Genomic DNA, 67,169 nt, shown 5'->3' on the forward strand with positions numbered 1-67,169 from the left:
TGCATTAATTCACATACATTGATACCCTTTCACATGTCTTGGTACCCATTACCCTCCCCCCCACACCCCACACCCGTCTTGGTCCAGTCATTCTTATGACCACTGGAATTGCCCTCATTCTTATGATCAAGCAGACCTAACTGTGGACATTTTATATTTGGCCTACATCTGGAGCAGAGGCAGGTTATAGTTTACCAAACCCTCTCCTTCCCCCCCACCCACCGCCTGCCCTGGGGGGTGTGGCAGAGAAACCCAACCAGAATTTCCAGCTTGCATAATGTGAGCAAACTTGTGGGCAGAGTGCAACCAGGACCAGGAGTCAGCTCTGCCCCAGCCTTTGACCTCCACGAGACGTGGATTTGAACTGTATCCCCTGGCCTCCTCCGAGCACCCCCTCTGCAGTGAGTCAGCACACCCCACCCTCTTCCGTGAAGACAGTGCTCCCCGAGGTAAGAGCCCATGTACCACCAGGCCCTTCCACCCTACATAAGGCAAATCCAACAACCCCCGGGGCTGTAGGATCTGGGACTATGACAGGGAATACACACACTGCCCCATAAAGAAGATTGCTGGGTAGAGGACAAGGAGCAAAGTCCTGTAATTGGAGGAGAGGAGACTGCATAGAGGCAAAAAGCCAGTACCCAGAGGAATCACCAACCAGAGCTGGTGCCATGGATGCCATGATCCGGCTCCTGCAGCTGCTGGTGCTGCTCCTGACCCTGCCCCTGCATCTCATGGTCCTGCTGGGCTTCTGGCAGCCCCTCTGTAAAACTTATTTCCCCTACTTGATGGCCATGTTGGTTACCAATACCAATCGCAAGATGGAGAGCAAGAAACAGGAGCTCTTCCACCCGCTGAAGCAGCTCATGGAAACCTCTGGCAAAGTGACACTGTTGGAGCTGGGCTGTGGCACGGGTGCCAATTTCCAGTTCTACCCACCTGGCTGCAAGGTCACCTGCCTAGATCCCAACCCCAATTTCAAGAAGTTCCTGACAAAGAGTATGGCAGAGAACAGACACCTCCAGTATGAGCGGTTTGTGGTGGCTTGTGGCGAGGACATGAAACAACTGGCCGATGGCTCCATGGATGTGGTGGTCTGCACGCTGGTCCTGTGCTCCGTGCAGAGCCCAAAGAGAGTCCTGAAAGAAGTCCAGAGAATTCTGAAGCCGGTAAGCAGGGTGGGAAGTGCACAGGCCTTGAGCAGACAAACCTGGCATTGGCTGCCCCTGAGTTCAGGGCTTCCCACCCCGCAATAGGCAAGCTAGCACCTATGATTCCCCCCAGTGCCCACCTGCTTCTCTGTGATTGGCCATCCCTGGACCCTGGGGAAACACGCAGAAACATCACCTAGCGCTAAAGTAGAGAAGCTGGGAAGGCACATAAAGAAATGAAATCAAATCAGGATCTGAGGGTTGGGGGCCTGGCTGGCCACTGGACACTAGATTACAGGCTCAAGCCTGTAATCTAGCTACTCAGGAAGTGGAGATCTGAGGATCACAGCTCAAAATCAGCCTGAGGGAAACAAGTTGAACAGTCTCTTATCTCCAATTAACCATCAAAACGCCAGAAGTATGGGGCCGGGAGTTTGGTTTAGTGGTAGAGTGCTTGCCTAGCATGCACAAGTTCAATTCCTAGGTACCATATACATAGAAAAGGCCAGAAATGGTGCTGTGGCTCAAGTGGTAGAGTGCTAGTCTTGAAAGAAAGCCCAAGGACAGAGCCCTGAGTTCAAGCCCCAGGACTGACCAAAAAAAAAAGCTGATAGTGGAGCTGTAGCTTAAGTGATAGAGTGCAGTGACGACCTTGAGCAAAGAAGCTTAAGGGAGAGTGCCCAAGCCTTGAGTACAAGCCCCACTAATGGTGAAACTAAGAAAAAGGGAGGGAGAAGAGGAAGGAAGGAAGGAAGGAAGGAAGGAAGGAAGGAAGGAAGGAAGGAAGGAAGGAAGGAAGGAAAGAAGTTAGTTTGGGGCATGAGAACTGAGGGCAGAGGAGGTGAGCAGGCCATTTGCAGGGATAAAAGAACCCTGCTCTGTACGTGCTAGGTCTCAGAGCTGGAAGACCACCAGCCGAAGAAGTCATATAAGCCATTAGTCAATTGGTTATTGTTTCCTGTCCTGGACTTTGAAATGCGAGGGCAGGGGCTGACTGGCAGCACGTGCATATGTGCTTGCTTGCTTGACTGATGCACTATCACTCCAGCCACATCCAGACTCAGACACATGCACCCTTAGAAGACCAGACCTGGATATCAAGAAAAGATGTCACTGGAGATACATTTGGACATCACTATGTGCCGTGGTAATTCAGTGAACCACCTAGGGAAAGTCTAGTCGGGGAAGAAGAGCTTGTGGAGTCTTCACTTTGGTCAGGTCAACCTCTGTGTTTTCCTAGAATATACAGAATATCCAGGAATCAGCTGTGGTCTTCACTTGAGTCTCTAGAAAGAAACTGGGCATGCCAGGTGCTGGTGGCTCAGACCTGTAATCCTAACTGCTCAGGAGGCTGAGATCTGAGGATTGCCGTTCAAAGCCAGCCTGGGCTGGCTATTAGACTATACGAAAGTCTATTAGACTCTTACAATAAATTACTTCAATAAACTACTTGGCAAAAGCCTGAAGTGGCACTATGGTTCACATGGTAGAGCATTGTAGCCTTGAGCAAAATATGCTCAATCAAACACAGTGACTAGGCCCTGAGTTCAAGCCCCAAGACCTCCACAAGAGGGGGGGGGGGGAGAGAGAGAGAGAGAGAGAGAGAGAGAGAGAGAGAGAGAGAGAGAGAGAGAGAGAGAGAGAGAGATACTGGGCACATATCTCTGTACACAGAGAGATTTCTGAGTCTGTTTCTCAGACAGATGGACTGTCTAGACAGATCTCTCTCTGGCCATCCTTTAAAGATCTCTCACTAGGGGCTGGGGGCTGGGGGCTGGAGGCTCATACCCCTGTAATCTTAGCTACTTAGGAGGCTGAGATCTGAGGATCAAGGTTTAAAACCTGCCCCAGCACAACAGCAGACAAATCTGAGGCTTTTATATGCAATTAAACAGCCAAAAAAAAAAAGTTTTTAAAAAGCTGTGGCTCAAGTCATAGAGCACCAAGTTGATATGAAAATCCCAAGTGAAGCTAGGTGTAATCCTAGCTCCACAGAAAACAACAACAAAACCCAAGTGACAGTGTAAAGCAGTACTGACTTTGAGTCCCAGTCTGAGACTTAACAAACGAACTAACTAATCATCTATGGGGCTAGAAGCATGGCTCAAGTGATAGAGCATCAGTCAGTGAGAAAAAGTATTAGATACTGAGTTCAAGTCCCAGTCTCAACGAAAATAAATAAAGTGTAAGGCTCTGAATTCAAGCTCCAGTACTGGCTTGAAAAAACAATGAGGCTGGGAGCATGGCCTAGTGGTAGAGTGCTTGCCTAGCATGCATGAAGTCCTGGGTTCCATTCCTCTGTACCACATACACAGAAAAAGCTGGAAGTGGTACTGTGGCTCAAGTGGTAGAGCACGGCCTTAGGAAACCTCAAGAACAGTGCCCAGGCCCTCAGTTCAAGCCCCAGGACTGGCAAAAAAAAAAAAAAAAAAAAAGACCTGATATTTTCCCAGCCATCCCCTCTCTCAGTAGTTGTTAGAAACTTTCTGGTTTGGGTTTTGGTTTTTGTTTGTTTGCTTGCTTGCTTGTTTGTTTTTCAGTCATGGGCCTTGAACTCAGGGCCTGGACCCTGACCCTGAGTTGTTTTCACCCAAGGCTACCATTTTGAGCCACAGCACCACTTCGGGCTTTTCAGTGGCTAATTGGAGATAAAAGTCTCACGGGACTTTCTTGCTCAGACTGTCTTCAAGCCACAATCCTTAGATCTCAGCCTCCTGATTAGCTGGCTTTGCAGATGTGAGCCACTAACACTAGCTAGCCACTAGCACTGGGCTTCTTTCCATGACCTACGAGGAAAAGAAGGAACAGGGGATATGGGAAACATCCAAGACAGGACAGTTTGTTCTAGAAACCCTCAGACAGATGCACTGCTCCCACTTCACAAAGAGGTTGAACAGGCTTGGTGAGAAGGAAGGAGGTTTGGTTGGGAGGAGCCGGTGGAGCAGTCAGTGACTCTGCCTCTCTCCTCCCCAGGGAGGGATGCTGCTGTTCTGGGAGCACGTGGCTGAGCCTCAAGGAAGCTGGGCCCACAAGTGGCAGCACATTTTGGAGCCCACCTGGAAACACATTGGGGATGGCTGTCACCTCACCAGAGAGACCTGGAAGAACCTTGAGAATGCCGGGTTCGCAGAAGTGCAAATGGAATGGCAGCCCCCTCCTTTCAAATGGTTACCTGTTGGCCCTCACATCATGGGAAAGGCCATCAAATAAGCTTTACCTCCAGCCCTCAGGACAGCCATTCATCCCCTCCCTGGCCTCCAGTCACCAGCTAAGTCTACCTTCTACAGAAAGAGATCCAGAATACCATAACCCCTCTAGATATCACCTTAATAATTGCAATGTTTAATGTTTAAAAAACAAAGATATCACAAAAGGAATGGGAGATGCTTCTCTTCAGCATTCCCTATGTTCTCCCTGCCTCCTACTTTCACCACCCCTCCTCTCAATCCCTCCAAAAGGAGGCAATCTTTTTTTTTTGGGGGGGGGGTTGTGGGGTTTGAACTCTGGGCTTGGGCGCTATCCCTGAGCTCTTCAGCTCAAGGCTAGTGCTGTACTACATTAAGCTACAGCACCACTTCCAGATTTCTGGTGATTAATGGGAGGTCAGAGCTGGGCGCGGTGGCTCACTCCTGTAATCCTCGCTACTAAGGTGACTGAGATCTGAGGAATGCGGTTCAAAGCCAGCCTGGGCACTAAAGTCTAACCAACAACAACAAAAAATGTCTCATGGACTTTTGTGCCCAGGTAGGCTTTGAATTATGATCCTCAGATCCCAGATGCCTGAGTAGCTAGGATTACAAGTGTGAGCCAACAGCAGCTGGCAGGGATACAATCTTTATACCAGATCACACTCTTTTCTGTGTATGTATGTCAATCCTAGGGCTTGAACTGAGAGCCTGGGTGTAGATCCTGAACTTTCTTGCTCTAGGCTAGTGTTCTGCCACTTGAGCCACCACAGCTCCATTTCTGACTTTTTGGAAGTTTACTCGAGATGAGAAAGTCATGGACTTCTTGCCTGGGCAGCCTTTGAATCACAATCTTCAGATCTCAGCCTCCTAAAGAGCTAGGATTAGCTCCCCACACCCAGCTTCACCCAGTCACACTTTTAATTGCAAATCCTTGGACTTTGCCTTCCCACCTCCCCATCCCTTACCCACACCCCCATAGTGCCATTTCCCCTGCCCACGTCCTGAGGGTATACCCATGCACCCCTTGGAACTAGGTCCAAAGTCACTGCTCTGGGCCACCTGAACCTACTGCACCCACCACCATCACCTTTGTCCTGAGGTGCCAGGGTGCCAGAGAGAAGCCAAGCCCCTGTACCCAAGAGGAAGAATCCAGAGACAATAAAGAATCCAAAGAGTTATGTTTCTTTCTTCCAATCTTTTTCAATAAATAAACAAAACCTACTAGACTAATGCAGCAAACTAAGGTCAGAGGAGAGGGGAAACTAGGGAGGGAGGAGCCCCTGAGTCCACGACACAATGTCCTCCCTGGCCCTCCAGCTAAGGCACTTTGGGGGAGCCAGGTTACATGGGGTAACTGGGGAAGGGAGAGGTCGGGGTGACTGGGGAGGATTAGGATCCCTTCTTCTGCCTTCCTGCCCTGTCCACAGCCTTCCTCAGCATTCTAAAGGGAAATTGGAGGGTTGGTTCTCCCGGGTGGGAGAGGTCCTCATGCCTTGAGGAAGCAGGCCCTGCCAAGTCCTGTTGCCATCCCAGCAACCCTCTCCACTTCTTCATTCTGGGGTTCCACTCAAGAAGGAATAAAGGGAAGCCCTGGCCAGCAAGGGGCAGAGGAAGCTAGGCAGAGGCTGGCACAGGATGCCCATTTGGGCCCAGTTCAGAGTGTCCATCGGTAGGCAAGATGGGGTGTGTGTCCGGGCCCTCCCTGCGAGGGGTGCCCCAGCTGCTTCTCAGAATGGTGCCCGTCTTCTCCTCCTTGAATTGCTGTCGATCCTCCCGAGGGATTTTCACGGCATGGTACTGGGGCACGGTGGCCTCGGGGTGCTTCGCCCGCTTGAAGAATCCCATCTGTATAGACACCACACCAGGCCATGGAGAGCTTGCAGGGCTGTGGACCCTGGAGCAGACAGCAGGACAGGACAGCACAGCACAGCACCTTGCCCTTGCTTTCACAGCAGGCAGCCCACAGGGCAGTGCCAGGGCTGCCAGGACCTGCATGCTCATTCACAGTGAGAGGAACACCAGGATGGAAGCCCAGGCACAGAACTGAGCCACTGAAAAATAGGTTTGAAGCTAGGGCACCAAGACCTCTGACTCCAAAGGTTTCTACCCACTCAATTTTCTTTAAAAAAAAAAAATTGTGCCAGTCCTGGGGCTTGAACTCTAGGCCTGGGTACTGTCCTTGAGCTTTTTTACTCAAGGGTAGCACTCTACCACTTGAGCCACAGCTCCACTTTTGGCTTTTAGCGGTTAAATGGAGATAAGAATCTCACAAGCTGGATGCCTGTGCTTCATGCCTGTAATCCTAGCTACTACTCAGGAGGCTGAGATCTGAGGATCCCAGTTCAAAACCAGTCCAAGCAGGAAAGTCCATAAGACTCTTACCTCCAATTAACTACCTAAAAACCTGGAAATAAAGTTGTAGCTCAAGTGGTAGAGCTCTAGCCTTGGGCAAAAGAGCTCAGGGACAGTACCAAGGCCCCAAGTTCAAGCCCAATGACCAGGAAAAAAAAGAAAAGAAAAAAAATTGTCACAGACTTTCCTGCCCAGGCTGGCTTCAAACCATGATCCTCAGATTTCAACTTCCTGAGTAGTCAGGAACATAGATGCGAGACACTGGTGCCCAGCTACCACTCTGGTTTCTTCAGGGACCTCAAACCTCATAAATATACACTGTTTGTATGGTGGGCACCATCTTGCTCTGAGCTCCACCCTGAATCATGGCCGTGCTGACACAATACACCAAGATGACAATGCATTCCTTGCACCCTCACAATCAGAACTGTCAAGACTCCTTCATGCCCAGGCTACAGAACATCTCCTTACACACTCGTATCTGCACACTCATGCCTGTAGAGAAGACATGCAGGGAGGCACTCCTCATGCCCACATGCCCACACTCCTCCAGCCTCCCCCTCTTCATGGAGCCCCTCGGCTGTGGGTACTCATCCTGATCATCTCACCCCAGTTGCTACCTCTCTTGGCCCACATGCCAACGCCTCTCTTTACCCTGCGCCCTTCCCTTCCTGATCCCTTGAATGCTGGCAGCTGAACTTACCACGCACGTACATACACACATGCACACACACACACAACGGTTACCCCACAGTCCCTGGACCCCCAGCTTCCATGGCTGAGGGCTGCACGGCCAGATGGGCCTGGTGATAGTTGGTGGGAATGGCTGAGCTCTGACCGCTCCGATGGAAGAAGCCACACTGGGATGTGGAGGGAGAAAGGAGGGAAAGAGGATGGCGAAACTGAGGACGGAGGAGCCCTTTCCTCCGCTGGTAGCAGAAAGGCAAGCACCCAGGAGCCGGCTTCCTGAACACATCCCGCTCCTCTAAGAATGGACACATCTCCAACAGCTTGGGTGCCACTCCAGAGCCGGGTCCCCTGCTGGCCCACACTGGCTGCTGGGTGTGCTCGGTGCCATGACTGGGCTGAAGGAATGCATGGGCAGTGAAGTCTTGCACTTCAGATGAATTGCAGCCCCGCCGGGGACCTATGGGCCAGGGAGGACAGGCCCCTCCACACACACACACACACACACACACACTGACATGTACATGTGTGTGCTTGGATGTTGAGTCCCACATAGCACCGGAAGTCCATGACAGCTCTGGGCAGATGAGATTGGTTCCATGTGGAGCCTGGAGTCTCCTGTAGACACTTCCCTGGAACTACTTCACACACAGCAGTCCTGGCCACAGCTTCCTTGCCAGCCTTCAAGGCCACACTTCCCTGCCACCCTGGCTTCACCTACCATGGTCATTCTGAAAGGCACAGGCCACACCCACCCATCCTGTTCACCTGCACATGCTACCCAGGGCCCCCACTTGAACAGTCAGAGGACCCTTCTTTTTTTTTTTTTTTTTGCCAGTCCTGGGCTTGAGCTCAGGGCTTGAGCGCTGTCCTTGGACTTTCTCAAGGCTAGCACTCTACCACTTGAGCCTCAGCACCACTTCCGGCTTTTTCCTATGTATGTGGTACTGAGGAATCGAACCCGGGTCTTCGTGCATGCCAGGCAAGCACTCTACCACTAGACCAAACTCCCGGCCCAGAGGACCCTTCTTTATAAGGCCTGGCTTGGCAGTCACCTCAACTTTCTTCCTCTGAACTCACACCCACAATCTCAGCACCATACCTTCCACCTTGTCCTTGACTACAAGGCTCACTATCCTACAGACTATAAACTTCCTAAGGACAAGATTTGGACCTGCATGGTCTTTGAAATGTCCAGGTATGATAGAGCTCCCGGTGCATGCTGGGTAAGGTGCTCAGTGTACAGTCATTGAACATGACTGTGTGGGTGAGTGAGGAAACAGCAGTAGGGGAGACTGGCTAGGATTCCAGCCTCCATCAGCCCCCACCCCTCCCTAAGCCTCACCTTCCACAGCAGCAGCACCAACAGTGCCAACACCAGCAACCCAGCCAGGACAGCCAGAAGGATAATCCACCAGGGAACTCCTTCTGCCACCACAGCCATGGGGTCCAAGTATACCATCACTGGGATCTGTGGAGCAAGGGGTTAATGGGGTGAGAGCTAGAGAAGGGAGAGAGGAGGAGGGAGGAGAGGCCCCAGCCCCCTGCTCACCATGGTGGAGGCATCTCTGAGCACCAAGTTCTTGATGGAGGACTTCACTGTGATGTTGGCTCGAACAATCACTTCAAGGGACTTCACAGCTGTGTATTCCTGACAGGACAGAGAGGAAGATCTTCCTCCTAAATGCTCTGGATCCTCCTCCTCCCGCCTCTCCCTCCCCAATCCCAGCATCTGATCATAAATGGAACAGTATCTAACACAGTGCCTCAGGTACACAAGGGAGAAGTAGACGTGAGTCCTGGTCCAGTCCTCACCTCCAGAAACGTGCTATTCCAGAGGCGGCCCCAGACACGCAGCACAGCAGCCCGGTCGAAGCTGTAGAGTGGACAACTGAACACCACACAGTTGGCCGTGCCCCGGGCACAGTCCTGAGGACACAGACAGTCAGGGCTCTGAGCCACTCAACCCCACACCACTTAGCCAACCCATCTCTCCCATTCTCCTGGCCTGACCTCTAACTCTCCCTGCAGCAAATCTTCCTCTGTTTTTTGTTTGTTTGTTGTCAGTCCTAGGGCTTGAACTCAGGGCCTGGAATCTATTCCTGAGCCACAGAGACACCTCCAGCTTTTTTCTGTTTATGTGACACTGAGGAATTGAACCCAGGTCTTCAGGAATGCTAGACAAGCACTCTACCACTAAGCCACCTTCCCAACCTGGAAGTCTTCCTCTGTGCTTCCAAGTAGTTGTGGGCCACATGCCTGTAATCCTAGCAACTCAGGATGCTAAGATCTGAGGATCGAGGTTCAAAGCCAGCCTGAGTAGGAAAGTCTGTGAGACTCTTATCTCCTAATAACCATCTAAGAGCCGGAAGTGGAGCTGTGAACTCAAGTGGTAGAGTGCTAGACTTGAGCAAAAAAAGCTCCGGGACAGCATCCAGGCCCTGAATTCAAGCTCGGGTCTTAACACCAAAAAAAAAAAAGGAAAGGGAAAGAAAGAAAGAAAGAAAGAAAGAAAGAAAGAAAGAAAGAAAGAAAGAAAGAAAGAAAGAAAGAAAAGTAACTTCCTACCCAAATCTAAGCTATTTGTCTCTTACTTCACAACAATGGGCCGAGTAGCTTCCTCAACTGAGGCTTGAGCCACAGCCAAGTCATTTTGCTTTGGCTATTTTTTTTTTCAGCTGAACCCATGTTTTGCCCAAGGCCAGCCTCAAAGAGCAACCCTCTACCTCTGCCTCTCAAGTTGGCTGGATTACAGGTACGTCCCATCGCTCCTAGATGTTTTAAGAGCTGATTTTTTTATTGTAATTAATAGAAGGGTTACATTATATTCGTTATATAGAAGGTGCATTACTTCACAAACATTGATACCCCTTCTCATGTTTTTGTTCCTATTTCCCTCCCCCCCAGCTCCTCCCCTCATCTTTTCCCCCCTTCCCTATCCTATTTCAAATAAACATATATGCAATATACAAGATAACAAGGTAACAATATGAGATAACCAAGGGACAACAAGAGAGATGAGAAATAACATAGTACATTAAGGACAACAATCACACGTTATATAGCTCTTATTTCCATATCCTGGAGGTCCTTTCATATGTATCTAGGTTTTGCCCTATTGTAAACCTCTGCTAGGAGAGTCCAAGGTTTATACTAATTATGACAAATGAGGGAAACCATTGAGCCTATGTTCCTTTGAGTCTGGCTTACTTCACTTAATATGATTTTTTCCAAGTCTTGCCATTTCCTACAAATGGGGCGATGTCATTCTTTCTGACCGCAGCATAGAATTCCATTGTGTATAAATACCACATCTTGTTGATCCACTCATCAATTGAGGGACATCTGGGTTGGTTCCCTATCTTTGCTATAGTAAATAGTGCTGCAATGAACATCGTTGTGCTAGTGGATTTAGTATGTCCTTGTTTCTGGACCATTGGGTAAATGTCAAGTAGTGGAATTGCTGGTTCATAGGGGACTGGCACAACTGGCTAAGCACCTGCTGAAAACTAAAGTTGGGTCCTTCTATGTCACCCTGCACCAGGATTAACTCCAAATGAGTCAAAGGCCTCAAGGTAAAAGCAGATACACTGAAAGGAATAGGAGATGCACTAGGTCTCCTTGGCACAAGTCGAAACTTTCTTAATAAAGACTCAGAAACACAACACATCAAAGACAGTTTGGATAAGTGGGACTGCATTAAACTGCAGAGCTTCTGTGTGGCAAAGGACATGGCTGGCAAGCTACTACTCTGTTGGTGGGAGTGTAAACTCATTCAACCACTACGGAAAGCAGTATGGCGGTTCCTCAAAAGACTAAACAAAGAGCTGATTTTTTTTGAACCCAGGCTGTCCTGGATCCTCAATCCTCCTCCTCCTATAAATGGGATTACAGTCCTGCACTCCCAGGCCTAGCCCTTCATAGCATCCTTCAAACATGGAAATTGCGGCCCAAGGGGACCGTCACCAGTCCACCTGGATCACAAAGCCAGCAAGGCTAGAAAACAGCAAAGAAGATATTTGGACTGTATATCACCTTTGTAATAACAATAAAAAAAACAAATTTTTAAAAACTAATTTATTTAGAGGTAGATTCCTCTATGGAAAAGCTACAAGCCTGCCCTAAGAGAATTCACTGAAATAGGGTGAGACTGCCCCAAAGGAACTGCTAGAGGCAAGGAACTCAGACCTAAAGCCATCTGACCCAATCACCACCAACAATGCACTGGCCAACAGTAAACCGGCCTGGTGGTTCACGCCTGTAATCCTAGCTACTGAGGAAGTTGGGATGTGAGGATCAAGGTTCAAAGCCAACTCTGGCACAAAAAGACCTGAGACTCTTATCTCCAATTAACCTCTAGAAAACAGGAAGTGAGGCTTGGTTCAAGAGTAGGGCATTAGCCTTGAGCTGAAGAACTCAGGAGCAGTGCCTAGGCAAAGTTCAAGCCCTGTGACCCATAAACAAATAGCAAAAAAAAAAAAAAAAAGGTACTATGGTAAACCAATCCTTTGTCACATTCCATGTACAGAGAATAGCTTTGAGGATGTTACCTTTCTGTTTATACCTTGTGAACAACTCAAGAATCCTTGGTAAGGGCTGAGAGTTTGGCCTAATGGTAGAGTGCCTGCCTAGCATGCAGGCAGACCAGGGTTCAATTTCTTGGTACCACAAATGGTTCTGTGGCTCAACTGCTAGAGCTTTAGCCTTGAGAAAGCCCAAGGACAATGCTCAGATCCTGAGTACAAGCCCCAGGACAGGCAAAAAAAGAAAAGAATACTTGGTAGTTCATACCTGTAATACTAGCAATTCAGGAGGCTGAGATCACAACTTGAAGCAAGCCCAGGCAAGAAAGTCAGAGAGACTTTCATTGCTACTTAGCCATGAAAAATAGGCATGAGCCACCACACCTGGCTAATAAGGTCTATTCCAAAGTTCTTCTTAAACAAGGAAATTCTCAGAGGAAATCAGTCCTATAGAGAATGTAACAAAAACTAGAGCAATCCAGGCAACGGGTGCTGTCGCTCACGCCTGTAATCCTAGCTACTCAGGAGGCTGAGATCTGAGGATCAAGGTTCAAAGCCAGTCAGGGCACAAAAGGACCTGAGACTCTTATCTCCAATTAACCTCTAGAAAAGGGAAATGGGGCTTGGCTCAAGGGTAAGGCAGTAGCCTTGAGCTAAGAGCTCAGGCCATTTGAAGCCCTCCCACCAAAAAAAAAAAAACTAGGGCAACCACTCAGGAGGCTGAGATCTGACAATCAAAGTTTAAAGCCAGCCCAGGCACTAAAGTCTGTGAGATTCTTATCTCCAGTTAACCACCAGAAAACCAGAAGTGGCACTGTGGCTCAAGGGATAGGACTGTAACCTTGAGCTGAAAAGCTTAAGGACAGCACCCAGGCCCAGAGTTCAAGCCCCACGATTGGCAAAAAAAAAAAAAAAGAGCAACCATAGACTCTCATGTTCAGAATCCCAAGTTTTATTACTTGTGCATACGTGGGGGGGGTATCTGTGAGTGTGTGTGTGTGTGTGTGTGTGTGTGTGTGTGCCTGGTCCTGATTCTGGGCTTGAACTCAGGGCTTGGGTACTGTCCCCAAACTTTATTTGCTTAAGGCTAGTATCCTACTACTTGAGCCACAGCTCCGCTTCTAGCTTTTTTGGTGGTTAATTAAAGATAAAAGTCTCACAAACTTTGCTTCCCAGGCTGGCTTTGAACCTTGATCCTCATATCTCAACTTCCTGAGTAGCTAGGATTACAGGCGTGAGCCACTGGCCTCCATCTGGCTCCCCTGAGTTCTCTAGTTTGTCTCAGACCATGCTCTCTAGAGAGGCTGAGGCCCTGAAGGATGAAGTATAACTGCCTCTCTGACAGGGGTACATGAGCTAGTCTACCTCCTTACAGCCCCCTACAAAGGTGGTAGGTATACTGCCAAACAACATCCCCACCACATTCTTACTGCCAGTACCATCCTACATATAGAATATACACACATATACACATACATAAATATCATAGATTTTTCATGTTTATATCAAAAAGTATAATATATATATATATTACCATGGCAAAACCTCTTTGTGGAATTAATATACATTATTAAATGGTGAGAAACAAATAAGTAAACCAGGCTTTGTTATGAGATGGAAACTAGCAAGAAGGAGGTAGATCACCAGAGTGAATGAGAGAGAACATGGTCAAATCCTAAATGCATATCTGCATTTAGGCCAGGAGTTTGGCCTAGTGGTAGAGTGCTTGCCTAGCATGCACGAAGACCCGGTTTGATTCCTCTGTACCACATTCATAGAAAAAAGCTAGAACTGGTGCTGAGGCCCAAGTGTAGAGCTCTAGCCTTGAGAAAGCCCAAGGACAGTGCTCAGGCCCTGAGCCCAAAGCCCAGGACTGGGAAAAAGAAAAGAAACTAGGTTCTGGTGGCTCACACCTGTAATGCTAGCTACTCAGGAAGCTGAGATCTGAGGATCACAGTTCAAAGACAGTCCAAGCAGACAAATCCAAGAGATTTTTATCTCCACCAGCAAAAAAGCCAAAAATAGAAGCATAGTTCAAGCAGTAGGAAGTGAAAATGTTGCTGAAAAGGGTAGAGTTCTAGACCTGAGCAAAAAATGCCAAGTGAGAGCTTGATACCCAGAGTTAAAAACCACAATACATAAATGTATACACACAGAGAGAGAGAGGGAGAGAGAGAGAGAGGAAAAGAAAAAACTAGAGCTAGCTACTCAGGAGGCTGTGATCTGAGGATCGTAGTTCAAAGCCAGACCAGGCAGGAAAGTCTCCAATTTATCAGAAAACCATTAAGTGGCACTGTAGCTCAAAGTAGTAGAGTGATAGCCTTGAGCTGAAGGGCTCAGAAACAGCATCCAGGCCCAGAGTTCAAGCCTTACTACCAACAACAACAAAAAAAAAAAAAAAAAAAGCTAGATGTTTTGACCTCATAAAAATGAAGCAAGTGGTCCTTTCACTAACCTCCTGAGAACAATGGATAGATCTCAAGGATTAACTCCATCCCATCTCTTACAAAACGTAGAGCTGTATGTGACTGCAAGGAGAATGTGTTGCTTGGCTGATGAGCTGTCTTGTAGGTCCAGTGCCCTGCTCTGCAGTGAGCACTTGGCGCTGGGGGGAGGTGGGAGGGGGGGCTGCCTCTCAGGTTCCCCCACCCTCAAGTTGTGCAGCAAGTACCTTGTTCAGGCATTTAGCCACCCCATGATTTTACAGGCTACCACCCCACTCCCCGAAGACCTACCACCTTGAAGCCACATGTCCCTGCCGCAGCCCCCTCCATCACACCACACCACATTCCATCCATGGTGGCTCATCACACTCGCCCTGCCCTCACCAGGGTGATGTTTTTCTTCTTCCCAGAAGAGGACACTGGCCACCAAGATGTGCTGGGCTCTAGCTGCCCCTGAGGCTCCTGCTGCTCTGGTGGCTCCAGCTCCCGCCGTCTCCTCTCCCTGCTATCCACATCCTGGATGTAAGGGGGAAGGGACCCGTGAGGATGCCCCGCCAAATGCAGCAATCCTGAGATGCTATCTCCTCCCCACCACCCACACGCACTACCCCCCCAACTTCCCTCAGGAGTCCAGCCCTACCCGCCCTGCCTAAGTCTCTCACCAGGTGAAGTATGTTGGGCCTGGGGGAACAAAGAACTTTCTGTCCCAGCCCTTGTCCTCCCTCCAGCTCCACCCGCATGGGATACAGCAGCCACTTCCCGTTGGCAATCTCGTGAGGCCACATGATGTTCAGGAACGCAGAGCCCAGGGTGTTGAGGGACTGGCCTTGGTTGGAGACCTGGGGGCACAAGCTGGTATGAAGAGAGGATGCTCCAATTCTGGGCAGACCCTAAGCCACAGAGATGGAGGGGACCAGGCTGAGGGGAAGAGTGTCAACAAAGATGCAGGATCTAGAGCAGACCAGGCATGCTTTCCTCCCTACACTACACCAGGCAAACCTGGCCACACCCTAGGCAGAGGTGAGAAAGGCCCCAACCAAGCGAAAGCGTTGTTCTCTGTCAACACCAGCTCTGCCCTGAGGTCCTGTCCCTCAGCTAAAGCCACAACAGAACAGTTCCCCCCAGCTCATCCAGCTTCTACCTCTTGGTCAAAATACCTAGCTGAGACTCCAACATGAGCATCTGCCCACAGCTGGGTCTGGGTGAGGCCAGAGACTACAGACTCATTAGACCACCCTGCTGCCACAGGGCAAAGCCCCGGCCTTGGGACAGTTCCCAGCCTCTCCTCTAGGCCAAGAAGAAGCACCAATAGTCAGCAATTTACTCCTGTCATGCTAGCTACTAGGGAGGCTGAGACCTGAGGATTCCAGTTTGAAACCAGACAGAGCAGGCAAGTCTATGAGACTGTCCTCTCCAACTAACCAGCCAGAAGTGGAGCTGTGGTTCAGTGGTAGAGCATTAAGCCTTGAACCAAAAAAAAAAAAGCTAAAAGACAGCGCCCAGGCCCTGAGTTCAAGCCTCAATACCAGTACAGAAGAAGGAAGAGGAAGAGAAGAAGGAGCAGAAACTTACCGTGACCTCATATTTGACCTTGCTGCCCACATCCCGCTCAGACAACATGGCGCTCTCACCCTTCACCACGCCAGAGAAGAAGAGTTGCTGGGGTGTGACCACCCTGGAGTGGAGGGGCAAAACAGGGGGCTGATGAGGCCTGGGGTCTGGCTGACTGGAGTTTGGAGGGTAATGGCAAGTGAGGCAGAACCCAGGCCAGGGTTTGGGCATGGCAGTGCCCCGCCTTCCCATCTTCCAGATGAAATGCCCACTCAGCCAGGCCTTACCCTGCAATGGACAGTGGCAGCTCAATGAAGACGTGGGCCCGAACAACAACTGGACGCAGCGTCTGCTCACTGATCCTGGCATGTGGACAGGGGCAGGTGGGGTCAGCGAGCACAGGCCTCCCTCCCCCACCCCACCATGAAGCCAGCCCAACTCTCTCCTTATTCCTCCCTGCCAGACTCACGTGGCCAACTGCAGCTCCACCTCCAGCTCTGTGGTCTCGATGGTGATCCCAGAGGTGGCCAGGATGAGGTAGAAGGTGAGCTAGGCCAGTGTGGACAGATAGAGTCAGGGGAGGGCAGGGCTTCAGGAAGGAGCCACTCAGACAGGGCTAAGTGCAGACATGCCAACCTGGGCACCTCTCTTCATCGGATTCCCCAGCTCACACTCAACACGGGAGGCATTCTCATTGGATAGGCAGAGTGGCTTCTCCTGGTGTATAGAGAGGGAGACAGGTCAGTTGGGGTTATCAGAGCCCCTGAAGAGTCCCCCCGCCGCCCCCCACACACACTCCAGCCCAAGGTCCTCACCTCAGAGTTGAGGGCCCGGACTCCTGAGTAGTGTAGCGAGGAAGGGAGGGTGATCAGAAGCTGGGCTTCATGAGCATCGTCCCCATCAGCCTGGGGCTGGGCTGGGTTCGAGGGCAGGTTGGTGACCATCAGCTCCAGGCCGATGACAGGCTGTCCACTCAATGCAAATAGGGCTGTTGTCCCATCCACATCCCTGAAGAGTCACACCCTCACTCACGACAAGATCTGAGTCCTTCCCCTAGTTTTCCTTCCCAGCCCGCACTCCAAAACCAGGTACTGAAAACCACACACCAGCCCAGGCCAGGTCTCTGTTAGGCAAAGATGAGAATCAGGAGACGTCTATTCTCATGCCAGTTCAACCATGACTCTGGTCATGTCTCTAGGCCTCAGGTCTCCATCTCTAAAAGGAGGCTGAACAAAAATCTAGGCACAAGTGATGAATAACACCTGAAGTCCTAGCTAGGCAGGAGATCTGAGATTTGAAGATCTGAGTTAGAAGTCAACCCAGACAGACAAATCTACACATCCAAGAGGTTCTTATCTCTAATGACTTAGCCAAAAGTCAGAAGTGGAGGCACCACTCAAGTGGTTAAGCCTGGGGCGGAGGGGGGCGGCGGGAAGCTAACAGAGAATATAAGGTCCTGTATTCGAGCCCCCGTACTGGCACAGAAAGAAAAAAGGGGGTGGAGGGGAGAACTAAAAACCCCTACCTCACAGACTTGTGGAAACTGAGGCGTAAGTAAAGCCTATGAGATCATCTGGTCTTCCCTAGCAGGAAGCCCTATGGCCCCAGCCCTGGGGCCCTTCTCTCAAGGTCTTCTTTAGCCCACTCTGCTCTGCAGACTCAGACCTGCTTTCTACCCGCTCTTTCTGAGGGGGCACCTCCCGTTCCTTGACTCTTGCCCTCCCCTCTCCCTACCATGCACTCCCCACCCTTCTCACATGGGTAGGGGCTGGAACTCCGTGTCGCTGACCCGGGCACAGTAGCGAGCCTGGACCAGCTGCAGGTTGCTCTGACAGATCTTGTCTTCACCACAGCCTTGTTTCAGGAAGTGGATCTGGGCAGAGATTGGAGGGGAGGGTCATTCCTAGGGGGTAACCCAGGGGCTGAATGTGTCCCCAAGACATAGGTCCAGTTAGAGTATCACAGGATTAAACAATGGTGGAGTTTCAGGATGCTTCAGGGCTGCTCACTGAACCACTCTGAACTGCAAAATGATGAGTATTGGCTATACTCATTGGTAGAGACTAGCCAGTGACAGCTGCAACAGGGCATGGTTTAAGTGGTAGAGCACCTGTCTAACAAGTGCAAAATCCTGAGTTCAAACCCCAGTCCCAAAGAGAGAGAGAGACAGAGACAGAGACAGAGACAGAAAGAGAGAAAGAGAGAAAAGAGAGAACAGAGACAGATGATAGATAAATGAGACAGACAAATGGTTTCCCTCATTTGTAATAATTAGTACACATCTAGGACTCTCCTAGCAGAGGATTACAATAGCTTAAAACCTAGGTATAGAATGTCATATAGGATGAGACTAAATGAAAGGATCTCCAGGGTATGGAAACAAGAGCTTTAACTTGAGTGATTGTTGTTCTTAATGTACAATGTTGTTTCTTTTCTCTTTTTTTGCCCTTATAGTTAATCTCATATTGTTACTGTATCTGGCTTTGTTACCTGGTATATTGTGTATACATTTATTTGTTTATTTGAAATAGGGATTGGAAAGGGATGGGGGAAGGTTAGTGGGGACAAAAACATGAGAAGGGGTATCAATGTGCAAGAAGTAATGCACTTACTACCTGATGAATGTAACTGTAACCCCTCTACACATTATCCTGACAATAATTTTTTAAAAATAACTAAAGAAATAAATAAATGAAACAGACACACAGACAGGAACAGACTAGTCCACAGTCAACCCACATTTCCCCGCCTCAACTACATGTTCTGGGTTCCACATTGGCCCTGAGGAGTGGCAAAGGGCACTGCTCTGGTCTGGTTGGGAGAACCACAGAGGGAACTCTGAACGGGAGGAAGGTGACTGACGGATCTTGGAAGCCACACTTGAAGATGACATCCCCTCCCCCTCCCACCCTCAGCCTGGGACCCAGTTTGATTACAGGGAGCAAATAAACTCCATCCCTTGGAATAGAAGCATGGGTTATATGGGCCATTTTTACACTTACTTGTTAGAACACATAGAAATGTATAAAACTAAGCCAGGCACTGGGTGGCTTCTGTAATCCTAGCTACTCTGGAGACTGAGATCTGAAGATCATGGTTCAAAGCAAGATTGTGCAGGAAAGTCCATGAGGATTTTATCTCCAATTACCAAAAAAGCCAGAAGGGAAGCTGTAGCTCAAGTGGTAGAGAACTAGCCCTGAGCAAAAAAGCTCAGGGACAGCGCCCAGACCCTGGACAGAACTGTTGTAACATGCAGGAGCTTGGCTGTCACAGCTGAGGGACCAGCACCACTGCCCCTCCTAGCTGCTTTGCCCACACTCACCTCCACTCGCTGGGTGCTGGGTTGGTAAGCATTGAGGATAGGAGCCACTGGGAACAGCCCCTGGCCAGGAGCCTGTTGCCTGATCCGAGGGGTCTGGAGACTGTAAGACAAGGTCACCACAATGGCCCGAAGCTTGTCTTTGACATTCTCCTGCAAAGAAAAGATTGTTCCTCACTGGAGCCCCGTCCAAGCCCAGCCAGACCCAGGACAGACACTGAAACTTGGGGAGAAGGACAGAGGTTCGGAAACAAGCTAGATAATGAGAAGAGAGGGAGGAAGAGAGGAAGGAAGGAAGGAAGGAAGGAAGGAAGGAAGGAAGGAAGGAAGGAAGGAAGGATTTAAAAAAAAAAAAGCAGTTGTGAGGATGGGAGTTTGGCCGAGTGGCTGAATGCTTGCCTAGCATGCACAAAGACCCAGGTTTGATTCCTGGGTACCACATACATAGAAAAAAAAGGGGGAAGTGGTGCTGAGGCTCAAGTGATAGAGCCCAAGGACAGTACTCAGGCCCTGAGCTCAAGCGCAGGACTGGAAGAAAAAAAAAACAAAAAAACAGCTGTGAGAACAAGGGGACCCAGAAAAGAGGCTCTAGGTGCTACAGGTGGACACTGAGCGCTGGCCTCTGAGTGTCGTCATTTTGTGTCTTTTCCTCGATCCCATTGTGGTGACCTTGTACTGGTGAGGAAGCAGCTAAGAAGCCAGCCACCAGTGGTTCACACCCGCAATCTTAGCTACATAGGAGGCCAAGACCTAAGAGTCACAGTTGAAACCAACACAGGCAGGAAAATCTCTGAGTCTCTTATTTCCAGTTAACCACCAAAAAGCCGGACGTGGAGCTGTGGCTTAAGTTATTGAGCACCAACCTTGAACAAAAATGCTACAGATAGAGTATAAATATGCAAGAAGTAAGACACTCACTACCTGATAAATATAACTGTAACCCCTCTATACATTACCCAGACAATAAAATAACATTTTTTAAAATGCTACAGTCCATGAGCCTCTTGAGTTAACTACCAGAAAACCAAAAGTGGTGCTGTGCCTCAAAGCGGTAGAGTGCTAGCTTTGAGCAAAAGAGCTCAGGGGCAGCACTTAGGCCCTGAGTTCAGGCCCCAGGACTGACAAAAACAAAGTGAAGTAAAATAAAATATGTTAAGGGGCAACATTCAAGTCCTGAGTGCAAGCCCCAAGACACACACACACACACACACACACACACACACACACACTCAAAGAAGCAGAGGAGGCAGCTAAGTGGGATCGAGGAAAAGACACAAAATGACGACACTCAGAGGCCAGCGCTCAGTGTCCACCTGTAGCTGGAACATGGCGTCTCCACAAACTCGGTCATGCTGGTGCTTCAGCCACACAGTGCCTGAGGCCTGGTGCTTGGGGTCCTCGGGGCTCCGGCTCAGGAAGATCACACGAGGAACCTGACCCCGGAGCCTCCGGTCTGTGTCCCCATCTAGCATATAATCCAGGGCTGTGGTGTGGAGGAGAGCAGAGGAGGCAGTGAGCTGGGGAGCCATTTCACCCTGCGCTCTTTAGCCCACAGCTACCACCCTACCCCCTGGAGACACAGCACCACTTCCCATTTCCTAGTGGTTAACTGGCGATACGAGTCTCACGGTCTTTAGTGCCCAGGCTGGCTTTGAACCGAGATCCTCAGATCTCAGCCTCCTGAGTAGCTAGGTTAGAGGCGTGAGCCACTGCACCCAGCCTTAATGACCCCATTCTTAAGGCACCCTCCTCTCCACCTCAGGGTGACCCGCCCTGGAAATCCAACAGGGTGAACAGTAGATAAGAAGCCCCCACTCACCCACAATAGGGCTGTAAGTGCTGGGCATGGCAATGTAGCTGAAACAGATCCTCAAGTCCACACTGTGGGAAGCCGAGGGAGATTCCTGAACCACATTTGACCCTACTCCCCCTCCCCACCTTTCCCACCCATGCCAAAGCCCCGCCCCCCAGCCCCAAACCAGAGACAAAGAAAGAGACAACCCTGCCCCTCCTTCCCCTGCCCTCAGATGCCATCTTACCAGACTAAACGATCACCAGCACAGTTGGGCTGTTCTAGGTCAATGGCTGGTGGACCCACGAGGATTTCATGGGAAACATGCAGAACAGGTCTGGCTCTGGGGGGAAGGAGGGAGGCATGGGAAATCCCAAGAAATAGAAGAACATAAGGCTGGGAGCACGCTGCAGACATGACACTAAGGTAGGGTTAAAGCTTGGGGAGAGGCATAGAGCCTCAGGGAGGGAGAGTTTACCTGAAAAGCACAACAGTGTCTGCCAGCGAGCCCACCAGAAGGTCCGGGTAATGGTTCCCATCCATATCCAGGCCTCCAGACAGGGAATAGCCAAAAGTCTTGACGCTTACGGCCTCCCCCTCCAGCACCTGGGGACCAGCCATCATTCTCCCAGAATCCCCATCTCCCTCTACGTCTGCCTCCTCCCTGCCCTCCACATGCATGCTCATTCCCTCATCCCCAGGACTCTCCTTTACCTGTGAAGGTTTGGTGACAACCCCCAGGCTGCTCCCATGGTAGATAAAGACTTTCCCATCCCCATCAAAGGGAGCGCCCACTGCAATATCTGTGGGGTATGGGAAAGGGGTCATACTGGCTGGGGAGGCTGGGTACTGGCAAGGCCTAGAGCTTGAATTCAGTGCCTTGAGCTCTTGTTTAACTTTTTCCTCCCCTCAAGACTGGGTCTCTACCACTTGGACCACATCTCCAATTCCACGTTTCCTCTGTTCCAGAAACAACGAAGAGCTGGGCACCAACGGCTTCTGCCTGTAATTCTAGCTATTCAGGAGGCTGAGGTCTGAGGATCACGGTTCAAAGCCAGCCAGGCAGAAAAGTCATGAGACACTGATCTCTAATCAAGCACCAATAAAGAAAGAAAGAAGCTGGAAGTGGAGCTGTGGCTCAAGTGATAAAGAACTAGCCCTGAGCACAAAAGCTCAGGGTCAGCACCCAGGCACTGAGTTCAACCCCTAGGACTGGCTGGCCCAAAAATAAATAAATAAAAAGAAGAAGCTACTAAGTCCCAGGGATTTTAATGTCCTAAGTCAGAAAGGCTAACTAAAGTTGCCCCCAAACCAAAAAGCATGGTAAAGCTCACACATCAGCTCAGGTTCACTTCTCTATTTGAGTCCCCAAAAGACCTCCCCCTATGACCTCTAGGGAGTGGGGGGTGAGAGGTCTCCACATCCCTCCTCCATCTCCTCCACTGAGCCCTTTCTGCTCCCAGCCACACCTGGGAAGCCATCTTGGTTGAGATCCCCCAGGACAGTCAAGCTGATCCCAAACATGGAGTCAGGGGAGCCACAGAGCCGGAGTGGGGACACCCCTGACCAGTGTCCGCCTTGGTTCATGTACACATACACAGCACCTCCCAGCTCTTCTTGGCGCTCAAAGAAATAGGGGGCACCCACGATCAGGTCTGGCCAGCTGTGGAGAGAGGGAAGTCGGTGCTGTTCCTCCCTCCCAGGCCCAGCCCCCTCCAGACCCCACTCCTCACCCCTCCTTACCCATCATTGTTGAGATCCACCACTGCCAATGAGTACCCAAACCCAGAGGTCAGGCGTTCCCCATACAGTACAACCTCAGGCACCAGGCGGCTGGCACTGTCCTTGCGCAGAATGACCACGGCACCCTTGTGGTTGGCACGAGGGGCCCCTGCAACAAAGCTCAGCTCCTCCGCACGCACCAGGCCCTTCCCAGAGTCGATGGAGAAACCTAGATGACGGATCACTCACCAGTCAATGTTCCCTCAACACTCAGAAGCCAGAAAGGTCACAGCTCCCCGGCCCTTGCCCTACCCCTACCCCAAACAGATCTTGTTGGAACCAAAAGAAAAAGGTGCCACCACCATGGGCAGCCTGGCTATTCTTCCTTCCCCTTTCAGGGCCTGGCAACCCTCCCATGCCATGTTAGCCCACTGGAATTTGGCACAAGAAGTGTGATGAGGTCAGGCTCTGGGACTAGGGAGGAGACAGAAAGGCACTGATAGAAATGCCTGAGTGACTGACTGTGCCCAGCAGGCAGGGACTGGGCACAGTGACAGGAGATGGGCCAGAGGCTCTGCCCATGCCCAACTCAGGCCTGGAGGAGAATCCCAGGTCCTCTCTCATCTTCGCACCCTACCAGGCCCCTGCCCCATCCAACACGCCTTCCTTGTCCCGTCCCCCACCCAGCAAGGACAGGAACAGTGAGGAAGAGCCTCCTTCTCCCAAAGTCCTCCCAGGCCTCCTTTCCTTCTCTTCTGCAGGAGGATGCAGTGGTCGAGAGACTTACCAATGAGGCTAGACCTTTCTGCACCCTCAGAGGAAGTCCCTGCAGAGATCGGGACTCATGCTTCCCAAGAGAATCTCAGCCCTGTCCTCCACCACCCACCTCAAGGAAGAGGTGTTTTTTTGCTGTTTGGGGGTTTTTTGTTTTGTTTTGTTTTGTTTTGCCAGTCCTGGGCTTGAGCTCAGGGCCTGAGCACTGTCCTTGGATTTTCTCAAGGCTAGAGCTCTACCACTTGAGCCTCAGCACCATTTCCGGCTTTTTTTCTATGTGTGTGGCACCGAGGAATCGAACCCCGGTCTTCGTGCATGCTAGGCAAGCATTCTACCACTAGGCCAAACTCCCAACCCTGTTTGTTTGTTTTTTGGTTTTTTTCCATTACCCTTGGGGCTTATCCAGGCCTGGTGACTACACCCAGCTCTGGTAGCCCCATGTGTGTCTCCGTGTGTGTGTTTCTGTGTGTGTGTGTGTGTGTGTGTGGCGTGTGTGTGTGTGTGTGTGTGTGATGGGTTACAGGGCAGGAAAGGGGAAGGGAGGCCAAGGCCAAGCTCCCACCCTGGGCCCAGAAAGTGGAAGCTTACAAACCTAAGTAGCTATTCAGGGCCAAGTCTCCCGCTGGTCTTGGGAGCCGGTCAGCAGGGTCCAAAGTTTTATACACCAGCTGGTCAGGGTCTGAGCTATCAATGTTGGTGACAAAAAGCAACCCTGTGGGGGGTGGGGGCAGGGAGCGAGGAAGACACCAGGGAAGGGACATCCAGAGAAAGGACCACAGAGGAGGCAGATGACAGAGTCAGATAGAAAAGAAAAACAGAAGATGATGAAAGAGGAAGAGGTGGATGAGAAACCAAGCAACCAGAGAGCAAGAGTCAGAGACAGAAAGACAGACAGAAACAGAAGGATGGGAGGAGCATGGAGAAGGGAGGACAAGAGAGAGGAACAGAGGGTTAGAGTGGCTCTGGGTCAGGGAGGGGTCCCTACCAAAGTAACTGTTGGCAGGGACCGGGATAAGGCGGGGGTCCTGCTCCTTCTCGCCCCCCGCCTCGTAGGGCCCGTCGTCCAGGTGTACCAGGTCCGCTGAGCCCTGTGCACAGAGCTCCACCCTGGCCGTGCCTGCAAGGACAAGCCTGTTAGTGACCAGGGCATGGAGCAAGAAGCGTCCCTCAGGCCAGACATGGAGGTGGGCAGGCACAGGAAGCCCCCTCCCTCCTCTCCTCATCCATCCTAACCCCACCCTCACCCTAGCCCAGACTCCCTGGGGAGCTCCCTCCCCTCCACTTAGCATCCCACTCACCGAGTGTCAACTGAGCCAGCAGCAACAGCAGCAACAGCGTGCAGAGACGGGAATGGCAGTGACGAGGCGGCGGTGCTGGAGCATGCAGACCCTGGGCTGGGTGGGTAGGCTCAGCCATGCATGTGGGGGCTCATGCCAGCGTGTGGAGGAACACTTGGCCATGCTTAGGAGAGGAGGTACCCCCAGTTGTGTGTGTGTGCATGCTAGCACAATAGGAGTGGAAAGCCTGGCAGTGCCCCCAAAGTCGTATACCAAGGAGCATTTGGCCATTCTGGGGCTGGGCCGTGTGCTACCCTCAGTCCCATCTCTGAGGTAAGAGGAGATTTTGGTCCCCTTCTCCCCTCCCAGAAGAGTGACTCACCCTTCCAGTTATAGGTTCCTGGAGCCCCAAAGAGAAGGTAGTGGCTGTCGGGGGAGAAGGCAGCAGCTGTGCCCTGCTGACAGAACCCAAACTGCTCGTGGCCCTGGGGACGCCCTTCACAGAACTTCCAGTCTCCACCATCCAAATCATCACGGACAGCCAGGTCCTGGCTCAGCACAAAGCAGCGGCCAATCATATCCCGAGTCTCCAGGATGTGGTCCACTCGCTGCCTCGACTCATACCGGTGTGCGCAGGTCTGGGGGAGGAAAGGAGGAAAGGTCGTTTCCTGTGAGGGCCTGAGATGTACAAGATGCCTACCTGCAGATATCCAACATATGCGTGTGTGTGTGCGTGCACACACACACATGCCTGCACACCCCTGCATGTACACATGTATGCACGTATATACACATGCATGCCCCTATGCCAGCATCACATGAGCACCTGGGCTGAAAGTGACTTAGGCAGGTCTCTGCATTACCAGGAATTCCAGCTCTATCTACTTCTTTCTACTTCCTGTCCCTGCATGCAGATGGCCTTGTTCCACATTCTACATGGGCATCCACAGATGTACCATGAAGGCAACCCAGGACACTGCTTCCTACAACCTGCTCAGTGTGGTCCTGGCCTGGGTTTTCCTGGTGAGTGTGTGTGTGTGTGTGTGTGTGTGTGTGTGTGTGTGTGTGTGTGTGTGTGTGTGTGTAGGTGTGCATGCACTGCTTCTGGGAGCTTGAACTCAGAGCTTCACACTTTGCTTAGCTTTTTCCATTCAAGATTGGTGTTCTACCACTTGAGCCACACCTCCACTTACAGCTATTATTTTGCCAGTCCTAGGTTTTGAACTCTGGACCTAGGCACTGTCCCTGAGCCTCTTGGTGCTCAAGTCTAGCACTCTATCACTTGAATCACAGCACCACTTACATCTTTTTGAAGTACTTTATTGGAGATAAGAGTCTCACAGGGGGTGAGGGGTGGGGGAGGGGTCCTCGCGTTCCGAATTCTTTGAGAAAGTTGGATGTGAGGTTTATCTGGATTTCTTTGGGGCCGGGAGTTTGGCCTAGTGGTTAAAGTGCTTGCCTAGCATGCATGAAGACCCGGGTTTGATTCCTCGGTACCACGTACATAGAAAAAAGCCAGAAGTGGTGCTGAAGCTCAAGTGGTAGAGCTCTAGCCTTGAGAAAGTCCAAGGACAGTGCTCAGGCCCTGAGCTCAAGCCCAGGACTGGCAAAAAAAAAAAAAAAAAAAAAAAGAGTCTCACAGGGACTTTTCTGCCTGGGCTGGCTTTGACCTGCTCCACCTCCGGAGTAGCTAGGATTTACAGGCCTGAGCTCCCGATGCCCTGCTCCACTTACAGCTTTTTGCTGGTTCATTGGAGATAAGTCACTCAAATTTGTCTGCCTCAATTGGCTTCAAACCTGGATCCTCAGATCTCCACCTCCTGAGTAGCTAGGATTAGCAGAGTGAGTAAACACTGCCTGTTTCTGTTTGTCTAAGGTCCACTACCTCATCTACAAATAACCTCCTCTCAACTCTCCAACTGTTATGCTTACAAACCTGCCTCAAATCATCACAGAAATCCTTTCTCTCCATCCCTTTGTCCGGCCCCACAGCAACTTGAAGTATTAATTGTGCCGGTGCATGTTAGTCAAAGACATGGCAGGGGGAGGAAAGATTAGAGAATTAGAATTTCCAGGGCTGGGATGTATCTCAGTGGCAAAGCCCTTGCCTAGCAAGTACAACAGTCTAGGTTCAATCCCCAGTTTCAAAAAAGAAAAAAGCCAGGTGCCAGTGGCTCACACCTGTGATCCTAGCTACTCAGGAGACTGAGATCTAAGGATCGCAATTCAAAGCCAGCCCAGGAAGAAAAGTTTGTAAAGCTCTTATAAACTACTGAGAAAAAGCTGAAGTAGAGCTGTGGCTCAGGTGATAGAGTGCTAGCCTTGAGCACAAAGAGGCTCAAGGACAGCACCCAGGCCCTGAGTGCTGCCCCATGGCTGGGAAGAAGAAGAAGAAGAAGAAGAAGAAGAAGAAGAAGAAGAAGAAGAAGAAGAAGAAGAAGAAGAAGAAGAAGAAGAAGAAGAAGAAGAAGAAGAAGAAGAAGAAGAAGGAGGAGGAGGAGGAGGAGGAGGAGGAGGAGGAGGAGGAGGAGGAGGAGGAGGAGGAGGAGAAGAAGAAGAAGAGGAAGAAGAAGAAGAAGAAGAAGAAGAAGAAGAAGAAGAAGAAGAAGAAGAAGAAGAAGAAGAGGAAGAAGAGGAAGAAGAAGAGGAAGAAGAAGAAGGGGAAGGGGAAGGAGGAGAAAAGAAAAAGAAGAAAGAAGAAAGAAGAAGAGAAGGAGAAGGAGGAGGAGGAGTTGTTTCCATAACTGTATAGCAAGGACTAGGCTTTTGCCTAGTCCTAGTCCTCATCTACCTTTTCTCAGTAACCAGTACTAGTGGCTAAAGCTTGAAAGATTCGCAGTCTGCCCAGTGTTAGTGGCTCATGCCTATAATCTCAGCTACTCAGGAAACTGAGATATAAGGATAGTAATTCAAAGGCGGCCCAGGCAGGAAAATCCCAGACATTTATCTCCAGTTAACCACCAAAAAGCAATGGTTTAACTAGTGGTGGAGTACTAGCCTTGAGGGGGGGGAAAAAGTTCTTATCTCTAATTAGCCAACAAAAAGCAGTGGTTTTAGCTAGTGGTAGAGCACTAGCCTTGAGCAAAAAGCTCAGGGATAGTGTCCAGGCCCTAAGTTCAAGCCCCAGGACCAAAAAGGAAAAAAAAAAGATGACTGCTAAACATTTTTAAATTTATAAGGCCATGGAGCATTTTTTGCTCTTTTTTTTTCCAGTCCTAAGGCTTGAACTCAGGGCCTGGGCACTGTCCTTGGGCTTTCTCAAGGCTAACATTCTACCACTTGATCCACAGCACCACTACCAGCTGTTTCTGTACGTGGTACCAAGGAATCGAACCCGGGTCTTTGTGCAGGCTAGGCAAGCACTCTACCACTAGGCCGCACTCCCAGCCCCTTCTCAGAGCTTTTTTTTAATAGCTCCAGAGGTCTTGTATGTTCTCTAAGCATACTGATCCACAGCATCCACACATTATCATTATCATCGTCGTCATCACTCATCTTTTTGTCCAGTCACAAGAAGTAATACTCACCACAATCTTGCCCCCAGGTCCCTGGCTCCGAACACTGACTCCCAACCACTGATTCTCCTTGCTCTCCTTTTGCAGATTAGCTAGAAGCAAGACACTGAGAATTAGGGGAAGGAAGAGAAGAGCAAGTCTTCTCCTCCCCACCACAATGCACCCTGACAGGCCACACCTCCAGAGTCCATGTCCACTCGGTAGCAGTCAGATTCCTCCAGGCTCAGGGGACAAGCGAAGAGCCCTCCAGTGCGATTTGCCTGTTGCCCAGGAAGAGCCAGGGCCTGGGGAGCGCCCACCAGAAGCCTGCAGAAGGAACAGAGGCCGGAGTTAGAAGTCAGAGCCTTCTCACTTCCCCAGAGCTGCCCAGACCAGCCCCTTAGTGCTGAAGAGAAGGGCAAAAGTCATTTGCCTCCTACTCTGTCTAAGACAAATGAACACACTCAGCCATGGAAGGATCCTACTGTCGGGGTGAGAAAGCATCGCCCATCCGCACAGACACACATGCCAACCACAGCATCCTGGCCAGCACTGCAAATCTGAAAAAAACCACCCGTGCCCAGCACCTGTTCCTATCCAGCCTTCCTTACCTCCTGCTTGGCCCCATCCCCGGGCTCTGCCCAACAACCCTGGTTTAGTTGATATCCTGCCAGAATGCCAAGAATGCTGGGAGCAAGAGCCACAAGGGCCCAGCCTGGCACCAGCAGTGGGGCTCAGAGATCAGCTTCAGAGACCACGCAAGAAGCCCCTTTGCCTGAAATGAGGGGAAGTTGCTTCTCCATCGTCAGGGGCCCAGCAAAGACCCCACTCCATTCTCCAAAGCAGCTCTGCCAGCCCAGAATTCATTGTCAGTCACTCCAGCTGCCATGGAAGTCAGGACAAGGATGGTATTCTGTGTTGTCTTACCCCCATTCTCCCCTCACATCTAGAAGCCCCTTCCCCACCCTTCCTTCTCCTGCATTCTTGATCATACACCCCTATCCCCTCTTCTCCCCAACCTCCCCCTCAGCTTTTTTTCCAGCTACAACTTTCTTGGCAGGACAATTTTCCACGGTCACAGCCAAGGCATCCTCCTCAGGAGAGCTCCATGCTGGGAATGGACACTGCCTGCTGGGTCCCTGGAGACTGAACCCCCAGGTCAGCAGTGAAGGAGGGGGTGAAGTGAGGTGACTGACTGACACCCAGCTAAGTACATGAGTTGAAGCTCAAAAGCGGTGATAGGCCAAGCCTCAAGACCTCTCCCCTACACTCCTCTATTTCCCTTTCTACGGAGAGGAAAGGAGGTGAAGCTCAAAACTGTCGGGAAATATTACACACAGGCATCTGCGGGGCACAGAGCCAGGCATGATGGGGTAAGGGAAGGGCACTGAGCCATTCCCCCTTCCCACAAGTCCTCCTGTCTCTGAGCAGCTGTCATCCCATGTCAGAGCCAGTGTCAAATGAGAGGGGGGCGGGGAGGGCAGCAGTCAAGAAGAGAATGGATATGCAGCATTCGTGGAGCCAGTGATTGATCTGAGGCCATCCGCCACACCCTGTTTCCAGCACCAGAGACACGAGGCAGTGGTTCTTATTCAGCACCTACTATGAATCATGTCCCAGGCTAGACACAAGAGATAATAGGTGCTACCAGGTCCAAGTTTATCTCCACAACAACTCTGTAAGATAAGCACACCTCCGCACCTCATACCCCCTAGTACTGGGGCTTGAACTCAAGACTCAGCTTTTTTCTCTCAAGGCTGGGGTCCTACCACTTGAACCACAATTCTACTTCCAGTTTTTTGGTTGTTAAATGGAGACAAAAGTTGTATGGAAGCCAATCTTTGGCGGCTCAGGCCTGTAATCCTAGCTACTCAGGAGACTGAGATCTGAGGATCTCTGTTCAAAGCCAGCCCAGCAGTAAAGTCCCCTTCAGACTCTTAACTCTAATTCATTAACCACTCAAAAATCACAAGTGGCACTGTGGTTCTAGCCTTGAGAGAAAAAAAAAAGCTCAGGGACAGTGCCTAGACCCTGAGTTCAAGTCCCACAACCAACAAAAAAAAAGAAAAAGTTTTACAAGCTTTCCTGCTATAGCTGGCTTTGAACCTCAGTTCTCTGATCTCAACCTAAGTAGCCAAGGTTATAGGCACTAGTTTCAGGATTCTTCTCTTCTCTTCCAGATGAGGGAATTCACTGCAGGACATTAAGCAGTCATATTAGAATTCAAATCCACATCTGCCTAACTCCACCACTTCCCTGCTGACTGGCCTGTATTCAGAACACTGAAACTCCTCCAGAAGAGGAAGAGGAGGAAGACAAAGGGAGGGCTTCCCAGGAATCTCCCTGGGAATCTAGAGCCCAGTGCCCACCTCCAGGTAAGTCAGTAGAGTTCCAACCTCAGACCACCATTCCTTAGATGCCTTACTGGCCTTTGTGCTTGGCTTACAGGAAGCTCTAGGATTTGATGATTAAACCCATACCTCTTGCAGACACAGAGACACCCACAGCTTCTGCCACTCAGTGCATATAGTAAAGAACCTACAGAAGCTAAATGCTCTTTGCTTGCTTCTCTCCTGGAGAGAATAAGACGAAGAAGGAGGAAGGGAGAGGCCCATATGGATAAAAGCTGAGTGTGCAGACAAACCCAGCCTCACTCCTGATGGACAAGAAACCAGCCAGTTCCTCCTGCAACAAGAGTATCCATGTGCAGCCTCCTCAACCCCTCCACCTCTGCCCTAGCCACATCCTTTCCTGGCCTCATCTCAGGAGCCCCAGGCACCCAAGCCTCCAGACAGAACAGGAGCTCCAGCTGGAGTCCCTGCAGAGAGGGTGGGGGAGAAAGAAAAAGCTGGCAGCTCAGGGCTGGGACCTCCCGTGGACCCAGCTAAATGGAGACAAGGAATGGCCCACTACCATGCACTTCTCTATTCTCTGCACACACCAGGGCTCCAGCCCAAGTCCATCCCCTCTCTGACCCCTCTCAGTCTGGGTGGCCCTCTGGGAAAGCTGCTTGGATTGAAAGGCTGCCTGGGCCTGGAGGTCCAGTAGCCAAGCCTTGGGATCCAGGATGCTGTAAAGAAGTAAAGTAGCTCTCTAGCTCTGTGACTCATAATACAAGAATAACTCTATACTTTTGGATAATTAATATATACTAATAAAAATAAAATGAAAGTCTGGGAATACAGGTCAAGTGGTAGACTGCCTGACTTACAAGCATAAATAACTGAATGCAGACCCCACGACTACCAAAAGTAGAAAATGTGGAATAGGAAACAAACAACCTATGAATGCTTTTAGAGTGCTCACTACAGGCTGTGCGGTATTCTAAGTGTCTTCCATATATGAAGAATACCATGGGGCCTATTGGCTCACTCACACCTATAATCCTAACTACTCAGGAAACTGAGTGGTGAGGATCACAATTCAAAGGCAGTCCAGGTAATCTGAGTGACTGTGAGACACTTATCTCCAATTAGCTAGCAAAAAAGCCAGAAGTGAATGTATGGCTCGAGTGATAGAGTACAACCTGAGCAAAAACACTAAATGAGAGTACAAAGATCTGAATATAAGCCCAGGTACCAGCATGAAAGAAGGAAGGGAGGGAGGAGAAGAGAGGAAAGGAGAGGGAGAGGGAGAGAGAGGGGGGAGGACGAGGTGAAGGAGAAGGAGGAGGAGGAGGAAAGGAAGGAGGAAGGAGGGAAGGAGGGAAGGAGGGAAAAAGGGAAAGCTTGGTGGCTCACACCTGTAATCCTAGCTACTCAGGAAGCTGAGATCTGAGAATCAGGATTCATGGTCAACCTGGGCAGGAAAGTCCATGAGATTCTTATCTCCAATTAACCAGGGTAAAACTGGAAGTAAAGTTGTGGCTCAACTGGTAGAGCACTAGCCTTGAACTGAAGAGCTCAGGGACAGCGCCAAGCCACCCAAAGTTCAAACCCCATGACTGACCCCCCCCCAAAAAAAGGAGAGAGGGAAACACAAGTAGACAGGTGAGAAGGCTTTTCCATCAGTAGGTGCTAAGGAAAGTGACCTGTGACTCAGAGGCTAGGAAGGTACCTGGTGGCCTCTCAGTGTCACCATGCAGCAGAGCACCCTGGAGCAAAGACAAAAAATTAGGTCATCAGACCCCTATAGGAATGCCCCCAACTTGGCTCTGAAAGACAGAACCAGGACCCACTTTCAGAGTTGAGGGGAAAATGACAAGAGACCAAGCTCTTAAAAATAACCTAGAATTTGCCTGGAAATAGCTCAGAGTTCAGCATGTCCTAAAAAGGCCTCCAGTCCAGGGACTCTGGCAGATGGGAAAAGGAGAAGGAGGGAGGGAGGAAACAGGACAGAGACGAGGAAGAAAGGCAGACTTCAGGAGTAGTGAAGTCAGACACTTTATTATCTTCCTCCAAACTTTTAGGGGACCACAGACTTGATCCCAGATGGGAGGGGACGATGGGAGGAGAACAATTGGGGCTAGCCTTCACCTCTGACCAGTGAAGCAAACGCACTCCTGTCCCTCCCCCACCCCCAACCACCACCACCAATAGTAGGGGGAGAAGACAGTCCCAGGGGACCTCATCGATCCCAGTAATGGACACTTAAGGAGGCTTAAGCTGGCTAAAGGGAGACAATGCCCCTGGCCAGAAGGAAGTAGGAAGCTTTCCCCCCACCCATTCTTATCTCTCTCCTTTTACAGTAGCAAGAGCCAGCACTACAGGAAGCACCAGCAGCCTGCAGGTCCCACACAAGAGTGTGCATCTCCTAGAGGTTCTGGACAGCTAGGGTGACAAGTAGATTTGTCCTCTGCCCTGTACTCCTCCCAGCCTTTGCCTACTGCTGAGATCCTTAGAGTTGGAAATTTCCTGCGGACAAGAGAGAACCAACAGCCTGGCCAGCAAGCATCCTGTGTGGATCTCCGTCAATGCTGGCCACTGCCACCACCTCCATCGCCCAACCACCACTGCAGGTCGCCAACCCCCCCAGTCCTCTCCTCATCCTCCCGGCTGTCTTGAACCACAAAAGTGGCTGCTTGCTTTCTCCTGGCCTCCCAGGGAACCTGTAACCCTCCCTTCAAATATCATGATGATGCTCTGGCTGGAAGTTATTTCTCCTTTCCTCTCCCAGGACATCCTCGTCCTCCCCATCCTTCCTTCTCTGCCTGATCTAAGGAGAGGCGGAATTGGTGGTCTCACTCCCTGCGGAGCGGCTCAGTCCTCTGAAGAAAGAGAAGCCAGAGACACTAGGAGTGGAGCAAGGATACAAGCAAACTGGGAAGAAAGGAGAAGGAGACATTCCCTTCCTAGACAACAGTCTAGCTCTCCAACCCGTCCCTAAGTAAGACCTGAGACCAGGGTGAGGAGAGCCTGGAAACAGGGCAGATGAGGTAAGGTTCCAGGTTCCAGGCTGCCTCTGGAATGCCTGCGGGCGGTGCGGGTCTTTGAGCGAGAAGGTGACCAGGGCAGGAGGGGAAGGCGGTAATCGGCGGCCTGAGCCGGCCTGGGCCAGGGGACTCCCGGCGGGGAAACTCACCAGCTCTGGGCTTGGGGCTGTAGCTGCCGGTGCAGAGCCACCGAGAAGCCGAAGAGGCTGCCTGGCTCGCCCTCCTTGCGCAGGGCGCCCATGACGTCCAGGTTGAAGGCGACAGCTCGGGGAAAGAGCAATCCGAAGAATAAGGAGCCGAGGAGGTAGCAAATCCAGGGGGGTCCCCACAGATGGCAGCTCGGAGTCCCGGCCATGGGGCTACCCACGCGTGCGCGCGCGCGCGGACCCAGCGAGGGCAAGCGGATGGTGGCGCGCCGGGAGCCCTAGGTGTTTCTGGTTTCCCAAGTCTAACTGGTCCCTCGGGGGTCTCCCGATCTTCCCCCCCAACACCACCACCACCTTTCTCTCTCCCACCACTCCGCAACCCCAGAACACGCTAGGACAACTCCTGCGGCCAGCCGCAGCTCCAGCGTCCACTCCCCGGCCCGACCCCGCCCCCGTCCGTGGCCACGCCCAGGCCACGCCCCTCCCGCGCCACGCCCTCCCGAGGCCCCGCCCCACCCGCAGCAGGTGGGAGGGGAGCTTCGCTTTGGAGCTCGTCTGGCTGCAGCATCCTTCCGACCCCACCCTTGCTCCTGTACCCCGCGCCCCACTCTGCGCTGCGTTTCCCTCCCCACGCTCCCAGGCCTGCCCTACCGGGGTGGAAGCGGTGCCTAAGAAGAGGGGGGCGGGGTGGAGAGGGAGAGAGAGAGAGAATAGTTTGAAAGAAGTGGAAAGGGAAATGGAGGGTTAGAGAGCAGTGGGGTGAAGCTGAAGAACCGCCTGGGCATCGAGATACACAGATGCAAAAGAAGGAGAGGAAGACTGACGCCTGTAATCCTAGCTACTGAGGAGGCTGAGCTCCGAGGATTAAGGTTCAAAGCCAGCCTGGGCTGGAGTCTGTCAACCTCGAACCTTCAAATAAACTGCTTAGAAAAAAGTCGAAAGTGGTGCTGTGGCTCAAATGGTAGAGCGCTCACCTTGAGCCAAAGAAGTTCCGCAAAAGAAAGGCCTGGGGTGTGGCCTAGCGGTAGAGTGCTTGCCTAGCAGGCACGAAGACCCGGGTTCGATTCCTTGGAACCACATACATAGAAAAAAAGCTAGGGGGCCGGGAGTTTGGCCTAGCGGTTAAAGTGCTTGCCTAGCATGCATGAAGACCCGGGTTCGATTCCTCGGTACCACATATAGAAAAAAGCCGGAAGTGGTGCTGAGGCTCAAGCGGTAGAGCTCTAGCCTTGAGAAAGTCCAAGGACAGTGCTCAGGCCCTGAGCTCAAGCCCAGGACTGGCAAAAAAAAAAAAGAAGAATTAGTTCAGGAACAACGCCCAGACCCAGAGTTTGAGCCCCAACATTAGCAAGCAAGCAAGAAAGAAAGAAAGAAAGAAAGAAGAAAAGAAGGAAAGAAAGAGGGGGGAAGAAAATTTAAAGGGGAGGGACAGAGTCGGATGTCTCCAGAGTCCTGGACCAGCCCAGGCAGAAGCTGGGAAGCAGGGAAGGGACCTCCACAGGAACCCAATGACCTGGCCCTCTTCCTCCCTCTTCCCCCAGGGCTGGGGCAGATGGAAAGGGATGGGACATTTTCCCATCTCTGTTATTTATAACTCTAATTTAGAAATGGAACCAGGAAAAGATATATAAGAAGTAATTTGGCAAAAAAAAGGAGCCTTCCCATTTTCCCTTCCTACTTCTCTTTCTTATTAAGATCATCTTGTATCTACACAGCTGTCCATTCTTCCCTTTTCTCTCTTTTTTGTTTTTTTTTTTTTCCAGGGGTGGGACATGAATTCTGGGCCTGGGTGTTGTCCTTGAGCTCTTCAGTTCAAGACTATCACCCTACCCCTAGAGCCACAGCGTCACTTCCCGTTTTCTAGTGATTAATTGCAGATAAGAGTCTCAGGTTCTATTGTGCTGGGGCTGGCTTTGAATCACCACCCTCAGATCTCAGCCACCTGAGTAGCTCGGATTACAGGTGTGAGCCACTGCACCCGGATCCCCTGTTCTCATTTCTTGACAGTCCTGGGGCTTGAACTCAGGGCCTGGGCACTGTCCCTGAGATTCTTTTGCTCAATGCTAGTGCTCTACCTTTTGAGCCACACCATCACTTGTGGCTTTTTCTGAGTAGTTTATTGGAGATTAGATTCTCACCATCTTTCGTGCCTAGGCTGGCTTTGAACCACAATCCTCAGATATCAGCCTCCTGAGTAGATAGGATTACAGGCATAAGCCACCAGCTTCTGGCACCCCCCCCCTTCTCTCTGTCATTCTCTTTCTCTCTCTCTCTCTCTCTCTCTCTCTCTCTCTCTCTCTCTCTCTCTCTCTCTCTCTCTCTCTCTGTCATTCTCTCTCTCTCTCCCTCCCTCCCTCCCTCTCTCTCTGGTTTGTCTTACCCAAGTTCTATTTTTTTGCCCACTTATTTTCTCAGTCATACACCATCTTTCTCAGCCTATTTCTCAACGTCACTTATGTATCTGCTTTTCAAATGCTCCCACAATCTTATGATTGTCACTTCTTCCCTTCCCTATAAGTTCAGATGTGTCCCACCTCCATCTAGTAATCACAGCGTCTCTTCTTTATTCAAGATGAAAACTTCTTTGAAGAAGACAGAAAGGAGAGAGGAGGGGGAAAGAAAAGAAAGGCCCTACGACCATCCTTGCCCCCAGGTAAACTGTTGATTCAGCCTGTTCTTTTTGGACATCCTCTTCTGGGCACAGCACCTCTAAGCCAGTGCCACGAAGGAAATGTTTGTGCAGAACTGACACCAGCATTTAATCCCAATATCTCCTCTCCATCTTTTTGTTTTGGTTTTGGATTTGTGTTTTGTTTGTGTTCTTAGTTACTTGGGTTTGAACTCCAGGCCTCTCATTCTCCTTGTTTTGTTTTGTTTTGTTTCTCTCAAAGCTAGAGCTCTACTACTTAAGACACCTTATTTCTAGGTTTGGGTGAATTGGGGTTTGTGTTTGTTTGTTTTTTGAAGTCTCTCAGACTTTTCTACCAGGCTGGACTTCAAACTGGGATCTTCAGATCTCAGCCTCCTAAGTAGCTAGGTTTATAAATGCGAACCACCAGCTCCTCGCCGTGTGTGTGTGTGTGTGTGTGTGTGTGTGTGTGTGTGTGTGTGTCTCACCAGAGCTAATGTGAGAATACAGAATAGAGAAAGTGAGACGGAACCCAGGATTCCTGTCTCCCAGCCCAGAACTCCAACCCAGACAAAATGTCCTCAGAGCTTTAGCTGCCTTCCTTTCAGCACCTGCAGCTTCTGCCTGGCTCCATCTCTACTTTACTGGCCTGTAATAAATCCAAGGCTGAAATCAGATGCCAAGAATCCACTCCTGACCTCCCCTGCCCAAATATTTGAGAAGTCACCTCACCAGCCACAGGAGGAAGGCTCAGAAAAGAAGAGAGATTGGACACCCAAAATTAGCCTGGCTATAAATAGTGAGGCAAGGGAGGGCGGGGAATCTACAGAGTACTAGACCAGCCTAGTAAATTTAGACAAGTAGATTTTCCCCCAAAGAACTGCTGGCTGGGTGGTGGCTCATGCTGGTAATGCTAACTACTTAGCACACAGATCTGAGGATCACAGTTTGACCCCGGAGCCAGCCTGGCAGGAAAGCTTGTGAGACTCTTATCTCCAATTAACCATCAAAAAGTTAGAAGTAGACCTGTGATTCAAATGGTAGAGTGCTATCTTTGTGCAAAAGAGCTAAGGGACAACACCCAGGACCTAAGTTCAGACCCCAGGACATGCACAAAAAAAACCCACAAAACCATTCAGGGACAGCACCCAGGCTCTAAAAAAACAAAACAAAAACAAAAAAGAAAGAAAAAGAAAAAAACAAACAAAAAGAAGCCTGCAACAGTCCACTCACATTCTCAAAATGACCCCAGTGTAGAGTTGAAGAACAAATTAGTGATTGCCATGGGATAAAGATGGAAGGGGAAAGTAGAAATTGCCCAAGGGAACTCCTTCATGATAATGAGTTCAATATACTGAGCATTGAGCTTTGAGGTGAGTATCTGGATCTAAGCATGGAATAAGTTCTGGTGGTACGCACACACAATGCGTGGCAAAAGCTGAATAAAGCCTGTGAGCTAGTCAACAGGACTGTTAACAATATATGTTTCCGAGGAGTTGATTTTTGTGGGGAAAGGGGAAGGGAGGGTTTTGTTTGGTTTTTGGTTTTTTGCAAGTCCTAGAACTTGAACTCAGGGCCTGGGTACAGTCCCTGAGCTTCTTTTTGCTCAGGGCTAGCACCTACCACTTGAACCACAGCGCACACTTCTGGCTTTTTCTGTGTATGTGATACTGAAGAATTGAACCCAGGACATCATGCATGCTAGGCAAACACTCTACCATTAAGTCACATTCCCAATGCCCATTTTTTTTATTGAACTTACTTTATCATTATTATAAAGGTGATATACAGAAGGATTATAATTGCATGATTCACATAATGAGTATGTTCCTTTAACGTTCTGTTTTTCCTATTTATTGTATATGATGTCACCATTGTAGGATGCAGAATAGGATATATAGACTTTTCCTTTTTTTTTTTTTTTTTTTTGCTAGTCCTGGGGCTTAAACTCAGGGCCTGAGCTCTGACCCTGAACCTCTCTGCTCAAAGCTAGAGCTATACCACTTGAACCAAAGCTTCACTTCTGGCTTTTTTTTTTTTTTTTTTTGCCAGTCCTGGGCTTGGGCTCAGGGCTTGAGCACTGTCCTTGGACTTTCTCAAGGCTACAGCTCTGCCACTTGAGCCTTAGCACCACTTCCAGCTTTTTGCTATGTATGTGGGCTACCGAGGAATTGAACCGGGTCTTCATGCATGCTAGGCGAGCACTCTACCACTAGGCCAAACTCCCAGCCCCCAAGGCTTTGTTTTTTAATGTATATATGTAGTACTGAGGAATCAAACTCAGGGCTTCATGCATACTAGGCAAGCACTTTACTACTAAGCCACATTCCCAGCCTTACAACTCCTTCTAAGTCAAAAAATTGACAAATGGAAACTGGGAGTTAATGGCTCATGCCTATAATCAATCCTACTACTCAGAAGGTTGAGATCTGAGGATGCCAGTTCAAACCCAGGCTGGACAAAAAAGTTCATGAAACTTTTATCTCCAATTAACCAACAAAAAGACTGGAAGTAGCTGGGAGCATAGCCTAGTGGTAGGGTGGCCGCCTAGCATGCACGAAGCCCTGGGTTCAATTCCTCAGTACTACATACTCAGAAAAAGCCGAAAGTAGTGCTGTGGCTCAAATGTCAGGGTGCTAGCCTTGAGCAAAAAGTGCCCAAGGACAGTGCCCTGGTTCAAGCCCTAGGACTGGCAAAAAAAAAAAAAAAGAAAGAAAAGTAAAGTAAAGTAAAGAAAAGACTGGAAGTGGAGTTGTGGATCAAGTGCTAGACGACTGGAAAAAAAACAAGGACAGGGGCTGGGAGTTTAGCCTAGTGGTAAAGTGCTTGCCTAGCATGCACGAAGACCCAGGTTGGATTCCTTGGTACCACATACATAGAGAAGAGCCAGAAGTTTTGCTGAAGCTCAAGTGGTAGAGCTCTAGCCTTGAGAAACTCCAAGGACAGTGCTCAGGCCCTGAGCTCAAGCCCAGGACTGGCAAAAAAAAAAATAAAATTAAAAAAAAAGAAAAGCCCGAAGCGGTGCTGTGGCTCAAGTGGCAGAGTGCTAGCCTTGAGGGAAAAGCCCAAGGATAGTGCTCAGACCCTGAGTTCAAGCCCCAGGACTGGTAAAAATAAATAAATAAATAAAATAAAAAAGGAAAAGAAAGATGTTCAGACCTGGGGAAAAAAGGGGAAAAAATGGATCCTTTGTCTGAGTGGAAGCTTGGGTTTGATCTAGATTCCTTCTTCCCTGCCACCTGAGACCCCAAGTTTTCGGATCACACTTTTTTTCCAGCTGTTTTCTCTAAGCTTAGACGCAAACATTTCCAGAGCACACTCTCCAGGGCTCTCTTCTCCCTCCACTTCATCTGACAATGGAGGCTTGGAGCATAAGCCCAGGGTCGGGCTTTTCCTCTCTAACACACACACAGTGAGGATTTTCTCAGCCCACCCACCTCTCCAGCAGCACTGGAATCCATCTGCCTGCCTCTGAATTCTGGCTTACCAAAGCTTGCACTGTGAGAGGGACTGAGAAAGAAAGAACATAAATATGATGGAGTGTAGTCCATGGGGATACGGCTTGACCACTCTGATCTCTGAGGATCCAAAAGAAATCTTTGCATCTTGGAGAGAGAGTTAGGAGGTCACTTCCCACAAGAAGCCATTGAGACTGTCTTGAGGGCCCCTTTTCTTTGAGTCCTGGCTTCGGGCCAACATTTGGAACTTGGCCATCCAGCCAACAGCCACCCCTCTCTTGAAGTCCAGCCAGATTTTCCAGTATGTGAAGCTTTCTCCACTCCCTCCTTCCTCCTTCAGTCCTCATCCAACCCCTAACAACTTGGCAACTTCTGGCCCTAACTAACGCTTCACTTGGTGGAGCCAGTCAGTTTGAAGTCTACTAATTGAAGATAGACTCCAAAAGATGTGAAATGACAAGAGACAATGAGTATAAAGTTTTATTCATTTGTTCTAAAGGAAAATAATCTGGGAGGAAAATTGTAGACATATAGACTGATTGGTTGCTTGATTGATTTTTAAAATTTATCTTATTATCATTTTCTGTTTATGTGGTACTGGGGAATTGAACCAGGGCTTCATGCATGCGAGGCAAGTACTCTACCACTAAGCCACGTACCCAGCCCAATTGATTTATAATTATTATTATTATTATTTTTGTGCCAATACTGGGGCTTGACTTCAGGGCCTGAGCACTGTCCCTTAGCTCTGTTGTTCAAAGCCAGGACTCTTCTACTTGAGCCACAACTCCACTTCTAACTTTTTCTGGTCAGTTGTGAGGCCCTGTTCCTGGCCTCTTCAGTTCAGGGCTAGCACTCTACCACTTGGAGACACAGTATCACTTCCTGTTTTCTGGTGGTTCATCGAAGAGAAGAGTCTCACAGACTTTCCTGCCCGGGCTGGCTTTGAACCACTATCCTCAGATCTCAGCCTCCTGAGTCCCTAGTATTATACAGGAGTGAGCCACCAGCACCCGCTCCACTGCCAACTTTTGCCGATTGATTGGAGAAGAAGAGTCTCATGGACTTTCCCTCTGGGGCTGGCTTTAAACCATACTCCACAGAACTCAGCCACCTGAGTTCTAGGATTACAGGCGTGAACCACTAGAGACTTCAGATTTCAACTAAATGTCTGGATAGGATGTAACTTGTGCCCACTTCTACCAAGGCAAACTGTCTTCAGAAACTGGCAGGAAAACACAGATGAAAGATGGACACAAGAGCTCAGCTGGGGTGCCTGGTTATAGGTACCCCATTTGCTCTACTCGGCTCCAAGGCAAAGGAACAGTCAGTGCATAGACAAGGAGGGCAGGGACTCATGTCTGCAGGATCCTGGCAGTCTCCAAGCTGATTGTGAAAACGTGGTCATGCAGTGCCAAGGGGGTGAGGGTACTACACAATTCTCCTCACACTCTGTGAGTCAGCCTGCTCCTATTGCAGATTCACTTCTGAAATCCCAGTACGAGCCATCCCCCCACTTGCTAGCCCCCCACCCATCGTTCTACTTGCTCCCAGTTCCTATTCTCTGATGCACCTGCCAAGCCACACACCCTTCCCTCCCAGGCCCCTCAGCTCTGTCAGTGAGGCAGCAGGCATCTCCCAACCTGATACCGTTTTGCTTGCTCACTGCAGTTGGAAGCAGAAGCTAGACCTTGGGGGAGGGGAGGGGACGGGAAGGAGGGGGGAGGGGGGCCTGGCAGCCCTAGGATGCTCTCACTCTTCCAGCTTCTATTGATCAGCTCTTGGAGCACACCCTCTTCCCAAACACTCCTCCTCTGCCAGGATTCCCTTGCACGCATGCCCAGCAATCTAGAGAGGGGAAGTGAGGAGGCTGAGTGCTTCCCCTTCTGTTTCTGCCACAGGGACTGATCGCACAGTCTGGAGTCCCATAACCTGAATTTCTATTCTAGCTCTAGTATTTCCCTTCTCTGTGTCTCAGATTCTTTGCCTCCAAATTAGAGAAAGCATTACTACTTCACAGGATTATTCTAGGAGAGATAAATACATGGCAGCTGGATGAATGGATAGATAAATGAATAGATAGATACATAGATAGATAGAGCTTGACTATAGGTACTCAGAAAAAAAAAAAACAACTTTATGGCAATCCTAGAGCTTGAACTCAGGACCTAGGAACTGTCCTTGGACACTTTTTGCTCAAGGCTTATGCATACTAGGCAGGCGCTCTATAACTAGACCATGCTCCTGGCCCCTTAGCCTTTTTTTTGGTGGGGGGAGGTCATGAGGCTTGAACTGGGCCTGGGTGCTGTCCCTGAGCTCCTCTGCTCAAGGCTACCACCCCACTTCCCATTTTCTAGGGGTCGATTGGAATAAGTCTCATGTTCTTCTCCTCTCTCCAACCCCCCCCCCCCCGCTGTCTTTGAACCTTGATCCATAGATTTTAGCCTCCTGAGTAGCTAGGATTACGAGAGTGAGCAACTGCACCGGCCTCCCTTAGCTGTGGATCTCAAGACTAGTGCTCTACCACTTGAGCCACAGCTCTACTTCTACTTTATTGGTGATTAATGTATTTTGCTTCCTAGGCTGGTTTCAAACAATGATTCTCAGATCTCAGTCTCCTGAGTATCTAGGCACCAACAATTTGAACCCAGTTCTGGAATTTTTTTGGTTGGTTGTGGGACTTGAACTCGGGGCCTGGGTGCTGTCTCTGAGCTCTTTTGCTCAAGACTAGCATGCTACCACTTTGAGCCACAACTCCACTTCCAATTTTCTGGTAGTTAATTGAAGAATCTCATGGATTTTCCTGCTCAGGGCTAGCTTTGAAGCACCATCCTCAGGTCTCTGCCTCCTAAGTAGCTAGAATTACAGGTGTGAGCCACCCGTGCCTGGCTTGGAAAATATTTTTTTTATTATTTGTTTTTGCCAGTCCTGAATTTAAAAAATTTAATGTTCATGGTATTCATAAGCATAAAGACACATACATAACATCCAATAGTTTATTCAATTTTGTGTAAGTAGTAGTGAGAATCAAACCCAAGTCCTTGCACATGCTAAGCAAACACCCAACCACCACCCTATATCCAGTCTCTACTGAAAATACTTCCTTTGGTGCTTGATGTTCTGTGAAGTGCTGCCATTTAACCATTCACGAGCTTCTTCTCACTCATCCTTTGAAGCTGCACATCTCGCAGGATTTGGGTCTACAAATAACTAAGTGCACCATTACATCTGTAGCTCTCTAGTCTTACTCAGAAAAGTCAAGAATATTCTATTCTAACTCAATCAGCATTCATTTGACCTTCTCCTGACAAATACAATGAAGTCAATTTCAACTGTGCTACTGGATCAGAAAATGAGTTCAATATCAAATTTGGAAACAGTCTTAGATATGATTTAGACCAGTGATTCTCCATCCTGGATGTACATATGATCACATGAACAGGTCAGGTGCAGTGGCTCAAGTCTATAAATCTTGGGATGCTGAGTCAGGAAGAGAAGAATTCAAGGCAAGCCCAGGCCTGTCTTGCAAAAGGAAAGAAAGGAAGGGAGGGAGGGAATGACCAAAACAGATTTTTACAAAATACTGACCTGTGGGCTCTATCCTTCAGAGAATCTATTTAATAAAATTTGGGATTAGCCGGGTACCAGTGGCTCATGCCTGTAACCCTAGCTATTCAGGAGAATGGGATCTGAGGATCACAATTTGAAACTAGCCAGAGCAGAAAGGCCCAGTGAGACTCTTACCTCCAATAAACAACTCAAAAACCAGAAGTGGCTGGGTGCAGTAGCTCACGCCAGTAATCCTAGCTACTCAGGAGGCTGAGATCTGAGGATCAAGGTTCAAAGCCAGCCCAGGCACAAAAGGACCTGAAACTCTTATCACCAATTAACCTCTAGAAAATGAGAAGTGGGACTTGGCTCAAGGGTAGGGCAATAGCCTTGAGCTGAAGCGCTCAGGGACAACACTCAGGCCAAGTTCAAGCCCCATGACCCACAAAAAAAAAAAAAAAAAACAGAACAGAAGTGGTAGAACACTAGTCTTGAGCACAAAGAGGCTCAGGGACAGTGCCCAGGCCCTGAATTCAAGCCCCACAAACCACCAAAAAAAAAGAAAAAAAATCTGGAACCGCGCTTTTTTTGGACTGAAGAGAGTTGAGGTAGTGTTTAGCTATGTAAGCTACAATAGTCTTGAATTCAGTCCTCCTACATCAGTTTCCAGCTGCTGAGATTACAGGCATAAGACACCAAGCTGGGAAAAATCAAGGCTTTTTTTTTTTTTTTTTTTGCCAGTCCTGGGGCTTGAACTCAGGATCTGGGCTCTGTTTCTGAGATGCTTTTGCTCAAGGCTAGCACTCTACCACTTAAGCCATAGCACCACTTCTGCCTTTTTCTGTTTATGCGGTACTGAAGAATCAAACCCAGGGTTTCATGCATACTAGGCAAGCACTTTACGATTAAGCCACATTCCCAGCCCAATCAAGGCATTTTTTTAAGATCCTTAATGTAGAATGATGGATAAATAATATCAAAATGCATAAGGAAACTTACTGAAAGTTATTGAACAACAGGGGCTAAGGATTCAGGGAGATAAAAATAAAAGACTAAATTATAATACATGCAATGTGAATTACTATGGTGAAAACTCTTTTGAACAATTAATGTATGTTAAAAATGAGAGAATATGGAGGTGTGGCTCAAGTGGTAGAGCACCAGCCTTGAGTGGAAAGGGGACAAAGTCTAGGCACTGAGTACAAGCCCCAGAACAAGTACCAAAAACACAAACAAAAGAACAGGGGAAAAAATGAATGATAGGAAAGTAAAGCAGGTTATGTTGAGGACAAGTACTAGCAGAAGGGGGAGGGCGAAAGGGGAGTAAAGGGCAAAAATAGTGGAAGGAACGTATTGAAACCTTTTTGTCATTGGTGAGGCTTGAACTTAGGGCCTGAGTGCTGTCCCTATGCTTTTGTGCTCAAAGCTAAGCACTCTACCACTTTGAGCTCCACTTCTGGTTTTTTGGTGGCTAATTGGAGACAAAAATCTCACAGGATTTCCTGCCGGGGCTGGCTTTAAACCATAATCCTCAGATCTCAGCCTCTAGAGTTGGGTGGATTACCTGGCGTTGAAACTTCTAAGGAGCAAGGGGAATAGATAGAGGGGTGGAGGAGGTGAGTTTGATCAGGATACAATCTGTGTATATATGGAAATGTTGCAATGAAATTGTCCCTTGTACAACTAATGGATGTTAATAAATCTTTTTTACTTTTTTTTTTTGCCAGTCCTGGGCTTGAGCTCAGGGCCTGAGCACTGTTCTTGGACTTTCTCAAGGCTATAGCTCTACCACTTGAGCCTCAGCACCACTTTCGGCTTTTTGCTATGTATGTGGTACTGAGGAATCGAACCCCGGTCTTCATGCATGCTAGGCAAGCACTCTACCACTAGGCCAAACTCCCGGCCCCAATAAATCTTTTTTAAAAGCCACTAAGAGGTGCCATAACAATGTCGATGACCTTCAACACTTTTTCCTGTTGGAGTCAATCCTGAAAACATGCTTGCTTAGTTCTGGAAGCATTGTATAATTTACCTTTTACTTTGACAGCAATCCTTAATGCCTCTGGTAAGGCTTAAAATGACTTTGCATTCCCTGACCACAAAAGGACAGGTTTGACTTTGTACACTGACCACACACAGCCCACCAAATTAGCAAAGCTCCCTAGAAGGCTGCTTCAAAGGGCCTAAATTGCTTCTTTATAGGATCACCCAGAGCTGAGAGACCACAAAAGAGTGGGGAAGAAATAGACAGGGGAGAGAGGGAGGGAGAGGGGAAGAGGGAAGGAGGAGGGAGAGGGGAGAGAGGAGAGAAGAGATGGGGGGGAAGAAAATATTTTTTTTTGTAGAGGGAGTGGACTGACTAGAAATCCACTGTGAACCAGCACCAGTGCCAGGAGGTAGGACAGGCAAGGAAATGGAAGGAATTTCAATGAGTCCAGAGCCTCAGCTGTCCCAACAACGGGATCATGATGGGCAACCTGGCAACATCAACCCTTTCAAGGCCTAAGAGTCAAAGGAAATGTTTAAAAAAAAAAAAAAAGCGGCTCTGCAGACTATGACCCTAGCTGCTTATAGCTGCTTAGGAGACTGAGATCCGAGGATGGCAGTACAAAGCCAGCCTGGGCAGGATAGACATGTCCAATTAGTTAATTATTATCTGGAAGTGGAGCTGTGGCTCAAGTAATAGAGCAGCACTAGCCTTGGGGAAAAAAGCACAGGAACAGAGCCCAGGCCCTGAGTTCAAGCCCCAAATAAATAACTAGATTAGATAGATAGATAGATAGATAGATAGATAGATAGATAGATAGATAGATAGATAGATAGATAGATAGACAAGACAGGTGGGTGGGTGGATAGATGGACGGACAGCCAGCCAGCCAGCCAGACAGGTAGATAGGTAGATAGATAGGTAGGTAGGTAGGTAGGTAGATAGGTGGGTGGATAGGTGGATGTATGGATGTATGGATGGATGGATGAATGGATAGACGGACGGACAGACAGACTGACAGACAGATAGATGGGTAGATAGGTAGATAGGTAGGTAGGTAGGTAGGTAGGTAGGTAGGTGGATAGGTGGATAGATAGGTGGGTAGATAGACAGACCCACAGACAGACAGACACAGAGACGGCGCAGGTCCTGAGAGGTGGATACTAAAGAGAACTTCCTCCAGCACTCACCAAGTCACTCACCCCCGCCCCCGCCTCCGGTCGCCGGCCCCAGGTCTCCTCCACCAACCCACCCCGCCCCTCACAGAGGAGGTGTCCGTCGTCACGTGACCCCGCGGCCACGTGACCCCGCCCCGCGGGAGCCCCGGCGAGTCTTTCCTCCCGCACGGTCCGCGGCCGTCCGCGAGCCCAGCCCGGCCCGGCCCAGCCCGACGCCACCATGTTGTCCCGCCTGCTCCGAGAACACCAGGCTAAACAGAATGAACGCAAGGAGCTGCAAGGTGAGCCTGACAGCCGCTTCCTCCCCGGCCGCGGCCCAGAATCCGACCGCACCCTGGCCCGGCTGGAGGAAGGGAAGGGCGCCCGCCAGCGGGCCACGGGGGGTGAAGGGAAGAGAAAAGGACGGCACGGTCTACAAATGATCTTCCCCGCCAGCCCGGCCATGTCCTTCGGGCCGCACTGCGTCCCCTCGGTTCCCGCCTCCGCAGCCCCGGGCCCCGCCCCCTGGTGGCGCTACGCGCCGCCTATTGGCCCGGGGTGTCCCTCACCCCGGAAGTGCGGAGAAATGCGAGTTTCTCATTGGATAGTTGGAGTGTGATTGATGGAGTGGTTTTGTTTCCCCCCCACCTCCCCCACGCAGCATCCAGACTGGGAGGCCCTGGGTGACCGATGCTTTGTCATGGAGAGGGGGATCAGGAGTCTGAGCGCCGCCCGCTAACTGCTTAGATCCCTGATTGTCAGGATACCAGTTTCCTCATGTCTAAAATGAATGGGGGTCGGGTGAGGTGGCTGATGCCTGTCATCCTAGTTACTCAGGAGGCAGAGATCTGAGGATCAAGGTTCAAAGCCAGCCCGGGCACAGAAGGACCTGAGACTCTTATCTCCGTTTAACCCCTAGAAAACCAGAAGTGGTGCTGTGGCTCAAAGGGTAGAACGGTAGCCTTGAGCTGAAGAGCTCAGGGACAGCACCCAGGCCCCAGAGTTCAAGCCCCACCATCGACAAAAATAAATTAATAAAATAAAAGGGGTTTGCTTGTTTTGTAAAAAGTCCATTTCAGCTCTGGCATTTCTGAGTTACACTATTAAGTTCTGGGTTAAAACAGAATAGAATAGTCATGGAGGGATGGGGAATCGTTAGCATCATCCCCCCCCCCCCCCGCGCCCCCCAAAAAAGGCTGGTCGTTTTGCCTAGTGGTAGAGTGCTTGCCTAGCATGCACAAAGACCCGGCTTTGATTCCTTGGTACCACATGCATAGAAAAAAGCTGGGAGTGGTGTTGAGGCTCAAGTGGTAGAGCTCTAGCCTTGAGAAAGGCCAAGGACAGTGCTCAGGCCCTGAGCTCAAGCCCAGGACTGGCAAAAAAAAAAAAAAAAAATCTTCTTCAATCCCTTTTCTCCCTCCCCAGAGAAGAGGAGACGAGAGGCTATAACAGCAGCGACCTGCTTGACAGAAGCTTTAGTGGATCACCTCAATGTGGGGTATGAACCTTTTCCCCACCAACCCCAGTTCATCCACCCAAGTTAAGCCCCCAGAGTACTCCCAAAGGGTTGCAATGTCCCACTCCAGCCCTCTGCACTGCCCCCCCACCCCCAAATGTAACTTAATAGAGAAAAACTAGACGGGCTGGGAATGTAGCTTAGTGGTAGAGTGCTTGCCTAGCATACATGAAAGCCCTGGGTTCAATCCCAGAGTAACACATACACAGAAAAGGCTTGAAGTGGTACCTAAGATTAAACCACAGGACTGGGAGGAAGAGGGGTGTGGAACAACTTGAGTCAGACCCCAAACACTGGCTGAGGAAGGAGCAGCTGCAGTGGTTAGTGAAGCAGCCAAATCTCCCCCTCCTCACTTCCTTGGCACTTACAGCTTAGTGCCATCTGCCCACCTCCCTTCATCCTTCCAGGTCCAGCTGTCACTTTGGTGGGAGGAAAATTACCCCCTGACCACAACTTATGCCCTCCCCCACGCTGCCCACCCTCTGGCAAGCCTCTGGACAACAGCTGGCAGGAAAGAGATGGCACAGCTGGTGGGGGTTAGGGTACAACCTATGCCAGGAACCACAGCAGAGCCAGGCTGTCTGTTCCTTTAGTTCTGGGCCTCTAGAGGTCATCTCTTGTCCTGAGCCTAAATGAAAATGTCAGTAACTGCCAAAGACTAGAAAAGGAACAAAGCATATTGTCTCCCCACACTGTATGACTCAGAGGAGTGAGATGAGGATTTGATAGCCTTTGTGTTGGAAGAAAAGAGGCCAGATAATGCCTTCCACTTAGGGCAAGTAGAACAGCGTAGTTGTGAATCCAGAGACTGAGTCACAGAAAAAAGTCATGCAGGGGCTGGGGTCACCATCATTACTTGTCTTGAGGGGAAATTAGGGGAGAGGGAGACTGGTGTTGGAGCCTTACATCTCCTCTCCCTCCAGGCAGCTTTCTTTCCAGAAAATGTTGGATTGTTTTCCAGACAAGGGCACAGTGCCCCTCTTTGCCCTCCTATGTGTGGAGATGGCCCAGTCATCTCCCTCTTCATTTGCTAGAGACCACCCCACTCTTAGCTCAGAGGGCAGCTAAACCAAATCCAGATTAGAAAGAGTTTTGTGTTGCTGCCCACAGCTCCTCTTATTCCATAGAAAGGAAAACAAAGAGCCAGCCTGTCTCAGCCCTTGTCAGGTGCTCTGCCCACTTTCTTGATACCCCCCCCCCTTCCAGCAACCCCATGTCTCCTTCAGCCCCCACACATTCCAGTGGTGGGGGTACCGGATGTGGAGTCTTCTAGCTGACCTAGAATTTAGGATTGAGCAGCCAATGAAAGATACATCGGCCAATAGGGAGAAGAATCATTTCAGGAGAGGGAGGAGCAACACCACTAGTGGATAAGGACCCAAACCCACTACCCTGTGGCAGAGGTATCCACAGCCTCCTCGATTAAGGAGGAAGACACTTGCCTGAAGAAGACAAGGAGTCTGTGTGTTTGCTCATGTGTGGGAGAGAGACAGAGCCAAGAGGAAACTCTGGAAATATCCTTTCCTGACCCCAGACTCCTGTGGAGGGATTTGCTCTCCCATCCCACCCTAGATTCAAGAGAGGGGCCCAATTTCCCTTCCCAACCTCATACACAAATCCCTGAGCTTCCCATCTCTGCCAGATGTATCTGTGCTGCTGGATTTTCCCAGCATCGACACACCCCTTTTCCCTACCAGATTCTTCCTCAGGGATATCTCCCCAAATTCACCCTCCCTTCTCCCACTCAGCTGCAGGACCTCCTTTAGGAAATGGGAGCCAATGTGTTTCTAGTCAGCTCTCAGCTTGGCTCTCCTGGGAACCCTGGGAATGGAAGAAGGAACCGGCTTCACTTGCATCACATCCAGGAAAGGCCAGAAGCCCATACTTTCCCAAGCCTTGACTTCTGCTGCCCCCCACCCCACCCCAGCGCTCCAATAGAACATTAGGCCAGAGCCTCGCCCCACCCGCTGGAGGAGTTGACTTCCTCCCTCCCATCTTTAGTGTGGCCCAAGCCTACATGAACCAGAGGAAGCTAGACCACGAGGTGAAGACCTTACAGATCCAGGCTGCCCAATTTGCCAAGCAGACAGGCCAGTGGATCGGGATGGTGGAGAACTTTAACCAGGCACTCAAGGTAAGCTGAAATCCCCACATCACATCACTACCCTCATTTGAGCCCAGGATTAGGAGAAAGGGGAATAGTGCCAGATACCCCATTATGGCCCCATCATTAGAACAGCTAGAAAAAGAAAAAATACAGTGAAGAATATGACTCAGTGAGATATGCATGCATTCACGGAGCCTGAATTTAATCTCCTAACACCACGAAACAAACAAACAACAACAACAACCAAAAAAAAAAAAAAAATGCTAGGATCAGGAGCATAGCCTAGTGGTAGAGTGCTCACCTAGCATGCACAAGGCCTTGGGTTCGATTCCTCAGTACCACATACACAGAAGAAGCCAGAAGTGGTGTTGTGGATCAAGTGGCAGAATGCTAGCCTTGAGCAAAAAAGTGTCCAAGGACAGTGCCCAGGCCCTGAGTTAAAGCCCCAGGACTGGCAAAAATAAAAAATAAAAATGCTTAGAGTAGGGGCCGGGAGTTTGGCCTAGTGGTTAAAGTGCTTGCCTAGCATGCATGAAGACCCTGGTTCGATTCCTCGGTACTACATATATAGAAAAAAGCTGGAAGTGGTGCTGAGGCTCAAGTGGTAGAGCTCTAGCCTTGAGAAAGTCCAAGGACAGTGCTCAGGCCCTGAGCACAAGCCCAGGATTGGCAAAAAAAAAAAATGCTTAGAGTATGTATATCATATGTGTTCATGTAGCCCCAGCTACTCGAGAGACTGAAGCAGGAAGATTGCAGGAGCTCAGGGCCCCTGTAGAGTATTGTAACAAGACCCCCGTCTACAAAATATATGAAAAGTGGTCACTGGTGGCTCATGCCTGTAATTCTGGCTACTCAGGAAGTTAAGGTCTGAGAATCACAGTTCAAAGCCAGAGAAATCTTAAGACTTTTATCTCCAATTAACCTGTTCAGGCTGGGAGCATAGCCTAGTGGTAGAATGCTTGCCTAGCATGCATGGAGCGCTGGATTCCATTCCCGGGTACCACATACACAGCCAGAAGTGGTACTGTGACTCATTGGTACAGTGCTAGCCTTGAGAAAGCCCAAGAACAGTGCCCATGCCCTGAGCTCAAGCCCCAGGACTGGCAAAAAAAAAAAAAGAGTTCAAAATGGTGTTGTGGCCCAAGTTGTAGAACTCTAGACTTGAGCAAGACAGCTCAGGGACAGCCCAGGCTCTGAGTTTGAGCCTCAGGACCAGCACAAAAGAAAAGAAGAAATAAAGCCAGGCACTGGTGGCTGGCTCAACCCTATAATCCCAGCTATGCAGGAGGCTGAGAGCTGAGGACTGAGATTCAAAGCCAGCCCTGGTAGAAAAGTCTGTGAGACTCTTCACTTAACCACCAGAAACCCAAGAGACGGAGCTGTGGCTCAAGGTGAAAGAGCTAGCCTTTAAACGAAAGAGCTCAGGGACAACACCCAGGTTCTGGGTGACAGAAGCCCCATGACTGACAAAAAGTCAAATCAAAGCAGTTGGTAGACCCAAGTGAAGTCCTTTCCAGGCGACGGATTGGAAGCCATCCTCCACCCAGCCTGAGCCCTGGCATCCCAACCCCGCTCCCCACCCCGTTCTTAGGAAATCGGGGATGTGGAGAACTGGGCTCGGAGCATTGAGCTGGACATGCGCACCATTGCCACAGCACTGGAATACGTCTACAAAGGGCAGCTGCAGTCTGCCTCCTCCTAACCCCTCTCACCTCCCCCAACCACCCCCTGGCCTCATGCACAGAAGCAAGAGGGAGACCACGAGCCCTGAATAAAATATACTGTCCATCTCTTTGTGGTGTGTTTCCTCAAGCTGCCTCCTCCAGTGGAGGTGGGAATGACGGGGAAGGTGAAAGGTGCATTCCCTGAGGGACAGCAGGTACCTGTCGGGAAGAGGGTAGAGCTAGACTGCCCTGCAGCTCCCGGCAGGCCTAGTAAGGCCAGAGACGTGCCCTCTGCCCCAGCCCTCCTGGTTCTGGACATGGGACCCCTCCAGGGGAAAAAGGGGACAGGAACAGGCCTGCTCCCAGCTCGGGCTCCTGGCCTCTCCCAGGCTGGCACGTAGGCAGTGTCCTGGAGCTGGACCCGGTGGGAGATTCATTCTTGGGGACACTTCAGGTCTAAGAAGGGGAAGGACTGGCAGGTCCGAGGCTACCCACAGAGTGCAGGTGCCATTCTTGACGGCTCCCTGCTGTGAGGCAGCCTCACACACAGGGACTGGGAAGCCAGAGCTGGCCTCTGCCCAAGTCCTAGCTTCAGCCAGGCAGCTCCAGCCTCCTTGGCTCCCCCTCTGCAGCCCCTCCCACCCCTCCCCACTCCCCACCTCACACACTTAATACCGGCCCCGGACTTTGGCCTTCCACACAGCAAAGGAGGAAGACTGGGAACAAAGTCTTTTAAATAGCAGCCAGAGAAGCAGTGTGGTACACTGTGGTACCTGCCAGCTTTCTGCAGAGGAGGTAAGGGGGACACAGAGGGGGGTGCAGTGAGGACTAGCAAGAAAGGCCCCCTGTCAGCCTCTCCCACTTTAATCCACCACAACTCTTTACGTGTACCTAACAATTATTAGCTTGAAAGAAAAAGTGATGGGATGGGGGTGTGGCCTAGTGGTGGAGCACTCACCTACCATGCACGAAGTCCTGGGTTCAATTCCTTGGTACCACATACACAGAAAAGGCCAGACAGAAGTGGTGCTGTGGCTCAAGTGGTAGAGAACTAGCCTTGAGCAAAAAGTATCCAGGGCCAGTGCCCAGCTGGGCTCTGAGTTCAAGCTCCAGGACTAGCAACAGAAAAGAAAAAGAAAAGATATAGGACAAAAGCTGGGTGCCAGTGGCTCAGGCTTGTAATCACAGCCACTCAGCCACCCAGGAGGCTAAGATCTTTGATGGTTCAAAACCAAGCCCAGACAGAAAAGTCTGAGACTCCAGTTAGCTGGGGGCAGGGGAGGGGGGAAGCCAGAAGGGAGCTGTGAGTGTGACTCAGTGGTAGAATGCTAACCTTGAGTGAAAACTGCTCAGGGACAGGGCTGTAGGCATTAGGTTAAGTGCCAGAATACTTGCCTAGCATGTCTAATGCCCTGATTCAGTCCCAAGTAACACACACAGCAGGACTTGAGGCCACCAGGACTGAAGCACAGGGCTCTTGACCCTCCATATGGTTCCAGAAATAAGGCTGCAGGCTCAGATTCTACTGAAGGATTCCAGCGTCTGTGACTCGGTAGGAGAGGTGTGAGGCAGAGCAGAGCCTTCTGAGCAGCAGAGCGTGCACTCATTAGCAGTCAGCTTAGCCACAAATATGGAGCCTGCCCGCATTCTTTTGTTTTTGCACAATAAGCCATAGTTTGCCAATTATCTGCCTCACAGATCAAATTTCTCAATCTGCTTACACCAGACACTTCCAGTTGGGGAGGTCAGGTGAGGGCTGAGAGGGCCAAAATAAATGACAAGTGTTCCTGTCCAGACCAGGGGATCCCCTTGCTGCTCAGCTGGCTCCAGCCATGTGGCTGCTTCTCCTGCTGGGTGCCTTGCTCTGGGCAGCTCTGTGGGTCATGGATCGGCAGAGCCTGCCCACCAGCCATGGCTTCGTCTTCATCACTGGCTGTGACTCAGGCTTTGGGCGCCTTCTGGCACTGCGTTTGGACCAAAGGGGCTTCCGAGTGCTCGCCAGCTGCCTGACCCCCTCAGGAGCCGAGAACCTACAGCAGATGGCCTCCTCCCGCCTCCACACCACCCTGCTGGACGTGGCTGACCCCCACAGCGTCCAGCAGGCAGCTGAGTGGGTGGAGGCGCATGTGAAAGAAGCAGGTGAGTATGGAAAGAGCCACCAGGGCCCCTGCTGTAGTTGTTCACACCTGTAACCCCAGCTACTCAGCTGAGGCCTGAGGATCACAGTTCAAAGCCAGCCCTGGTAGAGGGCTAGCCTTCAGCCAAAGAGCTCAGGGACAACGAGAGAGAGAGAGAGAGAGAGAGAGAGAGAGAGAGAGAGAGAGAGAGAGAGAGAGAGAGAGAGAGAGAGGGGGGGGGGGAGGGGGAGGGAGAGGGAGAGAGTGAGGGGGAGGGAGAGGGGGAGAGAGAGAGAGAGAGAGAGAGAGAGAGAGAGAGAGAGAGAGAGAGAGAGAGAGAGAGAGAGAGAGAGGGAAACGAGAACACACCAGCAGAAATCGTCTCCACAATGGCCCAGGACACTTGCAGGGGATGTGTTTAAGATTCTCCAAGGAGGGAGAGATGTGGCAGCGCCTCCCCCAGCAGCCCCCTCCCACCCATCTCCTGTCACACAGGGCTCTTTGGCCTGGTGAATAATGCTGGCGTCGCCGGTATCATCGGGCCTACACCATGGCTGACACGAGATGATTTCCATCGGGTGCTAAATGTCAACACGCTGGGTCCCATCGGGGTCACCCTTGCCCTGCTGCCCCAGCTACTGAGGGCCCAAGGCCGAGTGATCAACATCACCAGTGTCCTGGGTCGCCTGGCAGCCAATGGTGGAGGCTACTGTGTGTCCAAATTTGGTCTGGAGGCCTTCTCTGACAGCCTGAGGTAAGAGGCACAGGACTTGGGGCCCTGAGCCCTAGAGAGGGGCAGCCTGCTCAAATGCATTCATTCGTTCCTGCCCAGTGCAAGACAGAAGCTGAGCGAGGTGACACACCTGCCTGTAGTCCCAGCAGTGGGAGGCAGAGAGTCCTAGCTACAATGGGAGTGGAGGTCTGACAGCAGCCGAGCGCGGGAGAGTGGCTCCTATAGGAGGCCAAGCCTGAGCCCCAGAACCAGTGCACGGGAGGCTCTGGGAGTGCAGAGCTCTCTCAGCCAGCAGGGGCCTGGCCTTGAGGCAGAAACCTGGCTCATCCCAAGCTGAGACCACCTTGTAGCAAAGCCAGCCTCCCCCCACCCCCCATGACATCCTGCAGCAGATCCAACAGTGTCTTTCTCTGTCCCTAGTCCTCAGTTTCTAATTCCCCAGTCAGCTTCATCAAACACATACTTTGTACTTGGATTCCTACATCTACAGCAGCAGCAGGGTGTATGCCATTCTTTCTGGCAGATTAACCCTCACCCCACCCAATACCAGCGCAGATCCTTCATGTCCAGCGCCCAGGATTCAATCCTGTGCTGTGGGAGCTGAGAGAATGAGGTCTTCATCTAGATTAAGAATTGCAAACTGTACTGATGAATCACACCTATAATCCTATCTACTCCGGTGGCTGAGATCTAAGGATCATGGGTCATAAAGTGTCTCATGAACTGTCCTCCCCAGTTAGCTTTAAGCCACTTATCCTCAGCTCTTAGCCTCCTGAGTAGCTAGGATTATAGGCATGAGCCACTGGTGCCCAGCCTGTGAGACTCTTATCTCCAATTAACCACCAGAAAACCAAGTGGAGCTGTGGCCCAAAGTGGTAGAGCAAAAGAGCTCAGGGACAGCATCTAGGACCAGAGTTCAAGCCCCAGGACAGCACAAAAAGGAAAGAAAAATCCTAGCTACTTGAGAAGTAGCAATAAAGTGACAGTTCAGGCAAAAAGCTCAAGACCCTGTTTCAAGAGAAAAGGCTAGGCATGGTATCACACACTTGTCATCCCAGCTATAGCAGAAAGTAGTAGAACTGCTTGTCTGCTCAGGGCAAAATGGACTGGAGGCATGGCTCAAGCTATAGAGTGCCTACTTATCAAGCATAAAGTCCTGAAGTTAGAAAAAAATATAAAAACAAGGTCAGGAGTGTGACCTAGTGGTAGAATGCTTGACTAGCATGGAGGAAGCCGTGGGTTTATTTCCTTGGTAACTCATACACAAAAAAAACTGAAAGGGGTGCTGTGGCTTAAGTGGTAGAGTGCTAGCCTTGAAAAGCTCAAGGACAGTGCCCAGGCCTACATATAGCAGCATTCTGGAGGCAGAAGCACTCTGGAGGATCTCAAGTTCAGAACCAGGTATGTAGACAGATACATAGATAGATAGATAGATAGATAGATAGATAGATATACACACACACCTTCTGACCTGCAGATGTGGCTTAGTGACAGAGCATATAAGGTGCCAGGTTTAATGCCCCATGTCACAAAACAAAAAAAAAAAAAAAAAAAAACAGCTCCTTGGGGCCAGGAGTTTGGCCAAGTGGTAGAGTGCTTGCCTAGCATGCACTAAGTCCTGGGTTCAATTCCTTGGTACTAAATACATAGAAAAAAGCTGGAAGGGGTGCTGTAGCTCAAGTGGTAAAGCTCTAGCCTTGAGAAAGCCCAAGGACAGGGCTCAGGCCCTAAGTTCAAGCCCAGGACTGGTTAAAAAAAAAAAACAGCTCCTCCGCCCTCCCTTTAACTTCCATCTTAGAGCCCCTACCCAAGGACCTGAGAATCACCTCCATGTAAGGAGAGAACTCAGAAGCCTTCCACTCACATTCCAGGCGAGACATGGCTCCTTTTGGGGTCCGAGTCTCCATTGTGGAGCCTGGCTTCTTCCAAACCCCTGTGACCAACCTGGAGTCTTTGGAGTCCACTCTGAAGGCCTGCTGGGCCCGGCTGCCTCCAGCCACACAGGCCCGCTACGGGGAGGCCTTCCTCACCACGTGTGAGTAGCTGGGCACATTCGGGGTGCAGGAGGAGAAATGAGAGGGCCAGAAAGGCCTTTCCTGCATCAGCCTCCAGGGAGGAAGGAGGCCGGCCAGGGTGGGGGAGGGTCTGGGCGCCGCTGTGCACACCCCCACAGTGGGAAGGGACTAAGGATCCCTCTCAGCAATGCTTGGCCAGCAGCCCAAGGACCTAGCAGGTAGCGTAGATGGACTGCAATAGGCAACACTGACTGCCCCCCCACCCCTCACCGTGCAGACCTCAAAATGCAGCGACGCATCATGAGTCTCATCTGTGACCCAGACCTCACCAAGGTGAGCAGATGTGTGGAGCATGCCTTGACTGCTCGTCATCCTCGAACCCGATACAGCCCAGGCTGGGATGCCAAGCTCCTCTGGCTGCCGGCCTCCTATCTGCCAGCCAGCCTGGTGGATGCCATGCTCACCTGGGTCTTTCCCAAGCCTGCCCAGGCAATCCACTGAAGCCAGACTTCTAGTAAGAGACTGGTTTTCAAAGGCAAGGATTCTATTTCTGTCCCCTTCCTCATTCTGCCTAATTCCTGGCACAAAATAGACATTCAAAAAGTGTGCATTATTGAGAAAAAAAAAAAAGATGCTCAATGAAAACTGTTGTACTTTCTCCTGTTTAATACCTAATCTGTAAAAGCAGACAACACCCACTAGGGGGCAGAAGGAACCGCCTGGCCTGGTGCAGTACCTGGAGTGACCATCAGAGGGTACTCTTTTCCTTAGACTGAATAGCAATTGTGTTTGCCTAATTTTGTCTAATTGTTATGTGGGAAAAGAGGTGAAGATGAATCCAGGAAGTGGTGCTGTGGCTTCCAAGTGGTATTACACTTTGAGTGCTTGCCTTGAGCTAGAAAGATCAGGGACAGTGCCCACACTGAGTTCAAGCCCCATAACTGACAAAAAATAAAAGTTGTTTCCATAAAAGAAGGAAATATTCAAACTTTTCTATTCTATGTCAGGAATCGGAAGCGCTGGCCACACATATCTCAAACAACTTAGCGTCACTCGGAAGACTGAGAATGCACAAAAGGGAAGGGCTGTGGGCTGGGCAATGGTGATTCCTATCTGTAATCCTAGCCACTCAGGAGGCTGCAATCTGAGGATCAGTTTGAAGCTAGCCGAGGCAGGAAAGTTCATGAGTAACCAACAAGCCAATGTGGAGCTGTGACTCAAATGGCAGTGCCAGCCTTGAACGAAACACTGAGTTCAAGCCCTAGTACAATTGAAAAAAACAACAAACAAACAAAAAAAACAGGAAGGGATCAGGATACAACCTCACTCTAAGACAGAGAAACCACTTCTCTTTTAGTCTGAAAAAATAATCCGTTTAATTGAAAAACCTGCAGGACACTACTCCACTCCCCATGACAACAAAGAAGCTGACAGACCCCGGCCCCTACATCACTTCATAGCCACTTCGGATACTCTTCACCAGGCAGCAGGCGAAGATAACTCCCAGGACCTAGAAGGAAATACAGTGAAGAGAAAAGGAGTCAGAGGCCCAAGTTTCGCTGCCCCTCCCTGCCCAAGGGATGCCAAATACACACAGGACTCCCTTTCCAGGCCAGCACCTCCTGCTCTCCCCCCACCCCCATCCCCACCACCTCTGCTCCCCAGATGCTGTGGATTTTGTCCCAGCCCCTGCCCAGAGCTTCACTTACCTCTACAAAAGCAATGCCCAGCGCTGCCGCAGCCACCAGCAGCACATTCTTCCTCAGAAACATCCCGATGCTCTCCACACAGCCCTGAAGGCAGGCAACAGAGCCATCAGAAAAGACTCTTCCTGCTCACCTCCCCTGACCCATCTGCCTCTTCCCTCACCCACTCTCTCACCCTACCCCCAGCACCCCCAAACCTCCTTCCCTCCTCAACCTGGGGGGCCACTCTCTTGCCACAAGTCCCCAGTCTTCTTCCCCTACCTTGGTGTTGATAGTCTCCACCTTGAAACCTATTCCACAGTTCTGAGTGACATTGACACAACAGGAGTCAGGGACTTGGTCCTTGGGCATACCATAGGCATTCTCCCAATCCGTGTAGTTGCTAGCTCCACAGCAACTAAACTGGGGGAGGAGAGAAAAGGAGGAGGAGGAGTTGCTGAGGGAGTCTTCACCTCCTATGGGTCTGGAGGTGAGAATGAATGCATGCGCTCTCCCCACTCCTCCCGTCCTGAGTGACCCTGCTTACTTCTTCCTGCAACTTATCCAGAATGGAAGCAGTGTTGTTTTTAGAGTAATTCTTCATCTGCTGCCGGAAGTCCTTATCAAACTCTGTTACTATCTAAGAGTAAGGACAGGAGAGGGGGTTAGAGAAGACAGAATTTGAATGGCCAGCCCCAGAGCAACCAAGGCAGCGAGCCTCTTCCTACGCTCTCTGCTTACCTTGTCTTTAAACACGTAGCCCGAGATGGCCACAGCCACCTCCACAAGCACTATGAGAGACAGGAAAATGGCGAACTGCAGGGGCAAAATAGAACCACTGTGAGGTCTGCATGAAAAGAGCCCACTCTGTCTGTCCGGAGAGTCTCCACAGCAGTCTCGGAGGCTTTCCTCACCCACCTACCCCACTCAGCCCCGAGGGTCAGGGCTGTCCCCAGGCCTCTACTCACAGTGATCATGAGACAATAGTTCTCCTTGCAGGTCCCACAGCAGCCCACAAAAGCCACTAGGAAGAGGAAGACGCCCACTGCGATGATGACCACTGGCAGCAGCGAGCCGGAGGTGGTCTCCTGGATGGTGTTATTCAGGACTAGCTGGGCAGCCACCCCCACAGCGATCAATCCTATCGCACAGGCCTGAGGGAGATGCAGGCAGAGCTTAGAAATGAACCCCAATCCAACAAGGCCTCCGCAGTGGAGCGCAGGAGGGGCGCCAAAGGCGCACAAGTGACCCCTACGCGGGGAATCCTGACTGCCAGGGAGGTGGGTACCCCTCCCCTGGCCCCAAAGTGAAGGCCGGGAGCTGACTGATTCAGGGAAAGGGAGTTCCCTCAAGCGGCTCTAGAGGCAAGGGGTTGAACCCAGTGCAGAGCAGAAGGCAGGAAGGAAAGCTTGACTCCAGGGCACACATTCCTGAAGTAGAGGACTACTTTCTGTGAACCTCAAAACTTCCCTCGGGGTGACCAAGGCCAGCTAGGTCGGGGAGAAGGGAAGGAGGGTGAAGGGGAACCGCGTGGCATGGCCCTGGGGGGTGGGTCAGATAACCTCTCTGGCTGGGGGGGGGAGATGGTGGACAGGCAGCTAGCGGGGGAGGAGAAGGGCGTGGGGAGGGATGAGGAGGGGGAGTGGTGGCGCCCTGATAGCATCAGGCGGTTGGCTGGTTGCCCCACAGCCATATCACAAGTGGTTGGGTCACCAGACAGGAAGGCCAGGAGAGGTGGGGACGGGAACTGCAGTAATCTCTGGAGGGTGAACCCCAGTTCCAAGCAGCCTTGGGGACTGGGAGGGGGGGGACTTGGAAGGCAGGACGGCCCGGGCTGCCTGGGGAGCTTCACCCCCCCGGGGTTTTCCTCCCTCCCGACATCTGGCTCCCAGCTGCTGCCTCCCGCGCCCCTTCCCTGCCCCACTCACGCAGAAGGCCAACAGGAAGACGTAGAGTAAGAACTTGACACATCGCATGCCTCCTTCCACCGCCATGGCTGCGGCGCCTGGGGCTGGGGGAGGAGGGGAGGGTGTGAGGCTGCGCCCCGGCGGGGTGGGGGGGCCGGGAAGCCCGGCTCTCGCGGGCTCCCAGGCAGGCCCCCATTCCCGGCCCCTCCCACCCGGAAGCCCGTGGTCATGTCCACGTCTCCTTGCCCCCCGCCGCTGCCCACGGGACGGAGGGGGAGAGAGGGGGAGGGAAGGAGAGGGGGGAGGGGGAGGGGGCAACGCGATCCCGGCCGATCCCCCCCTCTCCTACCCCGCCCAGCCCCACCCCGGGGTATCACCGCCCGGGCTCCCAGCCCGAGGCCGATCCTCGACGGGGCTCCCAGCTCCGAGCCCCCCCCCCACTCCGCCTCCGCCCGACCTCGGCCAAAAGCCCGTGCGGGGCTCGATCGCCGCCCCCCCGCCGCCCAGGCCACTTTCCGCGGGGCGCCGGACCCAAGAGGCGCTCGGGACCCCGCGAGCCCCGCGCCCCCCCCACCCCCGCGAGCTCCGCGAGGCCACTTCCAGCCGAAGTTTGCTCAAGGCCCCGGCGAGTGCGGGGCTGGGCCCCGGCGGCCGAGGCCCCCGAGGGCGGCGCGCGCGCGCTGGGGGCGCCCCGACCCCGGGCCGGCGGGGCGCCCCCGACCCCGCGCCCGCACCTGAGCTCCTCGAGGTCCTGCGCTGCTCTCCGCCGCGGCTCCCGGGCCCCTGGCTGCGCCCCCCGCGCCCCGCCCGCCGCGGCCCCGCCCCGGCCCCCGCCCCCTCCAGCCCCCTCCGGGGCCGCCCGCCGCCCTCGTGACGCGGGAACAGCTGCGGCCTGAGTCACCGCGGCCGGCCGGCGAGGGGCGGGTGGGCGCCGGGCCTCCGCGGCCCAGCCCGGCCGGAGACACGTAGCCCCTGGAGGGGAAGCCGGCGCCCACCGGGGGCGCCGCGGAGGAGGGCCGCCGGAGGCGCCCTGGGGCGGGGGCCCGGCCGTCTGGGGACGGGCCGGGGGCGCCGGGAGCCGTCCACGCCGCTCCGCCCCGTCTCTACCCAGTCCCCACGCCCCCGCCACCCCCAGCCTGGGCCGGCCGAGGACTGCAGGCCGCCCGGACCGGGTGGGGCCAGAGTAAACACGGGCCGAGACTCGGCGGCCCCTCCGGCTTCTGGAAGGCCCTGGTCCAGGCCAGGGTCCCGGCCTCCCTCCTTAGGCAGCGCCTCCCTCCTTAGGCAGCGGCTGCTGGTTTTCCAGGGCTCCTGGGCCCCCTTAGCCACCCGGTCCGGGAGTCCCTTGGGATCGGCCTGTTCTGGCCAGGTTTACCCAGGCCTCACACCTCCTGCCGGGCCCCACACCTAAATTCTCAGGTACTACATTCAAGAGCCACTTCCTGGACCTCGGGGGTGGGGAAGTGTGTACAGAAAGGAGAAAACCTTGAGAGCAAAGGGCAGGCTCGATGACACACGCTGGTAACCCAGCCGAGCGGGAGGTGGGGACCCGAGGATCACATGCCTGACCCCAGCTGGAACGGCTTGGTGAGACACGGCCCTGAGTTCAGAACCCCCATGACCTCCAAAGCCGAAGTCAGGAGAACCTAAGGTGACGTTTGTGAGATTCCTGTCTCAGCCAAGCTTTAAACCGAGCTGGGTGCTGGGTGCTGGGTGCTGACACGGTGATCTGTCTACTCACAGGTTGGAGCCAGCTCTGGGAGCAAAGTCCAGTCAACTACTCAGAAAAAGCCAAAGTAGAACTGTGGCTCAAGTGGTAGAGGCTTAGCCTTGAGCAAAAAGAAGCTTAAGCAAAGCACCCATACCTTCAGTTCAAGCTCCAGGACCAACAAGACAAAAGTTGGATCTGGTGGTCTGCGTCTGTCATCTCCTGGAATCCTATAAAGGAGGCTCTCCGTTCATCAAGTTAGACAGGGTATAAAAGTTGAGACCATGGGGGCTGGAGACATGGTTCATGCCATAAAGTACCAGCCAATGAGCAAAAGCAAGTGGTAGATATCCATTTCCAGTTCCTGTTTCAGACCTCCAAAAAAGTGATACCCTAACTCTAAAAATAACATATAAAAAAAGGAAAAGTGCTCCTTTTTTCTGTTGTACTAAGAACCCTGGAGCCATTCTTTTTTTTTTTTTTTTTTCTTTTTGCCAATCCTGGGCTTGAGCTCAGGGCCTGAGCACTGTCCTTGGACTTTCTCGAGGCTAGAGCTCTACCACTTGAGCCTCAGCACCACTTCTGGCTTTTTTCTATGTATGTGGTACTGAAGAATTGAACCCGGGTCTGCATGCATGCTAGGCAAGCACTCTACCAGTAGGCCAAACTCCTGGCCTCCTGGGAGCCATTCTAAAGGAGGGGGGCGGGGGGGGGGGGGCAGTGTTAGACCTAAAACAACACCAGGTCTTCAGTTCAAACACCATATTACCAAAAATAATAGTAGTAGTAGTGGTAGTAGTAGCTAGGAATAAATACAATCAAAGTACAGATGGATGGATGGATGGATGGATGCATGAATAGATGGATAGAAATGTCATAAGAAAATTATGTATAGTACAGCATATACCAGTAAAAACATAAAAGGGGGCCGGGAGTTTGGCCTAGTGGTAGAGTACTTGCCTAGCATGCATGAAGACCGGGGTTCAATTCCTCAGTACCACATACATAGAACAAGCTGGAAGTGGTGCTGTGGCTCAAGTAGTAGAGCTCCAGCCTTGAGAAAGTCCAAAGACAGTGGTCAGGCCCAGAGCTCAAGCCCAGGACTGATTAAAAAAAAAGAAAGAAATTGAAGGGAAGGGAAAGGAAAGGATAGATGGAGGGAGGGAGGAAGGAAAATAAAATCAGGTTATTTTAGGAAAATGTATGAAACCAGGAGTCACCAGTTTCACAAAGACAAGTTTCATATATTCTTTTCTTTCTTTCTTTCTCTTTTCTTTCTTTTTTTTTTTTTTTGCCAGTCCTGGGGCTTGAACCAGGGTCTGAGCACTGTCCTTGGACACTTTTTGCTCAAGGCTAACACTCTGTCACTTGAGCTACAGCTTTTTCCAGCTTTTTCTGTATATGTTCTTCCGGGGAATCCAACCCAGGGCTTCATGCATGCTAGGCAAGCATGCTACCACTAGGCCAAACTCTTGGCCCAAATTTCATATATTTTCTTTTATATAAGGTATAGGGGAGAAGGATACACATGCCAGTATAAGAGGGATGATAGGGAAAATGGGAGAGGGGAATAGGAAACAATAATGAGATAGATACGATCCAAGTATCTTATATTCATATATGAATGCCAGAATGGAACTCCTTACTTTCTGCAATTCATATGCTAATAAAACAAACAAACAATGAAAGGAAAAAGGGAAGGTGGTAGCTAGACAGGGTCTGGGGAATCCCTACTGCCATCTCAGTCTTGTAATAAAATACACTAAGCCCATTCTGGACCTTGCTCTTCTGCTCAGCAGGCTGTGAAGGAGGAAAGATGCCAGAAAATGGGGTATTCATCAGTTTTCTTCTTGTTTTCCTACTAGATGCTAGGCATGTGCTAGGCACGGGGCAGAAGGAAGTGAAAATGTGGATTGCCCTCTGCCAGGAGGCAGAACCACTCTAAATGTTAAATGTCTAAAGGTTAAAATGTCTTAGAGTCAGGCTGATGAGCTCAGGGAAGGATGGACAAAGGTTTCTCAGAGATCTCCAAGGTGACCTTGAGGAATAAAAAGGGATTTGGGTTTTTGTTGTTGTTGTTGTTATGTTTTTGTTTTTTGATTAGTTATAGGACTTGAACTCTAGGGCTAGGCGCTGTCCCTGAGTTCTTCAGCTCTACCTCTTTGAAAACCACTTCTGGTTTTCTAGTGGTTAACTGGAGATAAAAATCTCTTGGAGTTTTGTGCCCAAGCTGGCTTTGGACTGAGATCCTCAGATCTCAACCTCCTGAGGAGCTAGGATTACAGGCATGAATCACCAGGCCCGGCTTAGGGGCAAGATCTTGAGGACAGGAAAGTGGTCAGCTGCACAAAAGGGATATTTTTAGAATTATTTTGTTGATATAGTAAAGCTATATACAGTTGCATAAGGCAAGTCGAGAGTACACCACTTTTTGGAAAATGCCACTCTTTCCCTTGCTCTCTCCTAGTTTTTTCCATCCCATCCCCACCAAGTTGAATAGTTAATTTTCAACATAGTGTCTACTGCGTACCACTAGAAAAGGAGTATTTTTTAAAGTATGTGGCAGGCTTTGCATTCTTAACTCCCACCTGTAACCCTAGCTACTCTGGAAGCTGAGACCTGAAGGATCAGGTCTGAAATTAGCCCAGATAGAAAAGTCCCCTCCAAGACGCCATCTCTATTAACCAGTAAAATGCTAGACTGGAAGCTTGGCTCAAGGAGAAGAAAGATAGTCATGAGCAACAGATTCATGAGAGTCTGAGCCCCTGAATTCAAGCACGTTGGGACTGGCTGTCTTGAAGAGCTGGGGAAGGATGTGGTAAAATTGGGTGGACAAATTGTCCCTTGATCAAGATAGACAAACCTAAAATACATTAATAGGCAAATATAATGCTTTGTCCTGTTTTTTTTTTTAGAAACAAGCCAGCTGCAAAACACATTTTGGAAACAACTGGAGAAATATGCATATTTATTAAATGAGGAGTAGGCATAACAATATTTTTTCTTCAGGCTGGCTTTGTTGCTGAATAGGAAGAGTGTTTGCCTAGCATGCACAAAGACCTGACATCAATACATCAATCTCCATTGCTGCAGCAAGAAAACATTATATATGTTAGCTTTGATAATGATACAACTAGCTGGGGGCTGGGAGCCAGAGACTCACGCCTATATTCCTAGCTACTCAGAATCCCATGCCTGAGAGGTTCTTTTTTGTGTGTGTGTATGGTTCACGGGGCTTGAACTTGGCCTGGGTGCTGTCTCTGAGCTCTTCAGCTCAAGGCTACCACCCTACCCTTGAGCCAAGCCCCACTTCCCATTGTCTAGAGGTTAATTGGGGATTAGAGTTTCAGGTCCTTTTGTGCCTGGGTGGCTAGGAATCTTGATCCTCAGAACTCAGCCTCCTGAGTAGCTAGGATTTTAGGTGTGAGCCACCACACTCAGCTGAGAGACTCATCTCCAGTTAACTACCCCCAAACTGGAAGTGCAGCTGTAGCTCCAGTGGTAGAGCACTAGCCTTGAGCACAGGAACAGTGCCCAGGTCCTGAGTTCAAGCCCCACAACAACAACAGAAAAGAAAGAAAGGAAGGAAGAAAGAAAGAAAGGAAGGAAGGAAGAAAGAAAAAAAAAACAGGTACTGTGTTGGGAAATTATGTCTTTTTATTTGTCACCACTTCCAGTTTTTCTTTGTTCGTTTTTTTGGTGGCTCATGAGGCTTGAACTCAGCCTGGGTGTTGTCCCTGAGCTCTTCAGCTTAATGCTACCACCCTACCATGAGCCAAGTCCTACTTCCCATTTTTCTAGAGGTTAATTGGAGATAAGAGTCTCAGGTCCTTTTGTGACTGGACTGGCTTTGAATCTTGATCCTCAGATCTCAGCCTCCTGAGTAGCTAGGATTACACGTGTGACCCACCATGCCTGGATCACTTCCAGTTTTTTGAATGTTTACCTAGAGATCAGAGTCTCCCAGACTTTCCTGCCCAGACTGGCTCTGAACTACCATCCTCACATCTCAACCTCCTGAGTAACTAGGATTGCAGGTATGAACCACTGGTACTTGCTGAAATGATTTTTTTTAATATACATCCTAAAATCTGAAGGCATGTCATGCCATAATCTGTTTTGGAACAAATGGCTCAAGAGGTAGCCTTGAACAAAAAAGCTCAGGGACAGTGCTTAGGCTCTGAGTTCAAGCTCCAGGACCCCCACAAAATGATGCTGATGCTGATGCTGATGATTCATTAGTTACTTGATCCATGAGCATGGGAGCCTGAACCAGGGAAGAAAGAACCATAGCCTCAGGAAGCCTTCACAGCAGTCAGGGGGTGAAGTTATCTAGTAAAGAGAATGAAAGGGAGCGGAGAGGGCAGAGCATGGCCTCTCCACCATGCCAGGCCCTGTGCTAAGCACATAGTTCATTAGCTGAGGGCTTAATCCTCACAATCACCTCTTGACCATATTCCTTTTCCTGTTTGAGAAAGAAGAAATCAAGCCAGACACTCATCCCTAGAATCCTAGCTACTCAGGAGGCTGAGCTATGAGGATGACAGTTCAAAGACAACCCAGGCAGGGAACTCTATAAGACTTTTTTTTTTTTTGGTCGGTTGTGGGGCTTGAACTCTGGGCCTGGGTGTTGTCCTTGAGCTCTTCAGCTCAAAGTTAGTGCTCTACCACTTGAGCCACAGCACCATTTCCCATTTTCTGATGGTTTAATTGGAGATAAGAGTCTCATGGACTTCTGGACTTTCGTGCCCAGGCTGGCTTTAAACTATGTTCCCTAGATCTCAGCTTCATGAGAAGCTACGATTACAGGTATGAGCCACCACACTCGCCTTTCCATAAGACTCTTATCTACAATTAATCACCAAAAGAAGCTAGAAGTAGAGTTATGGCTCAAGTGGTAGAGCAGAAATCTTGAGCAAAAAAGGTCTGGGAGAGAGCCCAGACTATGACTTCAAGTCCCAGAGCTAACACACCAAAAAGAACAAGCCAATGAAAGAACAAAAGGAAAGAAGGAATGCAGAGAGGGAGGGAGGGAAGGAAAGAGGGAGGAAGTTAGTTGGATGCCCTGGATGTTAGAGCTGAGGAATACAGGAAGAGGATATAAGGGACCGGCCTGCTGCAAGCCCGTGGCTTGCCGCTCTGGGTG

The 67,169-nt window shown here is 50.6% G+C and overlaps 5 protein-coding genes across 8 annotated transcripts; 3 read left to right on the plus strand and 2 right to left on the minus strand.

Annotated features, from left to right (window-relative positions):
* The first annotated feature begins 401 nt into the window (after positions 1–401).
* Tmt1b (thiol methyltransferase 1B) lies at positions 402–5,517 on the plus strand. The gene is made up of 2 exons (XM_090327037.1): positions 402–1,169; positions 4,125–5,517. Exons 1-2 carry the CDS (start codon positions 672–674, stop codon positions 4,359–4,361), a joined length of 735 nt encoding a protein of 244 aa, XP_090183163.1. The 5' UTR covers positions 402–671; the 3' UTR covers positions 4,362–5,517.
* On the minus strand, positions 5,506–34,190 carry Itga7 (integrin subunit alpha 7). 4 transcript variants are annotated; one of them, XM_090327026.1, is made up of 26 exons: positions 33,795–34,190; positions 28,474–28,601; positions 28,308–28,387; positions 25,163–25,418; positions 24,489–24,620; positions 24,096–24,215; positions 22,751–22,958; positions 22,477–22,670; positions 21,722–21,810; positions 21,486–21,613; positions 21,255–21,350; positions 21,035–21,096; positions 20,529–20,698; positions 19,219–19,368; positions 17,654–17,769; positions 16,712–16,904; positions 16,533–16,613; positions 16,366–16,445; positions 16,184–16,258; positions 15,918–16,020; positions 15,008–15,184; positions 14,730–14,861; positions 9,194–9,307; positions 8,931–9,029; positions 8,724–8,849; positions 5,506–6,184 (listed from the first exon to the last, which is right to left on the minus strand). In XM_090327026.1, the coding sequence occupies exons 1-26, from the start codon at positions 33,998–34,000 to the stop codon at positions 5,954–5,956; spliced, it is 3,546 nt and encodes a 1,181-aa protein (XP_090183152.1). In that variant the 5' UTR covers positions 34,001–34,190; the 3' UTR covers positions 5,506–5,953. The 4 variants fall into 4 exon arrangements, with proteins under 4 accessions (XP_090183152.1, XP_090183133.1, XP_090183122.1 ...); XM_090327007.1 differs by lacking the exon at positions 24,489–24,620 and having other exon boundaries at positions 33,795–34,189; XM_090326996.1 differs by lacking the exon at positions 24,096–24,215 and having other exon boundaries at positions 33,795–34,189.
* Positions 34,191–46,708: 12,518 nt separating this feature from the next.
* Bloc1s1 (biogenesis of lysosomal organelles complex 1 subunit 1) lies at positions 46,709–51,986 on the plus strand. The gene is made up of 4 exons (XM_090327048.1): positions 46,709–46,873; positions 47,997–48,069; positions 50,089–50,221; positions 51,786–51,986. The coding sequence occupies exons 1-4, from the start codon at positions 46,813–46,815 to the stop codon at positions 51,894–51,896; spliced, it is 378 nt and encodes a 125-aa protein (XP_090183174.1). The 5' UTR covers positions 46,709–46,812; the 3' UTR covers positions 51,897–51,986.
* Positions 51,987–53,659: 1,673 nt separating this feature from the next.
* Rdh5 (retinol dehydrogenase 5) lies at positions 53,660–57,663 on the plus strand. Its single transcript, XM_090327057.1, has 4 exons — positions 53,660–53,997; positions 54,471–54,729; positions 56,580–56,743; positions 57,001–57,663. Exons 1-4 carry the CDS (start codon positions 53,691–53,693, stop codon positions 57,222–57,224), a joined length of 954 nt encoding a protein of 317 aa, XP_090183183.1. The 5' UTR covers positions 53,660–53,690; the 3' UTR covers positions 57,225–57,663.
* A 406-nt stretch (positions 57,664–58,069) lies between these two features.
* Positions 58,070–61,151, minus strand: Cd63 (CD63 molecule). Its single transcript, XM_090327066.1, has 8 exons — positions 61,050–61,151; positions 60,337–60,419; positions 59,377–59,562; positions 59,150–59,224; positions 58,956–59,048; positions 58,691–58,831; positions 58,433–58,516; positions 58,070–58,233 (listed from the first exon to the last, which is right to left on the minus strand). Exons 2-8 carry the CDS (start codon positions 60,400–60,402, stop codon positions 58,168–58,170), a joined length of 711 nt encoding a protein of 236 aa, XP_090183192.1. The 5' UTR covers positions 60,403–60,419; positions 61,050–61,151; the 3' UTR covers positions 58,070–58,167.
* Between the last annotated feature and the right edge of the window lie 6,018 nt (positions 61,152–67,169).

This window comes from Megascapheus bottae, chromosome 2, assembly GCF_031878675.1.
Source record: "Megascapheus bottae isolate mThoBot1 chromosome 2, mThoBot2.hap1, whole genome shotgun sequence".
Lineage (NCBI taxonomy): Eukaryota > Metazoa > Chordata > Mammalia > Rodentia > Geomyidae > Megascapheus > Megascapheus bottae.

What these genes read in the sequence shown, in the direction of transcription:
- Rdh5 (XM_090327057.1), top strand. Translation starts at nt 53,691, where the DNA reads ATGTGGCTGCTTCTCCTGCTGGGTGCCTTGCTCTGGGCAGCTCTGTGG. An exon ending in GGCGCATGTGAAAGAAGCAG is followed by an intron (nt 53,998 to 54,470) that starts GTGAGTATGGAA and finishes CCTGTCACACAG; the next exon opens with GGCTCTTTGGCCTGGTGAAT. An exon ending in GGAGGCCTTCCTCACCACGT is followed by an intron (nt 56,744 to 57,000) that starts GTGAGTAGCTGG and finishes CTCACCGTGCAG; the next exon opens with ACCTCAAAATGCAGCGACGC.
- Tmt1b (XM_090327037.1), top strand. Translation starts at nt 672, where the DNA reads ATGGATGCCATGATCCGGCTCCTGCAGCTGCTGGTGCTGCTCCTGACC. An exon ending in TCCAGAGAATTCTGAAGCCG is followed by an intron (nt 1,170 to 4,124) that starts GTAAGCAGGGTG and finishes TCTCCTCCCCAG; the next exon opens with GGAGGGATGCTGCTGTTCTG.
- Cd63 (XM_090327066.1), bottom strand. Translation starts at nt 60,402, where the DNA reads ATGGCGGTGGAAGGAGGCATGCGATGTGTCAAGTTCTTACTCTACGTC. An exon ending in ACTATTGTCTCATGATCACT is followed by an intron (nt 59,225 to 59,376) that starts GTGAGTAGAGGC and finishes TTGCCCCTGCAG; the next exon opens with TTCGCCATTTTCCTGTCTCT. An exon ending in TGGATAAGTTGCAGGAAGAA is followed by an intron (nt 58,832 to 58,955) that starts GTAAGCAGGGTC and finishes CTCCTCCCCCAG; the next exon opens with TTTAGTTGCTGTGGAGCTAG.
- Itga7 (XM_090327026.1), bottom strand. Translation starts at nt 34,000, where the DNA reads ATGGCCGGGACTCCGAGCTGCCATCTGTGGGGACCCCCCTGGATTTGC. An exon ending in GGCCCTGAATAGCTACTTAG is followed by an intron (nt 22,959 to 24,095) that starts GTTTGTAAGCTT and finishes TCCGTCATCTAG; the next exon opens with GTTTCTCCATCGACTCTGGG. An exon ending in CGATGAAGAGAGGTGCCCAG is followed by an intron (nt 16,446 to 16,532) that starts GTTGGCATGTCT and finishes ACACTGGCCTAG; the next exon opens with CTCACCTTCTACCTCATCCT.
- Bloc1s1 (XM_090327048.1), top strand. Translation starts at nt 46,813, where the DNA reads ATGTTGTCCCGCCTGCTCCGAGAACACCAGGCTAAACAGAATGAACGC. An exon ending in GTGGATCACCTCAATGTGGG is followed by an intron (nt 48,070 to 50,088) that starts GTATGAACCTTT and finishes TCCCATCTTTAG; the next exon opens with TGTGGCCCAAGCCTACATGA. An exon ending in ACTTTAACCAGGCACTCAAG is followed by an intron (nt 50,222 to 51,785) that starts GTAAGCTGAAAT and finishes CCCCGTTCTTAG; the next exon opens with GAAATCGGGGATGTGGAGAA.